At 35.1% G+C, this 72,089-nt stretch overlaps 1 protein-coding gene, 2 long non-coding RNA genes and 1 pseudogene across 5 annotated transcripts; all 4 read right to left on the bottom strand.

Annotated features, from left to right (window-relative positions):
* Positions 1–2,760: 2,760 nt before the first annotated feature.
* Positions 2,761–5,661, bottom strand: LOC142621684 (receptor-like protein kinase FERONIA). The gene has a single exon (XM_075795021.1). It carries the CDS (start codon positions 5,581–5,583, stop codon positions 2,947–2,949), a length of 2,637 nt encoding a protein of 878 aa, XP_075651136.1. The 5' UTR covers positions 5,584–5,661; the 3' UTR covers positions 2,761–2,946.
* An 11,478-nt stretch (positions 5,662–17,139) lies between these two features.
* Positions 17,140–28,325, bottom strand: LOC142621685 (uncharacterized). Of its 3 annotated transcripts, XR_012841831.1 has the most exons (5): positions 22,999–28,325; positions 20,371–20,418; positions 20,098–20,167; positions 19,545–19,711; positions 17,140–17,502 (listed from the first exon to the last, which is right to left on the bottom strand). It is a non-coding gene; the product is annotated as an uncharacterized LOC142621685 (long non-coding RNA). The 3 variants fall into 3 exon arrangements; XR_012841830.1 differs by lacking the exon at positions 20,098–20,167 and having other exon boundaries at positions 22,999–28,314; XR_012841829.1 differs by lacking the exons at positions 20,098–20,167; positions 22,999–28,325 and having other exon boundaries at positions 20,371–22,971.
* A 6,142-nt stretch (positions 28,326–34,467) lies between these two features.
* LOC142621686 (uncharacterized) lies at positions 34,468–38,368 on the bottom strand. Its single transcript, XR_012841832.1, has 4 exons — positions 37,859–38,368; positions 37,451–37,599; positions 36,949–37,028; positions 34,468–36,135 (listed from the first exon to the last, which is right to left on the bottom strand). It is a non-coding gene; the product is annotated as an uncharacterized LOC142621686 (long non-coding RNA).
* Positions 38,369–45,002: 6,634 nt separating this feature from the next.
* LOC142631183 (receptor-like protein kinase FERONIA) lies at positions 45,003–53,754 on the bottom strand (annotated as a pseudogene).
* Positions 53,755–72,089: the final 18,335 nt, after the last annotated feature.

The raw sequence follows: 72,089 nt of genomic DNA, 5'->3' as shown, positions 1-72,089 counted from the left end.
ACATCAAACTAAACCAGTGATAATGCATTATGGATTAAACCGGCTTAACAACTAAAGAACTTGAATGAAACTAAGATAAACTTGTGCAAATAAGATTAAATTGAGTAACAGGATTACAAGGAAGCATTTATTGGCATGAAAACCTTACCAAGTCTTACTAATTACGAGAGAATTTTTTAAGGAACTACTGTTACAACTTACAAGAGTATGGTTTATGTACAAAACAGATTACACAATGGAGAGTGGTGTCATTTTTTTGGGAAATGAGTCATTTATTTATACTTAAGGCTTGATGGTTACTAACAGTTATTTCGTTCACAAGGGCTTAAATGACACTTGTCACGGTGTTAAATGCTACTTTGCAATTTCTTGAATTTGGTTTGAATGTCACCTGTCTTCATTTTATGCACTATTATATTATTTTATATGGATTAATAATTGCTTTAGGAATTACCACATCATGCATTCTCTTTCATGTTCTAGCACTTTTACGGATGTAACCTTTTTATTGTGTTATATGTTATGCTCTAATCCACGAGAAATAATTAGGTATATCGGAAGGATGGTTGAAGTCACAATAAAAATCTGAATCTATAGTGGCGTTTGTGAAACGCCACTATAGGTCCAAAAAAGCCACCATAGGCCCATTTGGGCTATAATAGCGTTTGTAAACGCCACTATTGTACCGCAACTATAGACCGATAGTGGCATTCTGCAAATGCCACTATAGACCAATTATTTTTTTATTTGTAAAAAAGGCTGTAGTGGCTTTGGGAACGCCACTATAGGTCAGACCTATAGTGGCATTTGTTAACACCACTATAGCCTCACCCTATAGTGGCGTTTTGCAAACTCCACTATAGCCCAAAAACCAAAAAAAAAATCTGATTACCGAAAATTAATTTTTAGTAATCAAAAGTTTTTTATTTTTTAAATTTGAATTAAATTATATTTATAATTTGAATTAAATTAAAAGATAAAAAAACAAAATACATAAATAAAAGAAAATACAAACACTATAGCTAGCCTAACAAATTCAAAATGAAACACAAACCCACCCAAAAAAAATTCAAAATCAAACACAACATGCTCACATGCAGAAATCTCAAACAATGAATAAACCAAAATAATTATTGAATTTTTTTTCTTAAAAAAATGCTTACCTGCAACTATACAATCAATGGCTTCAAACACAATAGCACTCCTTCTTCAATCACAAATCCCAGAACAGTAGCATTATCTACAAATTTGAACAAAATCAACTAGCAATAACACCATCTGTAATTCCAAAACTCACAAACATTAACAGCACCACAAATAAAACAGTGGAAATAAAATCAAAATGGAGAGGAAGAGAAAAGAACAAATCCAGGTATGAAGTGAAAGAAGAGTGAAAGAAAGAAAGAAAGAGAAAAGAAGAAACATGGAGTAGTGGAGAAAGGGAGAAAAACAAAGAAAGAAAAAGAAAAAGAAAAAAAAAAAAAAAAAAGACGAAGAGAGAAATGAAGTCTGAAGGTGGTGTAGAGATAAATGGAGATAAGAGAGTGAGGGGGTAGGTGGGATTTTTTAATTTGAGTGGAGATAATTAATAGGGGTAGGTGGGAAAGTGTAGTGTGGTGGGAAAGTGAGTTTTGAATTCTGAATTTTTTAGACCTATGATGGCGTTTGTAGACCTATAGTGGCGTTTGAAAACACTACTATAGGTCCCTTATCTTAAGTTTTTTTGTTTAGTTCTGAATTTGTTTTTAACTTTTTTTTAAAAAAAATTCTGGACCTATAGTGGCGTTTGTCAAACGCCACTATAGGTCATTTTTCTCTTCCTACGTACCATTTTTCAAAAAAACCCAACCCAAAAAAAGAAAAAAAGAAAAAGTGTCTATAGTGGCGTTTGTCAAACACCACTATAGGCCCCCTCCTATAGTGGCGTTTATCAAATGCCACTATAGGTCTTTTTTTTGTCATCTAGCTAGCCATTATTATAAAAAGAAAAAAAGTACCTATTAGTGGCGTTTGTCATTTTTCCTCTTCCTGCATACCATTATTCAAAAAAACCCAACAAAAAAAAAAGAAGAAAAAGTGCCTATTGTGGTGTTTGTGGAACACCACTATAGGCCCCTCCTATAGTGGCATTTGACAAACGTCACTATAGGTCTTTTTTTCCTCTAACTAGACTTATTATAAAAAAAATTGAAATAAAAATAAAAAAATAAAAAGTTCCTATAGTGGCGTTTGTCAAACGCCATTATAGGTCCTTTTTTGATTTTATTTCTTTGATTATTTTTTTTAAGATCTATAGCGGCATTTGTAAGACCAGGACAAACGCCACTATAGGTCATTGTAAGTCCGGAACCTTTGGTGGCATTTAAAAAATGCTGCTATAGGCCCTTGGAAGCGCTACTACAGACCCATTTTTTTAAAACGTCACTATAGGACTCCCTGAAGGCCACTATAGGGTATCTATAGTGGCGTTTTTGACAAACGCCACAAAAAAATGCCACCATAGGCTCAGTTTTTTGTAGTGAGTGGTCCTCTTAGCCAATGAAACGATGCCACGTATACAAATTTGTGAGTCATCTTCTTAATCAGCACAAAAAATAAAAAATCACTAGGTGATGTCACACATTTGCTTAAATAGTACCATTTTCTTGACTAGAAGGATCAAGAAAATAGAGGATGACTTTAGTAGGCCTCCGATGAATCTAATAATTTCTCTTTGGCCACAAACTTTTGTCTAAGACCCACTTTATAAGGAGTATTGACTACAACATAAAATACTCATGCAAAATAGATATACTCCACAACCCACATAATACATTAGATTATCACTAAATACGTTGCCATGTGTACAAACTAAAGTATCTCCTATGAGATAATTTTTGCCTAGTGACTCATATATAGCTGCATCCGAGGACTATACCACAGTTTAAACATACGAATAAGAAACCTTTAAGTTGTAATGTTTGAGTTGTCTGTGAAGACATCCCGACTTGTGACAGTGACACTTTCAGAATCAAGACTTGGATTAGTATCCGATTCCAACACTGGTTCAAAATTGATGTGTGGAGGAGCACCAGCACCAGTAGTACGACCAGAAACACGAAACGATAACACCTCTTGATAGGTGAAATCACCACTAGGATTGATTTCCTCCTGTGCTGCGTCCGCATTTTGTTGCAACTCCAATGCAAACTCGAGCCTTTCCATCACATCGTTCATTGTAGGCCGTTGGACCCCCTGATCACGCACACAATTCTCTGCGACGTCCACGTAGACCTTGAAACACTCTGGAGCAATCTTCCCCTTAAGATCTGGGTCAATGATCTCATAAATAGTCCCATTTTCAGCGCACTTCCGAGCCCAGTTGGCTAGATGCAATTGCTCCTGGCCGAACCTTTGATCTAGTGCCTTTCGACCAGACAGAACTTCCAATAACACCACGCCAAACGAGTACACATCAGACTTATCGGTCACTTGCTGACGCCGAGCATAATCCGGATCCAGATATCCTAATGTACCCTTAACTACGGTACTAACAGCCGTTTGACCCAAACCCATTTTGGACAACCCAAAATCTGAAACCTTAGACCCCATTTTATCATCCAATAGAATATTGGTGGCCTTCACATCACGGTGGATAATAGGATCCTTCTTGCATGTGTGGAGGTAGTGCAAACCCTTTGCCGCCCCGATACATATGTCCAGTCTTTGTTTCCACGTGAGAGGATCGATTTTGGTGTTGAAGAGATGCTCGCTAAGGGTCCCATTAGACATGAATTCATAGACGAGGATCATCTCGCCCTCATCGTTGCAGTATCCAATGAGAGAGACGAGGTGGCCATGGCGAAGTTGAGAAAGCATCTCGATCTCAGTCCAGAACTCTCGAGCACCTTGTCCAGACCCAGGTTTCAAGCGCTTGATTGCCACAGCCACTGTACCCTCGTCTATCAAACCCTTATATACATTGCCAAAACCACCTTTACCGATAATTAGTTCTTGGTGGAAGTTGTCAGTTGCTGTTTTGATTTCTTCTAGTGAGAAGTGGCGGCAAACTTCGTCGGGCAACGATGAGGCCTTTGTCCTTGTTGACTTTCCTTTGTATGGATCACGCCAGCACCAGAACTTTGATAATGGATGATAAGAACCGTAGCGCCTGGACTTCCTTAGTTTCAAAAGAACCATGAAACACACTGAAGTGAGTAGCACTAAGATTCCCACACCACCTCCAATAGCAATGAACATTATTTTCTTTGTACTGGACTCCTTGGTCTTCGGGACAGGAGGAAGAGACGGCAGCATTTCACTAGGTCCTGCGAGGTTACCATCTGAGTTGCTCAGTTTGAACAATTCCACACCATTTAAAATGGCATCGTCGTGAAGAAAGCTTGTACTTTCACTAGCAGGATGTAGATCAATGGAGAGATTATGGCTGCCCTCATCTCCCTTCTTTCTGATGTTTACTACATAGTCTTTGTAAACAGGCCTACCGATTTTGCCAGTCCACCATATTACATCAGCTTCTAGGTCGGCTATAAGAGAGTCTATATATATGATGAACCGCCTTTGACCATATTCCTTCATATTGGTGTCTATTTCACAGAAATGGAGCCTCACCAGGTAATTAAATCCCGTATCAACTGGTAACCCCCACGTCAAATTGGAAAGCCTGTTCTTGGTTCTGTTCAAACCCATGGTCCTTGCAGACCGATAGACATCATCTGGTGCAGTGTAATTTGGTTCCTTTACGTAGTCGAGTTTCCAAGATGGCTCGTGTGGCATCAGGGTTCCAGTACTCTTGAAATAATTAACATCCGAGGACCATTGTCTAAAGAAGCCAGTATCATCCGTTGGTGATATCAAATTACCAGCCACGTTTAATCGATAAACCATCTCGAGTGCCATGTCATCGTTTATGTGGAAAGGATCTCCGCTGAGATTCGGAATGCCTTCCTCACTTTCACCTTGTGGCTTGTAGTACAGGTCGTCAGGCATGGGCACGATCTCAATTCCATTAATGAAAGCATAGAAAGTAGTTGAAAAAGGGATGAAGGTTAAGTTCAATTTTCGATCCTTTCCGGCGTTGATGCAGAACTCTTTGAAGAAAGTTTTTTCCTGCAAAGAATCAGCAGGAGCGGAAGCAGTGAAGTTTATAAGTAAGGTGAACGAACCTGCTTTGACAGTGAAAAAGGCCTTGGACCTCTCAAAACCTGGGTAGATGACTGGGTTAAAGTGCAACCGAACGAATTTCGGACCAAAGGTGACTGGAAATACGTACGTGAATTGAGAAGAAGATATACGTGCAGTGGAGTAAGGGGCTTTTGTGACGGTGCCTGGGGCTTTAGAGGTATTAGATTTGAGATTATTAAGTTTTTCTTTGGGAAAGAACTTGGACTGAAAGTCTCCAGTCCAGTCGCGCCCATACATATCCTTCGACTTGTCTGTGGCACTGCCACAGTCGAGGGTAATAATAGCATCATCAGAGACATAACGAGGAGGGGTGGAAGAAGCTACAAGTGTGATTTGATAAAGAAGGAAGAATATGCAGAAGATGGAAACTATAGGTGTGAGCACCGAGAGATTCCTCATGGGAGCAAGAGACAAATTGAGGAAAACAAAAATAATTGAGAGGAGGAAGCTGCTTTTATTCCTACTTTATAAAGGTAGAGAACACCATTATTGAGTTTTATGATCAAGCTATATATATCTACCTTCTTTTTTTTTTTTCTTTTTTTTTTTTTTTCAATAAGTGGCTTTGTCTTTTAGGTTTTTCATATAATATTATTGTGGCGTGAGTGCTTTAGTGGGAGACCTCGTCTTGCTTTTAAGAGTCAGTCATAACAATAAAGTTTTCTTTATTATTAATTTTCAATCCTTTTATTCTAATCAGACATGGTGTTCCCACTACAGCAAAAAAAGACACGGTGTTCCCACAGAATAGGAATCTTTTATGCGTTGAATGCAGCCATCAGTTTCATACTTTAGAAAGAATATACAAATTTTTAAAGAAAGGCCCACCAATTATTAAGCTAAAAGTAGTTTAAAAAATTGAAATTATAAACCTTTTTTTTTTAGAGTAACCTTTCATATATAATTTGTTATTGATTTTTCCTTGAGCCTATTGTTGATAGCAATTTATTGTTTACCATTGAGAACTTGTTATCATAGCAATAATGCAAACAAAATCATGAAAGAATTTGAGTATGTAGACTCGTAACTTACTTGTGATTGGCTTTAGATAACAACCTAGCTATAATGACCAAGTTAAGCTTATGGTTTGTGAAAAATCTTATTTAGACATGATATTTCTACTATCTACTAACTATATAAAAAGAGCCAATGGCTTTAGCTACAGGACCCTTGGTATATTCAACTTTTTTTTTTTTTTTTGAAACAAGCCAAAAAGGTGAGTTTAGGTGAGAAAGAAATTTTTTTTAATATTAAAAAAATGTTATGTCTACAATATTTTCACAATAAATCTCTTATCTTAAGTAGCAAGTTATTATTGACTATTATTAGTGATAAAAAACAATTTTAGTAGTGGGTTCAAATTAAAATCATTAATAATTAACTTACAGCTAAAAATTTGTTGTAAAAGTATTGTAGAAATATTATAAACATAACACTTAGTATTTAATACTATTTCCAAAAAGCCTTAAAATAAGGAGAATTGGTGAGCTCTCTTCTTCTTTTCTTTATATTTTTTTCCTTCAAGTACGTCAGTTTGGTTTGAGCTTGTTTTTGTTTTAATGATTTTTATATGCTTACTTTGTACTTTTACAATGTAAGCTTATAGCGTAAAATTTAGACACAAAAAGTGACAAATATTAAACATATTTGTAAAAAATGGTAAATATTGTACAAATTTTGCAAATATGTATAATATTTGCCAATTTTTGTGTATCTACAAAATAAATTTACATTGCAAGTAAACTGTAAACATAGAGAAATTCTGAAAATGTTGTGACACGTGTCAATTTTTTTGGGTCAAACTAAAATAAAATAAAATAAAATAATAAAATATCAAACCGAGATTTAGCACAACTAAAAATAAAGGTATTGAATTGTGAAAATGTCGTAACATTTTGTTGTTATCATAATATTTTCATGATTATTGAGGTGTAAGTTCCTTATAGGTCAAATAAGATAATAAAATATTAGATTGAGATCCACCACCGTTGAAAATAGAGGTACTGTGAAAATGTTGTGATGTTTTTTGTACTCTCAGACTTTTTTTTTTTGGTTTAGTCAAATTTGGTTAGCCAAAATTCACTTTTTCAAGTACAATTTTCTAGAGTTGATTTTTTTTATACACCGTTTAAAATTTAAAGTAATAAAATAAAATAAAAAGACAATTTTACACCAAAAGTAAAAAATAAAATTGGTCATTTTAATTTTGGGGTAATTTTATTCCTCCTTAAACTTTAAAACCGAGGAAATACCCCTAACTATTGCTCTCTTAGTTAAACCATTTTGAAATCTTATGATTCTCAAAATATTCTATTGTAGAATGTCTAAAATAACCTTACTAAATTTTAATTTCCCAAAACATTTTCAATGTATTTTGAGTTTTATGTGATAGTCATGCTTGGAAAGTTGAAATTGTGATATATGTCGTTCTATTTATTACCTAAAGAATGCTGATTTTCCTAGGTTTAAATATTCTAAAATTAAAAATTTTATCTAATTGAAACTTCAATGACACATGTCTTTGTTATCCTCTTCTTCTTCTTCTTCTTTTTTTTTTTTTTAATTTCTCTTCTTACTTAAAAGGATGTTCATTAAAAACTAAGTAAGCTAAATATCATGGCTAGACTCATAAAATTTAATACAATAAAATTTTTTATCGTGGATAATTGCAAGTATTTGATGAAGACGTTCAATTGTAGTATATGATCACATCATTCATTGTGAAATTTTATATATTGTGACAATATCATAACAAAACTCAATTGTTTATTATCCGAAGAAGATGATATTCATTATCACTCTTAAAAGTTTTTAGTAAACGGATATTGCCTTTAGTAAATAGGTTCTAAGAAACTATCATGACAAATAAAATACTCACTTATTAAAATAGTTACTTTAAATTTAAATACATGGTTTCATTTTTCTTCAAATAGAAGTTTAATATTAATTTTCTCACTCAAAGCCAAACAATTTATAGAATAATAGTTGGGTAGTAAACCATGGTTTCTTCAAGTAGATATTCTAATTAATTGCCACACGTGCAACAACTTTTACTATTATTGTAATCACATAACTAAAGATTTCTAAGAAGAAAATATTTCTCAGTAAAAATCTTATAGCATTAACGTACCAATTTTTTTAGTTAACAGTTTTGCAAAGTCAAAAATCATATGTAAATTTTCCGATGTAAATTAAATAAAGTATTTAAAATAAATATCAAAATTTATTAAATTATCAGTGATGGGATCACACTTAATTTATTTAAAATAAAAATTGAAAATATTAATTCTACAAATCAATGATGGGATTCACAGCAAGGCAAATGTTGAGGATGACGATCATGAAGATACAAATGAAGTTGGTCTCAGAAAAGCACTTAGATTCTCCCTCTTACTTTTTCTCAGAGTTTCTACAATGGTATTATCTAAATTCGCTTCTTTCCTCATTTGTGTTTGAATAGTACTTATATCACAAATAAACTTTGTTTTCTACAATATTCAACCAGAAGACTCACACAACAATAGTGTGAAGTAGACAGAGTTTAAAATGTTCATCATATAAGTTTATAGTGTTGTTTAATAGGCATTAAAAAAAGTATATTACTAAAAGGAGTTTGAATTTGATAAGAATGTAATACAAAATTCATGGTTTGCACCATTTAATAAGAGCTTGCTATATCAAAATTTTACATAAAACTTAGTATATCTTACGGCACACATTAACATCTCCATAAACTTCCAATCTCCTAAACATTTTCAGATCAGCCAATCTAACATCCCATCCTCCCACCACTAAGCCACCAACAATCCTCCAACCCACGCTGTCAAGTGGAGCCACCGGAGACTCTTCTGGAGCTTCCATTTGCCTGGTGGCCGTGATCCCTAAGTTGAGTTTTTTCTTCAAGATATGTTCTCAATTAAATGTTGCAGAGCTTGAGGAAGGAGACTCATTCGCACTATCAAGTCTGTACTTAACTGTGCAGTATACAAAATTTTCAAAATTCCTTATGCTCCGAACATGCCTATAGAGTATAGATTCTAGTTTTGCCAAGACAAATTGAAAGGTGCTTGCCTTTCTCTTGTTTTAAAGTTCAATAGCTTCAGAACGATTGATACGTTGTGAAAATATAGTTGAAACACATTCCACTATTATTAATCCGCATATGCAAATCACAAAAAAAATTCAAACTGTTAACAAAAAAGAAAAAAATAGTGATGCTAGGGACACGCTCTTTCCCACAACCAAATTCACACCTTACTTATGTATTAATTCTTGATTTGATTTCAGCCTTTTCAAATACTTGTAGTTAACTCATGTGAAAGTGTTGAAATACAATCATAAGTTGACGTATAAGCAAGGTGTGGATTTAAGTGTGAGAAGGGGTTTAGCTTATTTTTAGCATTACTTTAAGATTTCCAAATTCAAATTCAAATCCATGTTTTTTTAAATGATTTTTTATTATTCTTTTTTAATATTGAAAAGTTCCAATATTTTTAACTGGGTTTCAACCCTTTTATCAAAGAAAAAAAAAAAATCAATCCTTGGTTATGGCCGCCACACAAATGGAAATTTAGGCATCACTTTCGTTGGCTGCTTCAACAACTTTGCTTGGCGGTGTCTTTGGTGGGTTGGGGGTCTGTTGGTGGCTCAGTGGTAGAAATATGAGATTTTAGTCTGATGACTTCCAACGTTTGTGAAATTGGGTATGAATGAGTAATTATTGTGCGTGACAAGCATTATTGCTTAAGTTTTGAAATAATGATGTGTCATGTTGATACTAGGGGGTCTACATAGGGACGTTTGATCTAAGTTCATAAGAAAGACAATGTATGTTACAAGGTGCGGATGAAAGTGCAAGAAAACAAAACTACGGCATTTAATTAGGAAGAAGTGGCTGTTTTGATAAAGTTTTCCCTTGAGTTATCAAAATGGTTTTTTTGTTTATATTGGATGTCTGGTTCTTTTATATATATATATTGGATGTCTGGTGAAAGAAAAAAAATGCAGCTCGACTTTGAATTCATTACCTTTGTTAATCAATGGGGCATTTTCTGATAAGGCACAATATCATTTTGGTTTATAGTTAAATACCTTATTATACTAAATGTCATTGAACTTAATTAGTAGTATAGACATAGAATTTTGTGATTATGAAAGAAAATGAATATTGTGATATTGTGAATTTTATTTTTAAAAAGAATTGATCTTATATAATCAGTATGAATATTATGATAAAATAAATATTGTGATATTATAAATATTCTCTTCTTTTTCCGTGACAATTTGGTTGGATGTAAGTTTGATTTTAATTTTTGGTTTCTAACTATCACGTTGCTGAACTACCGGCCGACACTCTTAAGTTTGGCTCAAACAACCTCCTATATATAATGAGTAAATTAAGTTTATGATTAGAAAATACTAAACATAACTCTAATTTCAGTATGGAATAAATAAGTTAAAAATTATGAGAAAATTAATAAATGCAATTTAGGATAACGAAAAAGATAAATGGTCACATGCTACTACTCCTATAAAGTTATGTATGTTACTCTGAATGCATTAATGGATACATGCTATTTTTTTTTAAGATACATTTTAATATATTATGTGAAGGAGAGAGAAAAATTTGAATCCTAAACATTTTCATTAGAAACACAAAAAAATATCATGCATCTAGAATTATTGGTGGGCATAAAACTAATCTTAAACTAACTCAAGAGTTAAAGGAATATATATATATATATATATATATATATATATATATATATATATATATATATATATATATATTAGTTATAATTACTTGACTAGTAGATTCCAGTGATAAAAAATTTATGTCCCAGTTTTTTTTTTTTTTTTTTTTTTATGTCCAAGCTGTTATAACTTTTTATTTTTTTTTTGAGAAACATGTCCCAGGTATAAGTTAAACTTTTTTTTTTTAGAATGAGTTATAGCTTATAATTTTGTTGCTCTTGTTTATTGAATTTTAGTTAAAAAACAAAAACAAAACGAAAAAGTCTAGTATATATCAAGACAGCCTCTTGTTTACTCTTATTTCGTTATACTTTGTTTTCCTTGCCTCGCATTTCGTTTCAGTAGTCCCATTCTCATCACTTTTGGTAAAAGCAGCAAAGGCCAATCTAATCTAAAGCGGTCCACCATAAAAGTTAATTGCTTCTAAAGAAATTGTAATCAACTGAGAATTCCTAAAACGGTCCCTCAAAAAAAGAAGAAACAAAGAAAAAAGAAAAGAATTTCTAACACGGTAGGTAGCATAGTGTTTTTTTTTTTTTTTAATGGGTAGGTAGCATTGTTAGTACAAAAACAAGAGGAAAAAGAAGTAAATAAAGCAAAAGGTAGTCTTTATTTTTTTTTACTTTTAATTTTGGACTATACTTTTATTTTTTGGGAGGGGTTTTTGGACAAATATTTTAGACATTCATTAATTTTGTTAAATCTTTTTTTTTATACAAGATAGAAATTCTAGTTTAACTTATTTTAAATGTATATGTGTGTGAAATTCCTTCTTAAAGACTTGAATTCCGACTGTTGTCCCTCACATCCCGCAAGTATAAGTACTTATAGAGTGACTTTAGCACCAAAAGTATGTAGTAGTTTTCGTTAATCCTTTAATCAAGGAGCATTAAGTCATCAAATGTCTCTACATTATACAATATCTCATATGATCCCCAAATTGATTGGATATCAAATTAGATTATATAAATGTTTATTGCATGGATGTTTGGTCTCACATTGAAGTGTATAGGTATGGATCTACATGAAACAATTACGAGAGCAATTGAAAATTGTTCATCTTGGATTGCTCCTTTTTTTTTTTTGATCAGTGGATTGCTCCGTTTTAAAAGCCTTAAAACTCAAATCTCCATGCTCCTTTGCACAAAATTTCGAATCTGGCATACCTAGCTACTAGCCTACTATATAAGCACTGTGCAAATTAAAACTGATGTTTATTCCAAGAATATACTAGCTAATTAAAAATAGTTTGTTTAGGACCATACCATTTGCCGCATGTAAACATAATCAAATGTTTTCTATCTTTTACTTTTAAAAAAATACATAAGCAAATGTAATTTTTTTTTTTAAATTTCAAAGTAAAGCAGAAAAGATTTTAATCCACTTAATTTTGTGCTTTTTTTTTTTTATGGAAAATGTTTATCTGCAAACTAGTTTGGAGGAATCTTTCTCTAACTCCCATGTGATGGTTGAAAAGACAATCCATGTGTAATTTTAGACTTTTAATCGCATAAAATTTTTAAGAAGTCATGTGATCAAGTTATTTAAATAATATACATAGATAATGTTATAAATTGACAGGTAGTGGGTTAGGGGATATTCTTTAAACAAGCCAATTAAGTGGTAAATTTTGTTGTAATTATTGTATTATTTTATAAGCTTTTTTTTTCCTTTAAAAAACATAACATTTTAAAAATAATATGGATTATCTGTTAGCCTCTCTCCTCTCCGTCGTAGGGGATGATGAAGGGATGATGATGACTGAAAAAAGTTTAACTCCAAATTGGTTTGGAATTATAAAATTTATATTTTTAGGTTGGCAACCATGAACAAATTGTAACTGGTAGAATTTAGTTTGTCTAGTTGTTTAGTTTAGATATATCCAGTTAAACAAGACAAATGAAGTTCAACATAGTTGAAGACTCAAGAAATCAGAAAAATTGAAGTGCAAATAAGTTTCACTTATCTTGACTGATCGAGATGCACATCTTGACCGATCGAGAGTTGTGCAGATTGCAAATCTGGTTTTCTTCTCAACCGTTTGATCTAGGATTTTAATGGATCTTAAGTATATATAAATATAAACCCTACAACACGTTTTTCCATATTCAAGAGGGCAGTATTATGTACACATATTTGGAGATTTTCCATACCCTTTTGGAGCTACAACTGGAGACCTTGTGCAAACAATAGATCCAATCATAAAACGAAGTTGTTGCATTTAGCCAATCACAATTGTTGATCTAAATCTTTGAGTGGAGATCTCAAAGTCACAAACTGAAGAGTTTAAAGTCACAAACTGGAGAGTTTGTGTTGCTAATCCAAATCTTTAAGTAGAGATCTTAGAGTCACAAATATGGGAGTTTGTGTACAACAGTTTCACAGTAGAAGAGTATGTGGATTCGGAATTACGTGTGATCACGCCAGTAAATACTACATGAGGTAGTAGTAGATTTAGGGTTAAGTCTATTGTATAAATTTCGATTCTATTAGTGAAATATTGCATTGAAGATTGTTTAGATTAAATCATCCCTAAGTTTTTTACTTTGAAATTATAGTTTCAAAAATTTTATTGGATCATTATTCTTGATATTCATGTGATTTATATCTTTGTGTTGTTTATTTGATTTGGATCTTTTGCATAATTAATCTAATTAATTATTTAATTAAAAATTGATTAAATATGAGATAACTGGGGTATTAAACCTTAACAAGAATTATCTTTTGCAATTCAATACTTGATTATTTATAAAACTATTTATATATATTATTTAAATAAATTACACGACTTATTCAAAAAATTATTTAACTAAAACTACACCTGAATATAATATTTTTAATCCTCACATAATAAATTATAGCAAAATATTTCCAAACCCATTTAGAGTAAAATTTTTTTTACCTTGAAAAAAATAATTTGCTCTTATCATCTTTGATGACTTCAGATTCTGTCTTAAAAAAAAAAAAAAAAAAAAGACTTTTAAACCTTTTGGACTTGAAAACAATAATTCGCTCTTATCATCTTTTGATGATTTCAGATTCTGTCGTAAAAAAAGACTTTAGATTGTCGCCATGGCCATAGTGGGATAAAGCAAAAGTGGTAGGCAATGGCCAAGCCGGCAAGCCCACGTGATGACCTCTGTTTTTGCTTTCTATAATTCTATCTCTTCTCTCATCTGAGACACGTTTGCATAATCACGTTTCTTTTTCTCCTCTCTTCAATTAGAGAATCTTCATTTTCCCTTTCACTTTTCCATTATTACCTTTCATTGCCCATCAAATCTATCATGTTGCCTTAGTTTTGGCCAATCACTTAATAGAGAGGACTGCAACCTATCTTTCAACTCAAGAATGGCGACCAGCTGGACTACGTGAATCATGCTAAACAACCTTCGCAGTTGTTGCGTTTAAAATTGAGAGCGAAAAAATCAAATCAGCGCACTTGTAACTGTGGAGCTAAAAAGTTATATAATTATTTTAGCTCGTATAAAAAATTACCATTTAGTAGTGGAGTTATGGTTACTCTTTTTAAACTTCAAGTGCATATCTATTTATAAATGTGCACTCTAACTTAGAGCTAAAAAAAATATATAATATATATTATTCCCTGCCCGAATGTGTGTGGCTGTGATAATTGTGTGTAGTGGATATATTATTTTATTATAGTAAATATCTTATTTTATTGTGATGTTTATATTATATTTTTGTTTTGAAAGCTAAAATAGATCCATTGTTGCAGCATGTGTAGAAGTAAAATAAATAAAATAACTTTTTGTGGTGCCAAATAGTTAAATTTTTAACTCTATTACTGTGAATGCTCTTATAGACAAGGGATTTAATAAATAGCAATTCTTGAATTTTCTTACAAAATTTTTTTCTCATGTTTAATGATATTAATAAAAATATTTGAATATCTGACTACTTTTAGGTGTACCACATCATCTCGTCCAATGCACGTCAGGTATTAAAAAGAAGAATCCCTTAAAAATAGCCTATGTTTTTATTTAGAGATTTTGAACATAGAATCTCATGACCAAGTGGCATGATGCATTAATGAAAAATCATATGCTAAAAAGGTTTATATATAATATTATATTGATCTCTAATAAATGAAGTATAATTATCTGTCTTTACACACCCGAACTCACTAAAACATTGTTGTAGAGTATCCCCGGGTGCCCGCTCTTAAAGACAATTATAATCCATGACATGGATGTTAGAAATTACTTCAAATTCTGTTGAATCTGAACTTTGTGTAGGTTTAATTAATGAGATTACGTGTCCATTTAGCAAAGATTATTTTTGTCAACTTATTTTATTATTCAGCTTATTTTTGCTACTTTTCATGGCTCTTATTTCACTTTTTAGTACTATTTATAGGTTTCATTGTACTCTTTTAGCTAATTTTTACCTTTATTTACAGTATTTTCAACAAAAAGTTTTCAGTTTCAGCAAAATAAGCGAATACTAAACGGACCCTACATGAAAGCAAAAGGGTCCTTATACTGGTTTCTTTTTTTTTGTTGGTTACCACCAAATAAAATCACATCTAGGAGAGTCTTGTAAAACTTATTGTCGCCATATTTGCTAGTCTCTAAACTTCTTGGAAACCGATTGAGGAGCAACTTGGATTTGAATGTACTTGATCATCTTTTTTAATGTTGCAATATCATCGATGATGAGAACATTCTCCAAGCTAGTAAGGCGATGTGTTTGAATTTGCTTCACTCCTTGATTTGATTTTAGAAAAAAAGATTATCTCCCTGAAATCTTGCTTCCATGCATGCCTCATATAATGCTTCTCTGATTGTGGATAATTGGTTGTTCTCATCATTGCAAGAGTACCATGAATAACAACCTTTACGAACGGGCTGGCCAAAACGATTTTTGATCACAAAGACACGTCCATTCCAATTAGCTTTGCGCGAACGCTTTTGTGTCAACTATTATTATGGCTTGCCAATTCTGATTTTGACATGAAATCTGGTTTTTAGCAAAAACTGCGGTTGTTGAACCATTTTGGATGCATCCTAATTGCATAGCATTTTTATATTCATATGTATATATCTGTCTGCATGTGTATGCAAATTAATTAATTTAATATGAAAATCTTAGAGCTTGGAATATACTGCACATAATACATGACTATTGCTATTCTGACTGTAGGCAAAACAAAGACTTGGTTAGGCAATTGAGTTCACCGTCTCCCACTACTAGTTCACGGGAATTGCATTTTCCACAAAATGGTTGGGACCAGTTCAAAGCGTGCTTAGGAAAATAACATTTTTGTCTGATTGGCGTAGTCCTTCATACAGTGAGCTTTATTTTGCTGTCCGTCTGATCTTCGCTGTTTGGAATATGGTTCTAGAAGAAAGGAGAGAAAATCTTAGTTGGAACAATTGCATTTATATTTGCATTGAAAAGAATATTTGAACCCCTCGGTTGATTTTAAGTGGAATTTAATCAATTTTGACAAATTAACCGGTTATGCAATTTCAATTATAATTAATTGGACATACTGGTTAATTACACAAAGCACAAAGTAGTAAAATAAAGAACACAAACAATTAGAAGGAAATTATTAAAAAGAAAAGTATTATATATCAGCCAAGAGTCTATACCTCAACAGGTACCTCGGTGTTTCCAATAGCGACATTCAAGATTCAAATTTGTCAACCCTCAACTTGTTAGAATTATGTGCCCTCAAAAACAATACCATGCTTTTTTATTTGATAATAAAATTTTATTTTCACATACATAATTTTTATAGGTATATTTCATTATTTAAATGTGGCATGTAATGCCACCTCTATAGAAAAATCATGTTAATAGTTTAGTAACCAAAGTCAAGAAATAATGATTTTTCATAAATTATTAAATTGTTCTAGACTATAGATATTAATTGAACTAGTTAACCCGCGCGATGCGCTGATCATTTGAAATCTCATAAGCAGAAGAGAAATTTGGCTAATAAAATCATTTTTTAAAGAAAAAATTTGTTGCAAAGTGTGTAAGATACATTAGTTATCAATTTGGACCATCCATTCAACACTATTATTTTAATCTTTTGAACCTTTATCCAGCTGATTGCTTTCTCATGTTAAGAACATGGTGAAAATAGCACTATGTTGAAAATTCCATGTGATCAATGACAGACAGTTTTAAAAATGTTCTTTAACCATAATTAGCTGACACTGATAATTATGTAGATAGAGTGGAATATTAACTAAAATCTAAGGGATAATCAACTTTGTATAAAAAACATTACACTTTCAGATTTCAAAGTTCTACAATTTCAATCACTCTTCAAAAACAACAAATCAGGTAGGATAGAAAACAGAAACGGAAAACTAAATTGAATTTTGTAGTTGCTATTTTCCCTTCTGATCATAGTGTGCTAGCTGCTGCATCACTTCGAATAGTGATAATAGGAAAACCCGCCTGAAACCCCTTCTTTTGCTAACATGACAGCAAGTACAGACTGGCAGCAAGGAATCAACTGAAATGACCAAATCATTGGTAAGTCCTTTGTCGTACTGGGAATCTCTAAACAAAGAATACCCACTGCACCACAGCCATACACATCCCACAATATTTAGTTCAGAATAAGATTAATAGGATGCAAAAGAAAAAAAAGATGTGTAATAATCATTTGATCACAAAAATGAACCCCTCATTTTAAGTAGTCAGCAACTTTAAGAAATTTTTACAGACATTTAATCTGGCGTAACCAATTACAGGTATTGACTTACCCCCAAAATGTGTAAACAATTGTACCAGAACTACAATTGAACTACTTTTTTAAACCTCCATCATTGTGGTTGCTAAATTTGGTTTTTGAAGTTCCAAGTTAAGAAAATTCGAGCCTTTGACATTGCTAGAGCTCATAAACCAACCTCAACGTTAGAGTATTGCAAATGTAGTTTGACCTCTTAACAAATTGTGGAAAGTGCTTTCATTTCTCAATGTCAATTTATCTGGTCAAGATCCTAATCATCCTATATATACTTATTAGAGACTCTTGATTATTTTCCTTCACATATAAGATGAGGTTTGCTTTCTACTTTATGTTGAATCGTTCTTTTCCATGCCTACATTTATCACCCTTCACCCCATTCCTTGAAGGCATGGAGATGCCATTTGAGCCAGATCTCAACGTCAAGTTTTGCTTGCTTTCTACAAATCTGCTCTCCAAAAATTCCATAATTCCATTTACCAAGAAATTATTATTACTATATATTCTAAAGACTCTTAGTCATCACAACCCAAACTTATTCACTTTGATGGTATTTACGAAGGATCCTGACAAATTAAATTGAAATAAACAGACATGCTTTTTCACTGTACAACTAACCCAACTAAAAAACTTAAATCAAAACCAACTCAACCAAAACACTCAAAACTAACTCATATTTCTTAGTTCATAACCAAATCAAAGGAAAAAAGAAAAGAAAAAGAAAATAAGAATTGTAACATTCAATTTCACCAAAGCTGGACTTATTCACCAAAATGACTCAATACAGCATCATTTACATATCCACTAATCTAATGAGGTTATGCAGATAGCCGAACACATACTATCTGTGCCTAAGGATCCTGACCTGGTCTGTCAACAACTAAAAATGCAGAAGAGAATACTATATTATATTCATCATTGAAAGCCTTGCTCTAAATTTGGGTCTATGGACTTTCATATTCAAGAAATCTCTCAACAGAAAAAATTTAGCAATTTGCATAAATCAAGTTTTAACAGTTCCAAATTAGCAATTGGTACACAGGAAAAAAGTAACATAGATTAAAAAATAAAAATAGAAACTTCATAAAAAAATTTATAAACTTGAATCACAGCAGATCTAGAACTTAGTTGAAAAATGTGATATTTTTATCTACCATTCCTATGAACCACAATGAACAAAAGAATGAGAGCATAGAACATTTAACAATGAATAAATTTTAAAAAACATATTGGATTACAGAATTTTGAAATAGAAAGTGAGAGGAAAATAAATATAAATAAGTCAAAGAGGGGCTACACTGCATATTTATATTTATATAAATAAATAAAAAAATAGAACAAATAACGGAAGAACGGTAAATCTACTTTCTGCTCAAACCTCAACACATCATACTTCTCACTTTTCAGCAACAGAACAAAAAGGGAAAAAATATGTATTTTATTCATTTGATCATGCTGTTAACTCATATTTCTTAGTTTGTAACCAAAAAAAAAAAAACTGTAACATTCAATTTTGCAGTAAATAATTCTAAGGAAACCAGAATTTTAGTTCATGGAAAACCATCAACAAATTTACACTCTTCAGCATTCGGTAAAACATAAAGACAATCGGAGAAAAAAAGTGCAAATCTAACAAAAATATGTCAAACAAAAATCAAATCTAACTTATACAACAATCGATGAAAACAGAACTTAATAAACTTTTAAAAAAAATGTTGGAAAAGAAAAAGAGAGAAAATTAGAACTCATATGCTTTTCAATAGAGATAAAAGAAGAACCCTAGAAGTTTAAATTCAATAGAGGGAAAATGATCTGTGGGCAATTATAGACAATTGGGAACAGTAATTCAATAGAAAGAAAGAATGCTCACCTTCTAAATAGTCTGTTGTTGCAGAGAAGGCTTCTGAATAGTTTACTGTTGCAGTGAAGGAATGGCGGTTGAAACAATTGAGGGAGGGATTCTCTATTTGTGTTTGTGTGTTTGGCCAAGTAAGGGTAGCGCTTGAAGATTTAAGTTATCGCACCACTTGAGCTACACTGAATAGTAAAATTGAACAAAAACAAATAAGCCAAATTAATTGCAAAGCCGAGCAAACATAATAATCAAGATCCATGGACTAATGTAAAACATTAATCGAAGACAATTAGTGAATTAGTGGATCAATAGAAGTACGCACAATATTGTTGTTCTTTGGCCAATAAAAATTCATTCATTCTTTAAAACAATTATACATTCCTTTAAACAAATATACAATCAAACAGAAAACATAACTTTTTAGCACAAACATTAAACAGGTTTTAGACTTTTTAATTTCAAATAATAGATGGTCAGAGCAGCAACATTAAGAAATCAACCATTATTAAATGGCAAACATGTTTTCCCCTACATATATTCAAGAGCTAAACCCCATGACGCCACTCACAAAAAAGCTGGATGTGGCAATTCAAGTCAGTCCAATACGTGAATATGGTGAAGGTATCAAATGCAGGCCACTAAAAGCATAGCAAAAAAAAAAAAGTCATGACAGTTTTACAATTCAGTAAAATACAAAATAAGAATTCATTGAATTAAAAAAAAAACGAAGAAAAAAACAGATTAAAATATGCAATTCAGAGCCTAGTCAAAACCAAACAGATCAATGGAGAAAATTTAATTCAAATTATGAGATAAATAGAGAGAAAATCACTATCCAAACCTCTTAATTTGATGCAGCAACTCTTCTTGCAAAATACCCGTGTTGTACCTGGCAAAAAACTCAGTATTCAACAAAATGACAGGGTAAGAAGTTTTTAAAAACCACAGTAAAGAAAGATGGAAGAGAGACTACAAAAGAAGCGGAAACAAACATTGTAATATGGTTTGAGTTGCAAAAAGTATGAAAGATTGTTTTATTTTTTAACAATCTGTTGGCTATTTCCCATATGATGACGGCAAAGAATTTGGCTTCCATTAGCCAAGGATATATAAAACAAATACTTAAAGCAAAATAAACATCAAACAGTAACACTTTTTGGCACAAACTTGAACTGGAAAGTTTGTTTTCGTCTTATACATAAAGATTTTAAACAATCCAATGGTGTCCTTTTTTTTTTCCTCATATTTCTAACTCTCTCAAAGCGGGTTAATCTCATTACCAGAAAAGATTACAATCACAAAATCCATCAATTTTCCATTCTTTCTTTCCCAATGTCAATCGTTACGCCTGGGCGTAAATCTGATTAGCTCTGGCCACAACCAAGCGGTACAGACTCAAAAAGTGCTAATAAGTTCTCAACCAATTTTGTATGATAATGCTTTTACCTTCAAATATTTTGTAAATAAAACATAATAGTTCAATGTCATATGACCAGTGACTTATATGAATAAGTAAACTTAGTATATATTTTCACTCATTCAAAATCACAGCAACAACCAATAGCCTAAGGTAAATTGTATATGCCAACTTTTCTAAGTTTTAGTACATATATAGTGCTTTAACTTAATTCCATGATCTTATAGATAAATGCAGTCGCTATTCTACTAACAAATGTGCAATCAAACAATTAGGAAAGAAATACACCAAAACATCAAAACAAAGAACCATAGACTTTGCATGTGAAGAAAAATCCAACAAATTTAGACAATATTTATACAATTTAGTGAAGATAGATTCAGCTCTTACAAAAGATGATCTTGAACAACATTGAACAAACAATTATAATTATGAAAACAAAGAAAGTAATTTAACAATAAATAAACAAAAGGCAGTTGAACAAACAAAACAAAATTGAATGTGAACCGCTTTAATCAAACAGAGAAGTATTTGCACTAACATAACTGCTTAATTCATTATTCACATCATCCCACTTCAATGACTCATCTTACTCTGAGTGAACAAAGATATGATTGACAGATACATACTAATACAAATCAAAGTCATACCTCATTTTAAATAAAAATTACTAATTTAAATAATTAGGTTCACCCTCTCTCTCAAGCCAATTCTAAATCAAAATCAATCAAACCAAAATAACCACATATAAGTCATTTTCTTCAATAGACTAATAATGCAGTTAAAAAAACTGTCAGCTTTGACTATAATTCAATCATAATTAATATCAAGCGTAAAAGGAATAAGAATTTTAGAAGTTAGGAGGTTAACTACTATTCAACAACATTGGCACCACATGACCTGGTATTGCCTCTGTTTACCCTTTGAAAAAAATATTCAATGGATATGAAAACCTCTATTTTGGTTCCATATTTATTTCATTATAATATGTTTTAATATTATTATAAAAAAACTTTTCTAAGTTAGGTTGAAGAAGATCACTAAACACCAATCCAATCTAACTCAAGTAGAAGTGAAATCATAGAAAGATGCTAATACTAAATGCAAGAAGAGAGCAATTATCTAACAACACAAATATACATCAGAATTGAATCTCACATCAAATATTCATTTTTAAATTGCTACACTTCTTAATGCCTGCCTCTCATGAATTCCCTCCCAAAGACTGCAGTTGACCAACAGATGCTGCTCCACCCTTAGTCACTGGACCTATTCCTATCTATTTCAGCCATTCAAATATTTATATTTACTGAAAACAAAGAAATTGTATTTGTAAAGAACCTGTGATTGGCTGCAAATACCTTCAAATGGAGATTTCTACATAGTAGAAGATGACCAGTTTGGTGAGATTCAACACCATCTCAATCTCTTTTACCAAAAAACAATAATCCCCAAAAAAATCAAATCTAACCCAAATACCCAAAACAAAATCAATTCTAACCCAAAGACCTTAGTTAAAACAAAATCTAACCCATATAATCATGAACTGATAAAAAAACCAATAGTTAATAAACAATAGTTTATATATCCGCACATGAATCTATATATATTCATTTAATCTAAGGATATAATAGCATACAAATGAAATCAAGCACATAATTCCATAGATACATCAGAATCATAACAAAGATTCTAGTGCTTCAACTATTATATGATAAAACAAAGAAGTTATATCATATCTCAATAAACCTAGAAATCTCATTGGCGGTGTGCATCTGTAACCATAGCTTTTACGAATCAAGTTTGTACCCATATAAAATTATATATATGCCAAGCCACAGTATCCGAAACTTGAATGAATATATCACATATATCAATCCCAGCACACAGATTTATCGAACAATAGTTCTAAAACAAAATTATGCAGGAAAATTACTGCAGAAATTTGAAGAATCAATATTCTAGGGTTCTGCATTCTTGGCCATGCCGTAAGAATCAATTTTCACAACAAAGCACCAAAAGAAAAAGAATGAATACAGAATTGATGCGTACCTTTCGTCGGAATAGCGCCGATCTCTATCTCTGTATCTCAAAACCTCTTGGATGTTGGATCGTATTTAGCTTTGACGGATGCCGGTTGTGGTGGAGGAATTGCTTCTAAAATCTCATCTTTAACAAATTTACACACATCAAGTAGTTTGTATATTTTCTGTTTTCTTAACTTTTTACATCAGAGAACAAAGGTAAAATTCCTTCTTTTCACCAAGTATAGACATTTCCTTCACTTCAGATAGACTATTATTTCTGGTTTAATTTGTTGGTTCTTTTTTTTTTAGGCAGGGAAAAAAACTTCTTAGCGTATGAACGATTCAACATAGTTCTCCAAATTTACCTAAGACACTATACACACACCATGTCCTCTATTCTTTAGTTTATTTCTTCCTTTTTGACCCTTTCCCAAAAAAAATAAAAAATTTAGAACGCACAGTAGAAAGAAGACAACATATCCATTTCTGAACAAACAACATTAAAAAGAAATTTCTCAGGTGGTACAAACTACTTTCTATTCTTCCCAAATAGCACTTAAATTAACATATCCAGAAATTGGGTTTTATTAAATACTCCAGAATATGTAAATAAAAAAAAAATTCAAAACTCATTCAATAATTAATTATTTTCATTCATATACCAAAGCAACAATACCTAAATCACCTTCTAAAATATATGCCTTTTCCTGTTCTTCATGTGCAAAATTCCAGCAACGCAAAATAACTACCAGAAATAATAATCTCAAACCGTAACATCAATAGAAAGAGGGTAAACCCATAACTATACAGTCTAAACTTTCAGATTTTAAACCATCCAGTTGAAATTTGGCATATTAATGAATTATTAAGTTTCATACTTGACAGGGAAAACTAAGCAAATCTGAATTTCAACAAAAAAGTGAAAGGGTAAGAAGGTTTTTTAAAATGGCAGGAAATAATCATACAACCATATTAAATAAATAAACCCTTGATATGAAGTAACAGTTTTTTAACAAAATCTTTGCTATTTCTTTGTTTGTTCCTACTTCCAATTTCACTTTGAAAAAAAACTGTCAATATGTCTACACTCTAAGCTTGGGCAATACTCCCAATGCTATCAAAACAAAAAAAAGCAGAGATGTTAATTTGAAACCAAAGTATCCAAATTAAAACAGTAAACCTATCTATTTTTCAAAAGAGGTGAAAGAAGAATCCTAGACATGATAAAGGGAAAAAAAATTTAGCATCTGATTTAAGAGTCAAAAAGTACATATTAAATAATCTTATTAAACTTTTTTTGTTCAACATTTTTTTAATAAACTCAATCCAGGAGCTTTTCTTGAATAGTTACCAACAGTTTTATAAGCCAGAGCAGAGATGATAAATCTACATTAGCACATGAGTAAAAAATTGTCATTGAAAATGCGAAATTACTGACAAATGGCAATGTAAATGAAGCTCTAAAAACTGAGATCCTGTAAAACATGTGTTGCATGCTAGGTAATAAACTCTAATTATCTAAAATCCATGGAAAAACATGGCAGGTTTACTTGAAATAAACAGCAAGGAAATTGAGCGTTTGTTAAAGCCAAACTCAAGTTCAATAACACTGAATAACTTCCTTTTTCTATATTATCGGAATTACTTCTCCATTATGGGCGGTGTATGCAATTTTTTTGTTGAGTCCAAATTTTTTCAACTGGACGTAGAGGAAGGGGGACGGTATTTTTCTTTAAGGATTTGTGCGCGGAGAAGGTACTTCATGAAGTCAGTCTTTATGGGTAAGACTGTGGCACAATGGCTGATAAGGAGTATAGAACAGATTGTTGTTGGGATCAGTCCGAAGTTTTTTTATACGTTTAGGGAAGGTGATTTAGCTTACACCCTCCAACGGAGCTCCAACTCTTTTAGCTTGTTCCTACTACTGACTGAGTTTAAAGTTGGCGGGTCTAGGAGGTCCATTATTATTCTAGAAGGCAAAGCAAAGAATCGATGGAGGGTTTTTGGGTTAGAATTAAGGAAGATATTGGAACCTGAAAACTAAGTGAATGGTGGGTCTGGGAAATTTGTTGCTCAACATCGTAAGGTTAACTCAGGGGTTCTACCTTTCAAAACCTTTGTCGATACGGTGCGTGGGCATTAGGTGCAGGTTAGGGGCAGGATTCAGCCAAACTTGTTCAACACCCATGATAAAGGGAATTTGCTTTTAGAGAAGAATAAGGGGGAGAAGCAGAACCCAGTTATTGAGCAGAGGATGTCGTGCGAAATGCCGGTGAACATATCAGGTCAGACGAACCTTGGAGGAGGCGATGTGGGTTCCCGAAGCATTAATGAGGAATTTGAATTTGGAAAGACAAATATGGTAGGAAATTATAAGAGATCTCTATTGAATTTCAATTCAAATCGGAATAAACATGCTTATGGAAAAGAGCGTGAGTTGATGAAACCTGACTAGACAGGAGGAGGCTTGATAGTAGAGGTGAATGGGGAAGGAATTAAGCGTGTTGTTTGGAAATCTAATAAAGGAGGTCTGAAGAATTCTATATGGGTAAAAAGGAATCAGAAGGAGCACGTGGTGGGTCCTTCTAGTGGGTCACGGGCTTATCAAAATTCTGTGGTGAATAAGGGGGTGTAAGGAGCTCTAAATGGGTCCGTAGGAGTCAGAGGGAGCTCTCACGGGCTTAAAATCAAAGTCGTTCTGTGTTGGGCTCAGACCAAGAGGGTTACTTTCAAATGGGCTTTCCAATTTTACATAATCAAGAGCCCACTGGCCCATTTAGGATGGTAGTGGGTGCGAGCCCAGCCTCGGGTGACCAGAGACCTTTGTATCACATTGCCCAAGCTTCAGAGATGTCCAGCGAGCCTCACGAAGTTTTGGATACCAAGGCTATGACGTCGGATCACACAGTTGCTGGTGGAGCTCACACCGAGGAGTCATCGGCGCCGCTGGAGGAGGCTGGCACAGTGCGAAACCAAATCTCGACGGTGGCAGTGTGCTCAGCTGGTCAAACCGTGATGGCGTGTCGCCCCGCGAAGACGCCGACGGCAAGTCAGTGTCCTCCTCTCATTGGGTTTTGCGCCAATTACTCACCGGCGTTACTAGAGAGGGTGGGTTGTCTTGTGGAGAACTCGGCAGAGGCGGAATGCCTTTTTTCTGAGGGGACTCGCGCCAACGAGCTTTCGATCACAATGGGTCAAGCAGATTTAGAGGGTGGCAGGGCATTAAGGCATACGGTTTTCTGGTATAGCTCTGACTGGAATAGTATTTTAGGCTCAAATAGGTTGTCGAATGGGTTGATTTCTGAAGATTTGAGGTTGGTGACTCTCGATTTTGTGCCGCAAATGGTTGGACCTTCTTTCCCCGATCTTTTTGTGGAGTTTCTGCGAGTTGGGTCAATGGGTTTTGGAGTTTCGGGTAAGGAGGCAAATTTCTCTTCTAGTAAGGAACTCCTAAGCCTCCCTAGGGAGATCATGCTTGTGGAGGATGCAGCTGATTTTTTAGTGGGCTCTGGTGAAGCAGAATTGTCGGAATGTTTACCTTTACAGATTATTGCTCCGAGTGCGTCGACAACTTCGGCGGAGTTGGAGAAGGTCTCTGAGGTCTTGAGTATTGAGGCCAAATTAGATGTTTCTAGGTGGGTGAAACGAAGAATTCCTGGTTCCAGTAAATTGGTTGGGTTATCAACGATCCGACATGAGAAGTTGTGCATTGCTCCCTTACAAAGGCTAGAAACTAAGATGGAGGCAGCCAATGTGTTACACCGGAAAGTAACAGGTAGCCAAAAAGTGGCTAAGTCCAAACACAAGGGACGTAGAGAGCTACAAAACTTGATCTCTTCGGTAAATTATGATAGGAGATAGAGGTTTGGTTTTGTGCTGGTGTCAGTAGGTGGGGATATTTTTGTGGTAATGAAGATAAAAATGATTTCGTGGAATGTTAGAGGTGTAAATGGTCCTCGGAAACGACTTGTGGTGAAGAATTTGTTGCGGGAATGGAAGTGTGATGTTGTTTGTTTGCAAGAGATGAAAATTGCTAGCATGAATAGACAGCTGGTTTGTAGTTTGTGGGGCTGTCCTTATGTGGATTAGGCTGATTTGGAGGCTGACAGGAATGCTAGTGGTATTTTGATTATGTGGGATAGAAGGGTCTTGGATAAGATGGAAGTTATGGTTGGTACATTCTCAATTTCGGTAAAATGGCAAGGGGTGGAGGACAGTTTTATATGGGCATGTTCAGGGGTTTATGGCCCAAATGAGAATAACAAGAGGGGTTACATATGGGATGAGTTGGTGAGTATTCAACAATATTGGAGGGTATCGTGGTGCTGCTTGGGGGACTTTAATATTGTTCGCTTTCCTAGTGGGCGTAGGGGTGCGACAAGTTTGACTTTGGCTATGGAAAAATTCTCTGAATTTATTGAGGATCTCAACTTGATTGATTTGCCTTTGGAAGGAGGTAGTTATACATGGTCAAGTGGTACTGATCAACCAGCGATGTCTAGGATTGATAGAGCTTTGGTCACTCCAGACTGGGAGGATCATTTCCCAAATGTTATTCAAAGGATACTACCCCGTCCTATCTCAAATCATAGTCCTATTCTCTTGGAGGCAGGGGGAATGGCAAAGGCGAAAAGTTCGTTCGGATTTGAAAATGTGGTTGAAGACGGAGGGGTTTGTGGATAGGGTTCAATCTTGGTGGAATCAGCCTTCTTTTGTAGGTACACCTAGTTTCGTGCTTGCAAAAAAATTAAAGGCTTTGAAAGAGGACATTGTACAATGGAATCATCGAGAGTTTGGTAATGTAGAGCATCAAAAGAAACAATTACTGGAGGAGTTGAAAACATTAGACGCTAAGGAAGGGGATGTTGGTCAAACTGATGGGGAGATATGTCATAGGGCAGATTTGAGGTCTCAGGTGGAGCATCTTCTTTCCTTGGAGGAAATTTCCTGGAGACAAAAATCTAGGATGTTTTTTTTTTTTTGATAAGTAATCAGAAAGCTTATATAAATGAGATAAAGAAAGACATACAAGAAGTTCATGATGATGAACAACAAGAGAATGAGAAAAGCTACTAGGGAACAAAGCTAAGAGAGAACATAAACACTGAGAGAGAAGAACAATTAGTAAACCCCCAACACCGAGACCACTCTAATAGACTACGCTGGCATAAAAGATATAGCTCAAACAAGGTCTTCTCTTTGTCCTCAAAGGAACGGCGATTCCGCTCCAACCACACAGTCCACATTAAGCACCCTGGAATCAAATTCCATATGTCCGACTTATCCTTTCCATGCCACTGATGCCAGCAAGAGATCAAGTCCGCCACCGATCCTGGCATAACCCAAGGAATCCCAAAGGCCTGAAGCATCGAAGACCATAGAGAGTGGGTAACGGTGACGGGCGGAGAGAAGGTGGTTAACCGACTCCCCATCCATGCAACACAAACAACACCTATTAACCAAAGGCCTACCCTTAAGCATGAGGTTATCCAGGGTGAGAATCCGGCTATGAGCAGTAGACCACAGAAAGAACGCCACCCGCTTAGGGATCTTAGGTTTCCAAACCCCCTTCCAAGGGAGCCAAGAATCCGAAGCACCCCGGATCGCGAGGTAATAAGACCGAGCATCAAACATACCACCTCCTCCATTTCTCCCCAAAACCCATCCGGCCCAACAAATAAAACAAGGCCTCCCAGTTTACGTGATCATAAGCTTTCTCAATATCCAGCTTGCAAACCACACCCGGAATTTTGCTCTTCAACCTGCTATCCAAACATTCATTAGCAATAAGCACAGAATCCAGAATCTGCCTTCCGCCAACAAACGAATTCTGAGTCTCAGAAATGAGATTATCCAAAACCCTCCTCATCCTATTGGCCAGCACCTTAGACAACAGCTTATAAACACTACCCACCAAACTAATGGGGCGAAAGTCTTTAATGTTAACGGCACTGCACTTCTTAGGAATTAAAGTGAGGAACGAAGCATTTAAAGACCTTTCAAACGAAGCATGCCGATGAAAATCTTCAAAAAAATCCATTACATCCCTTTCCACGACACTCCAACAATTCCGAAAAAAGGCCATGGTAAAGCCGTCGGACCCGGGCTTTATCCTCCATCTCCTTTAGAACCCGGAAGACTTCCTCCTTTGTAAACTCCTTCTCTAGAGACACCCGATCCCCCTCTTCAATACGGGCAAATTCTAACCCATCCATAGAAGGACGCCCCACCTCAGTTTCCTTATACAACTCTTGGTAAAAGAGGACTATTTGAGAGCGAACATCATTCTCTTCCTCATAAAGGATACCGTTCACCTCCATCCTTTTAATTTGATTAGCATTTCTATGGGAGTTTGCTAATCTATGGAAAAACCGAGTATTATTATCTCCCTCTTTCACGAATAATGCTCTCGACTTTTGCCTCCAGGAAGTCTCCTCAAGAATAGCCAAGTGCTCAATGTCCCCTTTGAGTTGGAGACGCCGAATCTGATCCTCACTAGAAAGACCCACTAGCTCCTCTCTCAGATCTATCCCCATCAACTCGCCGCAAGTTCTTCTTTCTAAAAGCCAAATCACCAAACTCCTCTCTCGTTCCACTTTTTTAAGTCTCCGTTTTAGAACCTTCAACTTTTGGGCCAAGATGAAGCTTCAAGAGCCCTCAAACCGTAGCTACCCCACCACTGCTTAACTCTATCAACAAAGCCCTCTTCCTTTAACCACATGTTCTCAAATTTAAAGGCACTTCGTCCACGCCGAACGACACCAGCTTCCAGCAGAAGAGGGCAGTGGTCTGAAAGAATACGGGGAAGCACCCGTTGGGATACATTCTCGAAGTGCTCCTCCCAATCGAGAGACCAAGGCCCCGTCGATTCTTGACATGCAGGGAAGACCGAATCTCTAAACCAAGTGAACGAAACCCCCTCTAAAGGTAAATCAACTAAGGAATTATTCTCTATGAAATCCGAGAATGCGTGCATTGGGCTGAAAGTCTCACGTGCCCAAGTCTCTCACTTGGATATCCGATAATATTAAAATCACCTACGTACACCACGCCACAGCCACCTAGCGCGCACTCGAGACAACTCCCCCCACAAATTAGGCCGATGCCCATTGTCATTAGGTCCATACACACCTGAACAAGCCCACACAAAATCATCCACCACTCCTCTCAGTAAAACACTGATGGAGAATTGACCCACACTAATATCCAACTTCTCAAAAACCCTCTTATCCCAAATCGCAAGACCCCACCTCGAAGATCGCACAAGCATCCAACGCAGCCCAACCGTTGAACGGCTACCCCATAAACTCCGAACAAAGACCCCATCAATAGACGAAACTTTCGTTTCTTGAATACACACAAAATCGCACTTCCACTCTTTTAGGAGGTTCTTACACACCTCTCTCTTCCGGGGATTATTCAGCCCCCTTACATTCCAAGAAAGCAATCGTATCGTCATTTAAAACTACTAGCACCCCCCAAGTCACCAAAGAGTCTCCGCTCTTACTCCTAGCAATGGCCCCCTCATAATTGACATCCGAAATCAGCCCCTTAAGCTCCCTAAGGCCTCGTGTCCCCGACTTAACAGTCTCTTAGCCACCTCTTCGTCATTCACCTTGGTGCGCTCCCGTTCTAGTATGCTAAAAAGGGCCAAACATTGAGCTTCATGTTTCACAATAGGGAACCCCACCAATTTACAGAATTTTTTTCATCAACTTGGATACCCAATCCGAGTGTGGACTGATACATTCCTCTCGTGCTCCCTCTACAAAATCCCGAGTCAAAGTACCCACGTTTGGATCAATAGGAACCCAAAGAGACGAGGTTCACACCCAACACACAATTATCGTTCTCTCCACCGCCACCACCACCGACCACCACCCCCATTGGACTCCCTAGGAAGAATGGTGACAGCCTAGACCGCCCGAAAATCCCCAACCGAATCCACCTCTTCCACAATTCTTTCCCTTCCCCAAGCCGAACCTCCAACATATTACCCAAATCTACAAAAGGCATCGACCATTACTCACCGGCCCATTCCTAACCAAGTCCGAGCCAACCACCAAGTCGCCGTGACACCCGGGCCCAAAAACCCCACTCGATGAGGCGACTAGAATCCGGGGCTCGAAAGCCTGCATGCCCCCGCCGGCGTCGATAATAGCTTTATCGGCGCCGCAAGGGGCCTCACCAACAATTCCGCTCCACCGGGTCTTCGCCACACTCCGTCGCCGACCACGTCTCTTCCTCCCTTGAACACGAGCCCACTAGACCCACTCGAACCCGATCCTCCATCATCATCTTCATTCTCGGATCCCGAAACTACATATAAATTCCGGGCAAATGGGCCGGGTTCAACACTTTTGGGTTTTGACATGGCCTCCACTCTCTACCGGGCTTGGGGAACTTTGGGCCTGCAGGAATATGCTTAATGGGCTTTGAGGGTTTAAATGAGTTTCCTGGGCCCACTTCATTTACCTCGTACCACACAACAGCCTCAACTCCCGTCTAACCCACGTTCCAATCGCATAAAGAGGTCCAACGCTAACTCGATTTCTTCCCATCACTATCAATATCCTTTACCGTTGACAAAATCTTCACCCCTAGAAGCTCCCTCCCGCCCGAGTACTAGCCTTGCAAGGATCACGCGTAAGCACATCTTGAATTCCGACACAATCTTCTTTCCAACCTCGCTCCCTCTCGTCCTAGGACACTATTCTTGCCGAGATTGCGACCGCTTCGACCAAATCTTCACCCCTCCCAACGCAGCTTCTTCTTCCCTTCAACCCCTCTCGATGGTGGTATTATTCCGCCGCCCCACCACCACCGATGCATAGGATGAGATATCTCGTGTTTGGTTTCCCTTTGTTTGTCTCACCACCATGCATAAGGGAGCCGACACCCTCCGCCGCGCCTCCACCTCTCGTAGCACCCCGAGTTCTCCGAGAAGATCCCCGTCGACCGCCGAGGCTGGTCTCAATATTTTCCTCAGATTAATGCCGAAATAGTGCCAACCACATCCCAATCTTCCTTCTGGTATCACTATAGTACCCTTCCGGCGACCATGAAGAAGTTCTGATACCATTAGAAACTTACCATGTGCATTTGACCCCAGTTGAAGGATGTACACCAAGTTACCTTCTCTAAATGTTCTTGCATATTGATCAGGTGATTTCTTAGAATATAAATCCTCCAAAAGGATCATGAATCGATGTGCACTCTCCTTCCCCAGAAACACAGAGCGCATTGAGGAATGTCCTCTCTCAAAAATCCGTAAAGAGAAAAAAGAACCCCCCTCCACAATGGAAAACTCAAAAGTTTTGGATTCAATGAAGAAAAAGGTGGAACCACCCATAACTTAATCTTTAAAGAGAAAAAATTTTCATGGATTACTGAGAGAAATCTTAAAAATTATCACTACAAGACTATCTAGGATGTTATATATCAAGGAAGGGGATAATAACACCAAGTTCTTCCACAGAATGGCTAACTCCCATAGACGGTATAATCATCTGAGGACCTTGGAGGCGGATGGGGTGGTTTTTGAGGAGGAATCTGAGGTAACTAATCAGGTAATCCAGTTTTATAAAAATTTGTACAAGGAGTCTGAGGGATGGAGGCCTTTTGTGGAGGGTTTGGTGTTTGATCGTATTGGGGATATGGAGAGGGTTTGGCTTGAAAGGAAGTTTGAGAGAGAGAAGATACTTCAAATCGTACATGATTTGGAAGGGGACAAAGCTCCAGGTCCGGATGGGTTTACTATGGCGTTTTATCATTATTGTTGGAGAGTGGTGGAGAAAGACGTGTTAGCGGTCTTTGAAGAGTTTTTTCAACATTGTAAGTTTGAAAAATCTCTCAATGCTACCTTCATTGCTTTGATTCCTAAAAAGAATGACGCCTCTAATATTAGAGATTTCCGACCTATTAGTTTGGTGGGGAGTGTATATAAAATCTTGGCTAAGGTTTTGGCAAATCGTTTGAGAGTGGTTTTAGATCAGTTGATTTCTGAGACTTAGAATAGCTTTGTGGGTGGGAAACAAATCCTTGACTCGGTTCTTATTGTGAACGAGTGTGTGGATAGCAGAGGGAAGAGCAGGGTTCCTGGAGTCATTTGTAAACTTGATATTGCGAAAGCTTACGATCATGTGAATTGGGAGGCTTTGCTGTATTTGTTGAATAGAATGGGCATTGGAGTGAGGTGGTGTAAGTGGATCCGTACTTGTATTTCCACAGTTCAGTTCTCTATCTTGATTAACGGGTCTCCAGCTGATTTTTTTGGTAGTTCAAGGGGTTTAAGACAAGGGAATCCGCTATCTCCTATGCTGTTTTTGATTTTGATGGAAGTGTTTAGTAGGATGTTGAGAAGAGTGGAGGGAGCTGACTTGATCCGCGATTTTAAAGTTAAGGGTAGGAGGGGTGGTGGGGAATGTGTTTCACATCTTTTGTTTGCAGACGATACTATCCTTTTTTGTGATACAGATGTGGAGCAAATTCTTTATATTCGGTTGTTGTTACTTAGTTTTCAGGCGGTAACAGGTTTGAAGGTCAATGTACATGAGTGAAATGGTTCCTATAGGGGAGGTTGATGATGTGCATGCCCTGGCGGAAATTTAAATTTTGGGTTGTAGAGTTGGAACTTAGCCTATGTCTTATCTTGGCATGCCATTGGGGGCTTCGCATAATTTCCCTTCAATTTGGAATCCTATTTTGGAAAAAATTGAGCGGAAATTAGCCGGGTGGAAGGGGTTGTATTTGTCTAATGGGGGTCGATTGATGTTACACAAGAGTACGTTGTCTAGTCTTCCTACCTATTTTCTATGGGGTGATAGCAAGATTCATCTAGTAGGATGGGATAAAGTTTGTGCACCTATAGCTAACGATGGTTTGGGGATAAGGAAAATTACTACTTTCAATAAGGCCTTACTAGGGAAATGGCTGTGGAGGTTTGGGAAGGAAGATGGTCAGTTATGGAGGAGGGTGGTAGCGTCAAAATATGGGGAAGAATGGGGGGGATGGACCTCAAAGCTAGGTAGGGGAGTTCATGGGTATGGTTTGTGGAGAGGTATTCGCATGGGATGGGAGGTTTTTAGCAAGAATTGTCAGTTTGTTGTTGAGTTGGGGAATAGAGTGAGATTTTGGCAGGATGGGTGGTATGGGGATCAACCTTTTCAAGTGGCTTTCCCAAGGCTGTATGGTATTGCCATTGATAAGGAGGCATATGTAGAAGCTTCTTTGTCAAGGCAGGGAACGGAGGATAGAAGAGTTTAGGATGTTCGTTTTATTTGAGAATTTAATGATTGAGAGATGGATGAAGGGCTGCATTTTCTTCGTATATTGGGAGCTAATACTCCTCCATTGGATGTTAGAAACCGGATGAGATGGAAGTTGAAGCCTAATGGGGAGTTTGACATCCAGTCGTATCATAACAAATTGCGGGATTTTCCCTCAATTGTCTTTCCTTGGAAAGGAATATGGAGAGTAAAGGCCCCTAGGTGAGTTTCTTTTTTTGTTTGGTGTGTGGCTTGGAACAAGACCCTTATGGGTGATAACTTGAGGAGATTTAAGGGGATTGGATTTTGTAGACTGGTGCATTATGTGCCGGCATTGTGGAGAGACGGTAGATCACTTACTTCTTCATTGTGAGATGACTTATAGGTTGTGGAGCTTTGTCTTAAAATCTTTTGGTTTGTCTTGGGTCATGCCTAGATCGATCCCAGATTTGCGTTTTGGCTGGTGGAATTGGTTGGGGAAGCATTCATCTCAAATTTGGAACTTAGTTTCATTGTGCATCCTATGGTGTATTTGGAAGGAACGAAATCAGAGGACTTTTGAGGATTTGAGGATTTGAATAGTCCTGGTGTTCAGATGATTGCCTCTTTTAGTGGGATTCTTTTTGATTGATCTTGGGCTTGGGGACTCACGACTAGTGATTCTCTCCCCTCTTTTCTTAACTCTCTTTCTCTTTTGTAATTATTCTGTTGTTTGGTTTTCTTTTTAGTTTTTTCAGTTTTTTTTTTCTTCTTGTATTTTCTGGGTATGCTCTATATTTTTCATGCATAGAGTAGCCTTTCGTATATATCACATTCTTACTTATAAAAAAAATAACACTAAATAATAATTCTATGCTCTATTTCATATATAAGTATATAAATAGAACATGATGGTTATAGGTAGTCGGCTACTATCACAACTGAAATCTTATAGTCACTGGGGAGGGGGGGGGGGAGAATGCTAGAGATCACAAACCATATGAAAGAGCTCTATTTTAAATATTGAAACTTTTATCTACAGAATCATCACTAACTGCAACTGAAATTCCCTTAAGAAAAATGTAAGTTTTGAAGTAGACTAAAACGTAAATTTAAAAGCGTCAAAAAAAATTTTATTTAATTTTTAAAACATTTAAACCAAAGAAAATTCTAACAAAATGACTTTTTTTTGCAAAGTAAAATCAATACAAAAAAGTTTGTAAGGAAGTTGCTAATAGTGTCTAACAATCTGTTGGAAAGTGTAGAACAATTTGTTAGTTATTAATTTGTTTATTTATTTTTCAAAAATGCAGTAGTTAACCAAAAATCCCATAATTTTACTTAAAAAAAATTATAAATTAGTGTACACTTTGAACTTTCAGATTCTAAATCATCCAAGTTGAAATTTGATATATTCAGCAAAAAGTGAAAGGGTAAGAAGGTTTTTTAAAATGACAGAAATATTCAAACAACCATATAAATAAATAATCCTTTAATATGCAATGACACTATTTGTTTTAAAAAATCTGATAACCCAATATTGTCCATTAGAGAGATTAAGTCCTTCATAGTTCATATACTGAATGCGATAGGCAAAGAATGTTCATTACTTTCGATGACTATGATGATGATTAAACTGGACATAAGAAAAATGTTATCTTTTACCTTCAATTACTAATACAATTCAAAGAACATGAATTTGAAGAGAACAACAATAAATCCCCAAAAAATAAATCATACCAATAATATGTCTATAAGACATTTATCAAACAGGTATGATGTACAAACCCAAATCATATTCAATCCTCAGATTTGTAAAACCAAAAAAAAAAAAAAGCGAATACTTTACTGGTTATGGGGATACTGCCTGTCCCTCTTTGCCTGCAGTTTCGACAAACCTTAACTGAACAATAGACCTAAATAAGATTAAAAAAGAAAACAAATATCAGCACAACATTTAATCCTACACTTATTTGATCCCCAGGATTTTGTTAAGATTAGTTACAGGAAACTGTTTTTATTTTGAAAAAAATTGTCAATAAGTCAAACAATAAACCCATCTATTGTGACCAAAGCATTCAAATTAAATTACTAAACCCAGTTTCAAAGCAATAAATTCAACTTGTCACTATTTAGAGAAAATTGGGAAACCAAAGGAACTTTTATTAGAAAGAAAAAATAGAGTAGGAAATATTTCCAAGTTAAAAAACCCAGGCCCAATTGTCCACTGCCCTTTGCTCTTTGCCCTTTGCATCGTGTGTGTGGGTTTTGAGTTTGACTTGTGGTGATAGAGTACTAAACCAAAACACGATGCAATTCCACAATAGTACACCCACCAATTAGCACTGTTTCTAGCAGGGATAGAATGGAAAAAAAAAAATCCAAGGGAAAAAACAAAAACAATAAACCCATCTATTTTTCAATAAGGGCGAAAGAAGAACCCTAGACAATTTGGCAGGGGAAATTTTTAAAAAAATATATACAGACGGCTTTAAATTCAATTTTGAATTGTAAAAAGAACCTCCCTACAGAAAATTTTAAAACGTTGCAATTACCTACATGAATAATTATGTGTTTTTCTAAGCACCAACGAGAAGTTCCATATGATATGTCATAACAGTGTTAATTGAGTTCCTACAACTTAATAGCATAGTCTTTGGTTTGTTTTTAATGTAAAATGAATTTAACAAACTATTAAAAAGGTCATACCCATTGTCTGAAGTTAATACCTGATTCTTCAAAAGAATGATAGATTGAACAAATTGAAAAGCATCCCCCAAAGAGATCCACGTTGCTTCTTCTAAAAGACCTAGAAAAGGAAAAAATCAATAATCTATTGCTCTGTTTTGTTCTTTAAAGTATCCAAAAGAGACTGGAACTCACTTAAGGACTTTCATTCCATTAATCTGAGTTTTAACCAGACACCATAAATAGATACCCACACATCAATTTAACCAAATACCCAAAAAAAAAAATAATAATAATAATAATAACTCAGACACCTTAATCAGAAATATAACCCAAAAAGTCGAATTAAAAACAATCCAGCCAAATTATTAAAACCTGATCTAATTTAACCAAATACCCACAAAAAAAAAAAAAAAAAAAATCTAACTCAGACACCTTAATCAGAAATATAACCCAAAAAGTCACATAAAAAACAATCCAGCAAAATTATAGAAACCTGATCTCATTTAATGTATGAACTGAAAAGCGAAGAGAAAAACTAACCGGTAGCAGTTCCGGAAGGACGGTAGACGTTGGGAGGAATCTCTCTCTCTCTCTCTCTCTCTCTCTCTCTCTCTATTATTCTCTTTCTCGGTTCTCCTTGTATTTCTGCAACGTATCTATCTCTCTCAACCGTATTTTGGCAGAAAAACCTAAAATAAGTATCAATACAACATTCAATTCTATACTTATTTAATCCCAAAGATTTCGTTAAGATTAGAAACAGAAGTACCCAAACAAAAATCAATATTTTTTAGTGACTTCTGTAATCTAAAAAACAAAAAACAAAACAAAAGCAAATATCTAAGATTGAGAAAACAAACATTTTGATAGAGAATCCAAAAACCCATAACAAAAACGAATCAAATCTAAACCTACCGAACCAAAAAAATCAATTAAAAGTAAATGTACCGTTGTCGATGTCGGTTCCGGCGATCTGATGGTCTGAATCTGGAAAGGGAACGGACGGTGGTGGGGGAACATGGAGTGAAGGGGATTGTTTTTGTTGTTCGGTATATGGTTCCGACGAAATCTGCTCTCTTTCCCCGCACAATGGACGGCAATATCTACGTCTCGAAGCCATGGGCCAAACTAATCAAAGCCTGGAATGGTTTTTTTTGAACGGAGGTTTTTTTTTTTATCAGATTGAACGGAGGCTTATCGCCTCTCTCTCTCTCTATTTTTATCTCTGTGTAAATAGCTTTTTTCACCGGTTTTTTATTTTTTTTTTATTTTTATAGAGAGGCTTTTAAACAGTGCTATAATTTATCTATTTTAAACTTATACATGTCTGAATTTTAGATAGGCCATTAACGGTAAGAACTAACTTTTTCTCAGCTTGAGATATCACCATTGAAGCTTACACTTGTTGTGCGGCTAGATGATAGAATGATTTACTCCGTCATTGAGGTAGTGGCTTTAAGCAAACAAGTGGGTGTGACATAACAAGTACATACACTGAATTGGATCTGATCAAGAATACCTTATAGAGTGATCATTGTTGATTAAAAGGTTGTTCTATCACAATTTTTCTATTGTTCTCAAACATGTTGATAAGGTGATCTGATCAAGAACACCTTATGGAGTGATCACTATTGATTATGGGTATATTTATTTATTATGCACATAACTTTGACAATGTCAACTGGTGATGCTAATTTTAAAGGCTATATACAGACACATTGGGTTATGCGTGTAATGAGTAAAGTATGTAAATGCTCAACAATGAATCCACCAGTCTCTAAAGAAGATAGTATATTTAGTTGATTTTCATATTGAAGTTGGACTCAAAACAAAACTGGCCGATGACATTTTTCAAAAAAAAAAATTCATATATATATATATATATATATATAATATTGTGTGTGTGTGTATATATATATACAGACACATTGGGTTATGCATGTAATGAGTAAAGTATGTAAATGCTCAACAATGAATCCACCAGTCTCTAAAGAAGATAGTATATTTAGTTGATTTTCATATTGAAGTTGGACTCAAAACAAAACTGGCCGATGACATTTTTCAAAAAAAAAAATTCATATATATATAATATTGTGTGTGTGTGTATATATATATATATATATATATAAAGAGTTTTTCAAAGATATTTTGGAGTCCAATAGAAATTATGAAATCAAAAAATTAAGGGTTACATAAGCTAGGGACATGACAATAATATTAATCTAGTCCTAATGGCTTGTAGGAATATAGTGTGGTGGAAAGACATAGATATTAAATTGTAAGTAATGAGACCTTATTTGTAATTCTCTAATCTCCAGGGGTCAATTGCAATGTGTTGAAGGACATTATTGCAATCTGTAGAAATTCAAATATTTTCTTGATATGGTTGAGAAAATTAAGGAATAATTTTGAAAGAGTTTCAAGATATGTCAATAACATTCAAAAAGTTATTGATTAATCCTATAGCTGAAGATTAGGATCCCTAAGGATCGCACGTCCAATCTCTCTCTTGGGTTTTAGAAGTCTTATATAAAAATAAGATTTTGAAATATCAAATCAGGAATTGGCCATCAAAACTACCGAGTGATACTGCAGTCTTCTAAAAGCACAAAAAGAAACAGAGAGAAAGAGACGTGAATACCTTGGGAGGCAAACCACTTGGGCTGCTAAGAGAGGTATGCAATTTTGTCCTAATTAGAATATATGGTTGTGTGGTACAACAATCTTTAAATGAAAATATATATTTTGTTTTATATTGCTTCCGCAAAAACTATCACAGCTATCTTAAAGGATTTTTATATTAAATTATTGATCAATGGTGTTGAAATATTGACCAACATAACCTACTGAGTGCTTTTGTCATTCGAATTTCAAGCGAGCACTATTGTATATTGGTTCCTCCATCAACTTCCAATAATTTTCTTTCTTATGCATCTAACAAAGCAATGACATGTCATTTTTTTTAATGAAGTGGCAATTATTTTTATTATAAAAAAATTACATGTCATCAAACCTCACCACCCTCTGCATCCCAATCTCTCTCCTCTAACTTCCACCGCCTTGAATTTGCTATTGTCTTTGGAGCTAGTAGCGGCTCCACCTTTTTGTCAGGGTGGTCACAGGATCACCCTGACTTGCAAAAAAATGTATATAAATAGTTGTAAAAATGTTGAATACCCTGACTTGAGAATCACAAGAATTTGGGTTCAACAAAAATAAGAGTGATGCTAAATCCGTAACATTTTTCATAACAAATCTTATGCGATAAGTTGTTACTAATTATAATTTAGATCCAATACTGATATCATTTTTTTTATTGACTAATAACTTGTTGCATAAGATTTGTTGTGAAAATGTTGTGGATATCACATTACTCTAAAAATTATTTTGGTTCCCCAAACATAATCTTTAACCCCTTAAACAAAGAAAAAAAAAACTTAAATAAAGAAAATAAAAATTAGCCCAAATAGCAACAAAAATAATCTAAACAAAAACAAGATTAGACCAACCAAGTGAACAAAGTATTGAAAGCCTATTCAAAAAAAAAAAATCATAACCATTGAAATTTGTAATTCGTTCAATTTATTACATAAAAATAATCGTTAATTTCATTTTTCCTTTAAAAATGTACCTGAAGAAATATTATGGTCGTGAGTTCTCCTTAGCACAATTAGCAATTATGCTCTCTTAGACTTTACAGTTGCAAACAATTTTGCTCTCTTTAGCTACTTGACTTGCAATTGTAGTAAATATAATTCGTCTCCCTCTCTCTCTCTCTCTCTCTCTCTCTCTCTCTCTCTCTCTCTCTCTATTTTTATTTTTTCTATTGTCATTTTAGACTTTCTCTCACTTTATTACTCTTATCTCAATATTCTCAATTCCCACTTTGTCACTTATCAGTCATTTTTTTAAATTCTTTTTCTCTTTGTTAGTAGAAAGAAATTATAATACTTTATGTATTAGCGTGTATTTTTTTGTGACATTAATAAATTCAAGTTATTTCTTTTTTAGATTTTGTATAATTTAAATTTTGTAATAATTATCCTAAGAAAAATTCCTAATGCCGCCACTGTCTGGAGCCACCATTAGCTTTGGCAGTACTTCATCTCCCTCTTGCTCGTTCCAAATCTTTTTTTTTTCTTGCACCGAAGAAATTAGATAATTGGAGTCGCGAAACTTTCTCAATTCAAATTTATTTTTTTATTTTATTTCATTTTTTTTGGGTGGAAGCTGAAAGCATAAAACAAAAAACTAAACATCAAAGAGTTAAAATGCACCCAAAGCAACTAGGCTAAAATGGGGATATATTCCTTTTGCGCAAACATGTAGCAAAATGCCACTGTTCTGAAATTATTTAGGGAAATGCCCATGTTTGAAACTCGATTTTCTAAAAAATGAGTTTCAATGAAAATCTCGGTTTTTGGAAAATCGAGTTGTAGGAAATCAAACTTTAAAAAAAAAAAAAAAAAAAACTACATGGAACTCGAGTTCCATGTAATTTTTTTCAAGTAACTTGATTTTCGCCAAATCGAGTTTCAAAATAAAGGCATTTTGCTAAATAGTTTCAGAACATGGGCATTTTGCTATTTGTTTTGGGCGAAATGGGTAAAAACCCATTTTCTCCGAAGCATCTGCGTTAAGTTAGCTTAGAAAACTACCCAGAGAGTTCGACTACAATATACAAGGAACATTGGTCATATGACCTTTCTTTGCAAAGATTTTAACAAAAATGTTGCCTTTTCAACGTGAGTGATCAAGCTGAATGATTTCCAATTGTGCCATGAGGGTAGCGCCCTACAATCATTAACCATAGCACTTGATACGTGAGACGGTGAGAGTCCAAAATGAGGTTAGAATCTCTCTTGGGGAAGGATTACTGATTGGCATCTACTTCTATGAAAAGCTGGTGGATACACATTGGATATAACTGATTGCTATATATTTTGAGATGATCATTTAGGGTCCGTTTGGATTGAAGAGGAAGGGAGGGAGAGTAAGGGGACAAGAGTAAAGTTAGCTAAAAATAGACTAATTTTGGACTAATTCTACTTTACTACCTCTTCTTCTCCCTCAATTCATTTAAGTTCTGCCCTCCTACTGTTGCCTAAAACTCAGCGGTCCGTGTTAAGCTTAGAAAAATCCTCACTTTGGTGTCCATCCAATTGTGATGGTAGACACCTTTCTTTTTTTTTTCTTTTTTTCTTTTTTGAGAAGCAGGAAGACACCTTTTAATTGAGAACAACTAACCATTTTCATGAGAAATTAAGAACTTGAGCCATTATGATTTCATGTACAAACTAAGATTACCTCAAAGTTTGTAATACTCCACTAATTAATTGCTCATTGGCGTTTACGAGGTAGATTTGTACTACATAAATTCTCATGAGTATATCTAATTATAATACTGAAATTATGCTAATTTGCACACTGAATGTTTATTTGAAAGATTAGAACTTACAAAATGGTTATTAGAATGCTCAATTGTAACTTGACGTAGGTGATGATATCAATTAAAATTTAACATTGCTATGGGCATAAATTGAAATTCTCAATAATTTTGCAGATGTAGATTAAATTTTTTTGTTCAAATGTAACCATGCCGAGATTCAAATTCTTAACTTTTTGTTACAACAATTCACTTTTCCTGTTGTATTTACCCACTATTTGGTGAGTGAAAAAATTTGAATCAATAAACATATAAACTAGCCGCTGAGAATAATAAATACCAAAAGTTTTACAATAATACGGGCATGAATTGAAAGTCATTAAATTTTCCTATAATTCTTATCATAAAACCCCTTTTTTAATTGTCGATTCAATGGATTTGGATTATGAAGTGTGTTCTAAAACACATGACATCACCTTATATTTTCACAAGATTTCATAACAACATAATTATAATAATTAATCTGCTTAATAGTACAAACCTAGATTGAGAACTTTATTTATGAATCTAAAAATAAATAAAAGAAAAGACAATGACCCATTTCCTAAACTTTAGAGGAATTTATGAAAATGTCTTGTGACACTACAAGAAATCTGGGTTTAGGCGACGTTTGTAAAACGTCACTAAAAACCCAAAAAACGTCACTATAGACACAAATGGTCTATAGCGCCGTTTGTTTTTGCGACGTTCAAAAACCTCGCAATAGAGCGGTCACTATAGGTTTATTGCGACGTTTCAAAAAATGTCGCCATATGTTACTCTTTAGTGGCGTTCAAAAACTTTTAGTGACGTTTTCTAGAATGTCACTAAATAATATAACATTTTCGTATGTAATGTAGGAAAATACATTTAGCGAGAAAACGTCACTAAATAATATAACATTTTTGTATGTAATGTAGGAAAATACATTTAGCGATGTATTTAAAACGCTACAAATATCCACACCTATAGCGACGTTTCAAAAACGTCGCAAAAGCTGCTCATTATTTTAAAAAAAAATTAAAAATGCTATATAAACCTGTTTAAAATGCAACAATAACTAACACAAGCTTGTAATATATCAAATGTACCTACTAATCATCAATATTCCACAATAACACATTAACCATAGATATTTATATTTGTATAATACCAATTCATGTATCACTTTAACTAAGTGGGTTGGTTGCCTAAGATTAAGTGTAGCTATTAAATTAAGTTTAAGTGGGTTGGTTGCCTAAGATTAGTTAGTTAAAAACCCATTAATATATATGTTTGGAACATAGTCTATTTTGCAATCCTATTGTTCATCCCCTGCCATTGCTAGAAGGTATAAAATTGAAAAACAAATACTAACACTCTAAAAAAATACTTACAATGATTCAGCCCTTGATCCTCAAGTCCTTTTGCCCAATAAGCCAAATCTGAATAAGAGAATTTTCTACCAATTTCCAACCAAAATAGAATAAAGCAAAAATTAGTACAAAACTCCATGACCCATTAAAGAAAAACCAAATCAAAGCAAACCCATAAGCCAAAAAAAAAATAATTACACTCTAAAGAAACTTGAACAACAAAAACTTTAAACCAAAACTGAAAAATAGCAAAAATTAGCACAAAAGCTCCATGACCCATTAAAGAAATACCATATCAAAGCAAACCCATAAGCCAAGAACAAATACTTACACTCTAAAGAAAATTGAACAACAAAAACTTTCTAACCAAAACTGAGAAATAGCAAAAAAGCTCCATGACCCATTAAAAAAATACCATATCAAAGCAAACCCATAAGCCAAGAACAAATACTTACACTCTAAAGAAACTTGAACAATAAAAAAGAGGGAAAAAAAGTATGGTGGTGGCAGTGGGTCTTAGTGGAGGTTGATGACGGCCGCGGTGGCAGTGGGTGGAAGGGAAAAGATGTGTGGTGGTCCTAGAGAAAATGGGTCACAAAGAAAACACTAGGAACAAAGAACAAAGAAAAGAAAAGAAAAGAAAGGAAGGGGACAATGAATAGTAAGCCTAAGAAAGAAAAGAGTGGGACACGGAGTGAGTTAATGAAAAGAAAGGAAAAAAAAAAGTGTAGGCCAAAAAAAAAAATATATAGAGGGAAAAAAAGTGTGGGAACCTGAAAGTCAAAATGTTTAGAACATATAGCGACGTTTTCGAAACGTTGCTATAGAGTATTTGAAAGTGTTTGCTTTAATCAAGATAGCGCGTATTTTTCTGTGGGAACCTGAAAGTTAAAAGTTTAGAACATATAACGACGTTTTTGAAACGTCGCTATAGAGTATTTGAAAGTGTTTGCTTTAATCAATATAGCGAGTATTTTTTTTTTCACCAACTGGTGGAGATCATTTGTTGTAATCACTATAGCGACGTTTTAGAAAACGTCGCTATAGAGTATTTCTTTTTTAGACACATGCTCAGTACATTTTCTTTAATCACTATAGCGACGTTTTATTAAAACGTCGCTATAAACGAGATATGCGCTACTAAAACTATACTTCTTGTGACGTTTTAAGAAACGTTGGTATTGTTTTGAGTTACAGCGACGTTTTTTAAAAAACGTCGCTAAAATCTCAATCTTTAGCGGTGTTTTTAGAAAACGTCACAATATGCCACTTATAGTGGCGGATTTAAAAACGTCACTAAAAAAAACGCCGCCTAAACCCAGATTTCTTGTAGTGCATGAGATGTGATCCTATCCATCTCAAAACTTGAACATGTTAACCCAGTCCCAGTCCCTGTACTATCCGATGTCATCCCGTGTTCATAGTGAACATTAGTAGCCCAAAGACTATCATTTGCAACATCAATACAAAATGATAATGTATCCAAGTAAATAAGCTCACCACTAGTATTGATACTCTCTTTCTCAGCGTCCACATTCTCTTGCAGCTCCAATGCCAACTTGAGCTTTTCCACCACATCACCCATTGTGGGCCGTTGGATGCCTTGATCACGCGTGCAACTCTCCACAATCTGCATGAACATTTTGAAACACACTGGAGCTATCTTTCCCTTCAAATATGGATCAATTAATTCATTGATTGTCCCTCTCTCAATGCACTTTCGAGCCCAATGGGCTAGGTTCCATTCTTCTTCCTCTAGTTTTTGATTTAGTGCCTTTCGGGCACATAAAACCTCCAACAATACTACACCAAATGAGTACACCTCAGACTTGTCTGAAAGCTTTTGACAACGTGCGTATTCCGGATCCAAATAGCCCCAATTACCTTTAACCATGGTACTAACTGCAGTATTATTTTGACCCATTTTGGACAATCCGAAATCTGAAACCTTGGCAACCCATTTGTCGTCCAATAGAATGTTGGTGGTCTTCACGTCTCGATGGATAATAGTATGCTTCACACCTCTATGAAGGTAGTCTAATCCACGTGCCGCTCCAATGCATATGTCGAGCCGCTTTTTCCATGAGAGTGTGTCATTGTTTGTGTCATACAGGTGTTCACGGAGAGTTCTATTAGCCATGTAATCATAGACAAGGATCATCTCACCCTTCTCGTTGCAGTATCCGATAAGAGAGACCAGGTGAACATATCGGAGCTGAGAGAGCATCTCAATCTCAGTTTGGAATTCGTGAGCACCTTGTCGAGACTCAGGGTTCAAACGCTTGATTGCCACAGTTATGGTTTCCTCATCATCAATTTGACCCTTATATACATTGCCAAAGCCACCTACTCCTATAATTAGATCTCGGCAAGTGAAAAGTGATGGCACTGTTCTTTCCTCATCGAGGAAGTCATTTTCCCTGTTTGCTTCCTTGTGTATGAGTTGAGCCTGAACCAGCACCAACAACTTGATAGTGAATAATTAGAAGCATAGCATTTGGTCTTCCTTCGTTTCCCAAAAACCACGTACGCTATAAGAGAGAAAAGAGCAAAGATACCCGTACCAATCCCAATGGCAATGCAATTCTTTTCGTTGTCTTGAAATTTGGTAGTGAATTGGGTTTAGCAATGTTAATGTGTATAGTGTTGTGGGCTTTAGGCCCAGCTAGATTATTTGTATAGCACACATTCTTGTACTACACTCTTACTTTTACTGCACTCATATGCCTCCTATATAAAGGTACTCATGTATATTCTTTCACTGAGAAATACAATACTATTGAATTCAGTATTCCTAACATGGTATCAGAGCCACTACTCTGACCTTTTCTTAGCAGTCTTGTCTTTATTGGTGATACTCCATTCTTAACATCGCTTCCACCATCACAACAACCACCGCAGCCTCTCGTCGTTGAACCTCCGACGTCTTCCAACCGTCTTCCTTGGGTTCCGGACCTGCAGCTGCCACCGTTGAGGAGTTTCACACCACAAAGACCACTGCTCCTTGCATCACCACTGTGAATATTGCTCTGATTAATTTTCTGCAGGTACCACTGCGATAGTCTTGAGCCGATCTACACAATCGGGGAAGCCTCGGAGCCATTGGAGACCGCACATGCCCCCACGCACAACTCAAAGGTTTTGCACCGCAACTTACGCGCCCCATGTGCCTCTACGTGCCACTGCACATCTGGATTGTATCTCCACGCGCTCCCACACGCAGCGCCTTCAGGTCATGCGTCCTCATGAGCCTTCATGCGCCTCTACACTCCTGCTGATATCATTCTACCATGTCGGCCCTAGTTGCGTCATCGCTGACGTCACTTGCTTGCGTTAGCCGCTAACATCATCCTTTGACTTCTGCCAGTGGACTGTTGACTTTTAGTAGGGTTGACTGTTAACTTTTTCCCAAGGTTGACTTTTTTGCAGTCCAAGTGCTCCTTACCCAATTTTTCGCGTAGATTTCATTTTTGCAGTCCATTTTTGTATATTTTGCTTCTAAATGAAGAATAAGGACAAGTCTTCTTCCTTTTGCAACAATCGTCACCGACAATCCAACAAACGATTTTGCAATTTTTGCAAACGTTTTGGCCATAATATTGAAACTTGCTATCAACACAACAAATTAGTTGTTTCCATTTGTACTGCTATGTTTGCTAACACTAAGAATGTCCCACCAATGGCTCCCATCTCTGCATAGTCTCAGTCTTCTAGATCCACTTTCACCATTTCTAGAGATGATCTTATAAACATCATCGCTAATGTCATTTGTATGGTTGATAATGCATCTTATTCCTCTTCTCTCTCAGCTTTATCTGGTATGTCTTCTACTTCTTGGCTTATGGATTCTGCTTGTTGCAATCACATGACACCTTAATCGTCCTTATTTCTGACCTTAAACCTACACCACACCCTCTTAATATTAGCATAGCAAAAGTTTCCACAATGTCTAGTCATAATATAGGTTCTATTTTGAACTCCAACCTCTCAGTTCCTGAGATCTTTAATGTTCCTGACTTTTCTTACAATTTATTTTCTGTGGGACAATTAGTTGAGTTGGGTTATCACATTATATTTGATTATTTTAGGTGCATTATGCAAGATCTGAGGATGGGACAAGAGCTTGGGACGACCGGTCCCAGAGTTGGGCGTATGTTTCCCGTGGACTACCTTCATCTTCCACTTGTTGCTCCTGCTTTCGTTGCTGCAGCTGCTACTATTTCTTCTATTCCTTCCCTTGCACTTTGGCATGCTTGACTTGGTCATGCATCTTCCTCTCGGGTTCAAGAATTGGTTTCTAGAGGTTTGTTAGGTTTAATGTCTATAGAAAATTTTGATTATGTTTCATGTCAGTTAGGAAAACAACTAGCTTTGCCTTTCAATACTACTGAATCAATATCCACTAATATCTTTGACCTTATTCATTCTGATGTTTGGGGGCCTACCTCTGTCTCTAGTATTGGTGGATCTCGATATTTTGTTGTCTTTGTTGATGATTACTCTCACTATAGTTGGATTTTTCATATGAAACATCGTTTGGAATTATTGCAAGTACATTGTAATTTTGCAACATTGGTTGAAACTCAGGTTTCCAAACACGTCAAGATTTTTTGATCTGATAATGCTCTTGAATACACTCAATATGCTTTCCAAGCTATTTTTCATTCTTATGGCACTATTCATCAACTAACTTGTCCAAGTACCTTTCTGCCAAAGTTCCTGCTCCTTTTTGGGGCGAAGCTGCACTTCATGTTGTTCATGCTATTAATCGCATTCCCAGTCTTGTCATCTAAAATCAAACTCCATATGAGCGCCTTTTTAGGTCATCTCCAAATTATCATCACCTTCGCTCCTTTGGTTTTGCCTGTTTCGTTCTTCTTCAACCACATCAGCATAACAAACTTGAGCCTCGGTCAAGGTTTTGTTGTTTTCTTGGCTGTGGCAAAACTCAAAAGGAGTATCGGTGTTATGATCCCATTTCTCATTGTTTTCTTATCTCCTGCAATGTTGTCTTTTGGGAACATCATCCCTTTGTCGAGCTCTCTCACTTCCATGCCTCCCTATCTTCCTCCTCTATCTTAGATCTTTTTCCAGATGAGGCACATATTCTTTCTGTAGCTGCTCTTGATCCTTTTGTAGTTGCTCTTGGTTCTCCTATAGACTTCTCTGTACAACCACTAGATATCATTGATCCCTTTCCTAGTTCACCCTTTAATAAACAGGTAGAAGATGAACAAGTTGAAGATAAGCTACCCAACCCCAACCCTGAGCTTGGGTCCCCCGCTCCCGCTCCCGCTCCGCTTGAAGATCTTGCACAAAACAATCCACCTCATCATTTAACTTGGGTAAGATCCATTCCTGCACATTTACTTAACTATCATTGTTACATTGCACAAGCCTCACACCTATCGTGAGACTTCCATTGACCCTTTATGGCAGATTGCAATGAAAGAGGAACTTGATGCATTATCTAAAAACCATACTGGGGATTTAGTGACACTTCCCCCTGGGAAATCTGTGGTTGGTTGTAAGTGGATCTACAAAATTAATACTCGCTCTAATGGGTCCATTGAGTGCTACAAAACTCATCTTATTGCAAAAGGTTTTACACAGGAGTATGAGATTGATTATAAAGAGACCTTTACTCTGGTTGCTTGTATCTCTTCTGTTTGTGCCCTCTTAGCTGTTGTTGTTGCCAATAAATGGGACATTTTTCAGATGGATGTTAAAAATGCATTCCTTAATGGGGATTTAAGTGAAGAAGTTTATATGTAACCTCCTCCTGGTCTCTCTGTTGAATCAAACAAGGTTTGTCACTTTCGACGTGCACTTTATGGCCTTAAAAAAGCTCCACGAGCTTGGTTTACCAAATTCAGCTCTACCATCTCTCGCTTGGGTTATATGGCCAATCATTATGATTCTGCCTTATTTCTTCGTCGCACTGACAAAGACACTATTTTACTTTTCTTGTATATGGATTATATGATCATAACTGGTGATGACCTTAGTGGCATTCAAGAACTCAAGGATTTTCTCAGTCAGTAGTTTGAAATGAAAGATCTTTGACATCTCAGCTACTTCTTGGGTCTTGAAACTACTCATTCTACAGATGGACTTTATATTACTCAAGCCAGGTATGCCTCTGAACTCTTGTCTCGAGCTAAACTCACTGATAGCAAGACTGTTGACACTTTAGTTGAGCTTAATGTGCATCTGACTCCCACTGGGGGGGGGGGAGGAAACCATTGTCTAATTCCTCTCTTTACAGTCGCTTGGTTGGCAGCCTAGTTTATCTCATTGTCACTCATCTAGACATTTCCTATGTTGTTCACCAGGTGAGCTAGTATCTGTCTGCTCCACGATCGACTCACTATGCTGTTGTTCATTGCATTCTTCGATACCTAAAGGACACTCTCTTCCATAGTCTTTTCTAATCTGCTCAGTCTCCTTTTATTCCCCGTGCATTTTCTGATGCTGATTGGGCAAGAGATCCCACTGATCGCAGGTCCACCACTGGTTATTGCTTTCTTCTTGGTTCTTCTCTGATTTCTTGGCGAAGCAAGAAACAAACTCATGTGTCCTGCTCCAGTATTGAAGCAAAATATCGTGCCCTTATTTATACCACATCTGAGCTCCTTTGGCTGCGATGGCTTCTCAAAGACTTAGGTGTGTCTACATCCTCTACTACTCTTCTTTATTATGACAACCAGAGTGTCATTCATATTGCACACAATGATATCTTCCATGAACGGACTAAATACATCAAGATTGATTGTCATTTTATCCACTATCATTTTGTCCATAATGCTCTCAAGCTGATCTTAGTCTCCTCTAAAGATCAACTTGCAGATATCTTCACCAAGTCACATCTTAAGGGACGCCTTCATACTTTGGTTGACAACCTCAAGTTGATCTCATATCTACCTTGAGTTTGAGGTGGATTGTTAACGTGTATAATGTTGTGGGCTTTAGGCCCAACTAGATTACTTGTATAACACATATTCTTGTATTACACTTTTACTTGTACTGCATTCATATGCCTTATATATAAAGGCACTCATGTATTTTCTTTCATTGAGAAATACAATACTATTGAATTCAGTATTTTCAACAAGCAAGATTGCCATCACGATTGCTCAATTTGAAAACTTCGATTTCATTTAAAATGACATCGAAATTATATTCAGGGACCAGCGAAATAAAGGTCCCATGCATTCTCTCTACCTTTTCCTTGTTGATCTGTACTACGTAGTCCCAATAAACTGGAATGTCAGTGCCACCAAGGCCAAGCCATAAACTTGTATTAGCGTTTTCTTCAGCTAACTAATTCTTTATATAGATATTGAATTGCTTGTTGCCAAAGAAATCTATTTCACAAAAATTGAGCCTTATCAGATATATAAATCCCGAATCAACGAATAAATTCCACATTAAATTTTCCATCCTGTCAACAGGTATTGCACCTATAGGCATAGCTGTCATTCCTCTGCTACCCAATGATCTTGTAGTTCGATAGACCTCATCAGGTGCAGTGTAATTTGGTATATCTGTGTGTAAAGTTGTGATTTACAACTATATTTTATGTTGGCTATATTCCATGACAAAAAGTGTTGTAATTACTTTAATTTTACTCCTTATATTTTGTGGGATTTTATTGTATTGGGTTTAGTATTAAGTTGATGAAGAATCGAGCATGAAATGAAGAATCAGTGCAATTTCACGACTAGTTCGTGAGAAGCTCGTGAGAAGTGTTCCTGCGAAAAGGGTATGTGAGAAGTACATGCTGAAAGCTGAAGAGTCGTGCCAGCCTGGAGGATTTCGCGAGTGTCTCGCGGGTAAGGCCTTCCTGCGAAACTCTTTGCTTGGAGGATTTTTAAGTGTGTCTTTCTTACCCTTCACCCATACTATATATACTCTCATTACCCACAAAAGTAAAAGAGACCATTCAGAGAGAAAAAGCCTAGATAGGTTTTCTACAACCCACACACTCATCTTTTAGAGAGAGAGTTACTCATCCTTAGTGAGAAATTATTCTAGGCTCTTCTCCTTCCCTCTCCCAATATCGTTCCTTGAGAGGAGATTTGTATCTAAACACAACCCACACTTTTTCAGAGTTTAGAGAGTGTTTTGGAGTTTGGGAAGCTTTGGGGATTTGCCAAAAGAAGCCGGTGAGACGTAGCAAATGCAATCAGGCGTATTGTGGGATCCGGAAAGCTAGACAAGATACTGTTCCGAGAAACCTTGTTGGAGTAGGAGCTTGGAGCGCTTAGGTGCATTGGGTAGATTAGGCTTGGAGGATCTCTTTCTATTCATGTCTCCTAACATATTGTCTAGTGGATTGATTTACCGCTTGGAGGGCGGTGGAGAGGTTTTTCGCCGAGTGTTTTGGTTTCCTCTTCGATAACACATCAGCGTGTTATCTTGTGTTTACATCCTTCTTCCCTTACTCTTGTGCTTTACTTTTATTTTTTGTTGTTCATTGCTCACACTTACTCTTGTTTCCGTACTTTGATTAAGTAAGAGTAAAAGCAATCTAGCCGTAATCTTTTAATTGGAGGTCTAAACAAGCTCTTGTGTTTCACACAAATCTGAGCTCTCACTATGTATTTGGGTATGAATGATGAATTACTAAATTATGCATTCACGCAAGAAATACCTTACATCCAAGTACCATTCTCCGAAGAAGCCTGTGTCTTCAGTTGGTGCTATCAAGTTCCCACCAACATTTAATCAAAAAACCATCTCGAGTGCGCTGGTGTAGTTTATGTAGAACTCAGTACGTCCGTCAACATTGCGAGGCACTTTCTCATCTGGTGTATCTTTTGGACTGTAGTACAGGTATTTAGGCATGGAGACAATCTTAATTCTATTAATGAAAGCGTAGAATTTAATAGTAGTAGTTGAAAAAGGGATGAAGGTTAAATTCAATTTTTGATTCTCTTCGACGTTGACATAGAACTTTTTGACAAAGGATTTTAACTACAAAGAGTTATCAAGGTCAGAAGCACTGAAGTTCCTAAGTAAGGTGAACCAACCTGCTTTGACTATGAAAAAGTCCATAGACACCTCAAAACCTGAGTATGTGGTCGGGTGAAAGTGTAACCGAACGAATTTCGGGCCAAGGGTGACTGGAAACACGTACGTGAATTGAGAATAAGATATACAAGCAGTGGTGAAGGGGGCATTGTTGATGATGCCTTCTTTTGGGTATTGAGAGGTGTTAGATTTGAGATTAAGTTCTTCTTTGGGAAAAAACTTGGACTGAAAGTCTCCAGTCCAGTCGCGGCCATCCATACTTGATAAGGATAATTTGGTAGACGAGAGAAAGATGTCGAGCCTAATGATTCTGTTGGGCTTATTTACCACGAGGGACTGCATCTCGAAGTCTACAACTTCATAACAGAGCTGACGACCCTAACCATAAGCTGACGAATTTGGAAAGGGGACGATGCTATAAGTTGACGAGAGTAAGCCGAAGAGGTCAATTAAACCTCTGTCCATAACCTTGCTTGATTTCCACGCATACGTGTATAAGGAGAGTTCTTGTGCTACACACTTAACCCTAATAAAAGAGACTCCTATAAGGAAAAGAGCTCTAAGAGATACAAAAAAACCATTAGTTACTCTCATAGAAGGAAAGAACTTCTTGACCAAGGCATAAATTTCAACCCTACACTACTATAAATACCCCAAAACCCTCACAAAGCAAGGTACGCATAATTCACCCCAACTCTGGTACTCTAGAGTTGTGAACAAGAGATTTTCTCTAACTTGACCGTTGGAGGGTATTTGGCCGGTACCACACCGGTACTCCTCTTAAGGTCTTCAGCTTTTGTGTTCTGTAGGTTCTCTTTGGAGCACGCGAGAGCCGTGTGGCTTACTGACGTTTTTCGGCATCATTAGCCCTTCGAATTGCCTGAAGTGGCACTGCCACAGTCCAAGGTAATATCATCGACAGAGACATAACGAGGAGGTGTGGAAGAAGTTACTAGTGTGATTTGATAAAGAAGGAATAATAAGCAGAACGTGGAAACGATAGGTGTGAGCATCAAGAGATTCCTCATGGGAGCAAGAGATCATTTACTGCAACCAATTGAGGGTAAATAAATAAATGAGAGGAAGAAAAGCTCTTTTTGTTCCAGCAATTAGTATAGAGGTAAATAAAATATTATTGAATTATTTGATCAAGCTACCCACTTTTTCTTTTTCAATTTTTTCATTCCAATTCATTGCTGTGTTTTGCCCCATGCCCCGAGTGGAAGACCTAGTGCTTGCTTTTTTACTTTTTAGAGTCAGTCATAAACATAAAGAGATTTTTTTATTTATTTTCGACCCTTTCTTATATTCTAATCAGACATGGTGTTCCCACAAAACTGGGATCTTGTATAATATAGGTTGAATGCAGCCACAGAGCCACTATTTTCGATACTAGAATTTAGTATAGTTTAAAAAAGAGACCCACTAATTATTAAGCTAAAACTAATTTAAAACTTTGAAATTATTATTTTTCTAATAGAGTACCCACATATAATAATCTAACAATTGTTTGAGGTAGTAATTTATTATTGATTTTCATACAAGTCTCTATTAATTGATAGCATATTATTTTTTATCTATTTCATAGGTCACCCCTTAAATAATATAAAATCGAACAAAATTCTCCTCTTAACTATTACAAATAAGCAAATATCCCCCTGCCATTGACTTGGCTATTAAGATCCAACATAATATTTTGACTCATTTTTATATTTCATAGGAAAATGACTAAAATACCTTTGTGGGGGGATTACAGATGACTTAATTTTTTTTTTTTTTGGATAGAAAATGACTTAATAGTTAAGGGAGGAAAAATGCAAATGACCCAATAGACATCATCACATAATAAAAGTTGGGTCCTAAAAACCATAATTTTACCATGTAGATATCCTAAGTAATTGCCACATATACTACAACTTTTATCATTACTGTATTGATAGTAACTAAAAGACATCAAAAATATATATACTTCTCAATTTCAATTTTATTAGCTTTAAAGTAGGAGTAATAGTTTCTATTAGTTAACAGTTTTGTAAATAAAAAATCATATGTATTTAAATAAAATATTTTAAACAAATATCACAGTTTATTAAAATCTCAGCGATGGGATCAAACTCTATTTAAAATTATAAGAAAATTTGAAAATATTTATTCAACAAATTAGAAACAAGATGGACGGGGAAGCAAATGTCAAGGATGACGATCATGATGATATGGATGAAGTTGGTCACGGAAAAGCACTCGGTTGCTTTTTGTGCACTACAACAAAATGTATTTTTAGCAATGAAAATTAGTGAGGAAATATTTTTCGTCGCTAAAAGTACAGCTTTAGTGAAAAAATATGAATTTCGTCACTAATAATGAAAAAAAATTATAACATTTAGCGACGAAAAATAATTTTCGTTGCTATTGTGATCTGAAAAATGGGCGCAGTAAGGGGAATTTTAGCGCGAACTTAATTAATCTATAGCGACGAAATATTTCGTCGCTAAAAGTTGAAATTTTTAGTGACGAAATATTTCGTCATTGTAGGTATTGTTGTGGATAGTATTAGCGATGAAAATCATTTCGTCGCCATAAGGAAGATTTAGCGACGGAAAATAATCATCGTTAAAAATAATCATGGTTTTACATTCCATTGTTTTAGCGACGAAATCACAATTCGTCACTAAAAGTATACTATAGTGACGAAATATTAATTTCCTCTCTAAAAATCTTATCAAAATCTGGTGTATTAGTGACAAAATTGACCTTCGTCGCTAAAAACATTAAAACCTTGATACCTATTGCAACGAAAATTTGCCATTACTGACGAAAAAAATTCATCACTAAAGACTTGACTATATATATCTCCCTTTTATTTCTTCATAGCTTTCCCCAAAGTCTTAGCACACTCTCCTTGCCCACGCCGTTGATACCCATTCTCCTTGCTCACCTGACCCACACTGTCGACTTCCTCAAATCTTAGCCTTTTGACTTCCTTAACCTTAAGACTTCCCTCACCTGCGACGCCGCCTCCTTGGCCGATCTCGGTGTCCCTTCACTTTCCCACCGGTTTGCCGAACTTGCCAATCTCAGAATCTCCACACGAAGCGACTTGTCCCTTCACCTTCTTTGCAACTTGTCATTGGCTCCAGCGCTGGCCTTGACCACGTCGACCTTGTCGAGTGCTACCAACATAGCATTACTCTCTTTGTCACCCACTTGGCTGTAAGGTTTTTTTTGTTTTTTTGTTTCCTGTGTTTTCCATCTATATGGGTTTTGTCATTTTCATAGCAGATCTAGATTGGTGGCTTTTATTGTTAAAAACGACAAGCATAGTGAATGACACACAACCACATGTTCATAGTTTTAGGCTATTTATGAACACGAGATCCTGATTATCGATACAAGTAGGCCCAATCCCATGTCTTTGAATTTCTGTCCTTGGTTAAGATCGAAAACCCATTTGGCACACGAGTTGGTTCGTAGGTTGTCGTGGGTCATGAGGTCAGCCATGATCCAATACTCAGCGGTGTACTATTTGATGAGTGGGTTTTCAGGGTAAGGAGGGAATTTGAAGTTTTTGGGGATGTGGGTTTTGTGGTGGGGATTGTTTGGGAGATGAGAGTTGAACGTGGAGGAGGAATAGTAGGTGTCTAAGAAGCCATAGTTGAGGGATCTAGGGAGGTCAGAGATGTGGACTTTGAGTTGGTGAAGTGGGGATTGGGTTTGGGTTTGGGTTTGGGTTTGGGGGTTGGTGAAGAGAAAGAAAGGGTGACGGAGAGAGTGCAGATGAGGGCTAGAGAGAGGGAGAGAGTTGGGATTGAGCAGAGAGACGTGATGGTTGTGGAGGTGTTCTTCAGAGCCATGTTGTTGTTGTTGTCATATACATGTCTTTTTTTAATGGGTATTCGATAATTTTTGCTGGGTCATTCTCATAGTCATAGATTGTTGTGGTTTATGTTATAAGTGTGTTATCTGGTTTCCTTGTATGCTATCATGATATGACCATCTAGAGAATGAAAATGCAGAATTGAAAACTGAAGGAGGATGATACTGGGGATGAAAGTATTAAGTGGCCAGAGTGGTTGTCAGTTGGGGATAGGAGGCTTTTGCAATCTTCTTCTTTGACACCGTGGGTAAGTCCATGTTTGTTTTCTTTAGCTTAGCCATATCTCTTACTAATTATACTATAAATTTTAGTTATTATAAATCTGATTTATCATAAATTAGAAATGATAATTTAAATATTCGTTTGTTTTCCTTTTGTTTTTCTTTCTATACATTAAAAAAAAAAAACCACACAAAAATAGTGTCAATGGTTGTTAATAAACTACATTTCTAAGAACGATAATGTGTTTTAAAAGGTGTGTATGAAAGTTCAAGAAAAAAAATCTACAACATTTTTGAAGAAGTGAGTGTTTTGATAAAGTTTTCTGAGTTAGCAAAATGTTTGCTTTGTTTGTATTGAATGTCTGATGTGTTGGGAAATTTAGACCTCGGTTGATAAAATTAACAAGTTCTAAACCCAAGTTGTTTTTATTATGCATAAAACTTATTAAAACAAACAAACATCAATATCATGTCACAAATAATATGCAGCGAAAAAGTAAATAAGACAATATATGATGACCTAGGAAAACCAATGAAACCAACCAGTTTTCACAGTAAAAAACCTAGGGGGAAACCTTCCCGAAAAGCAATCCACTATAGAAAAGAGAAGTTTCAGATCTAGTACAAAACTTTGTCCCTAGACTCTACAATTCTTGTAGATGAACTCACAACAGAAACCTTCTACCGCTTCAGAACCTCTGAAATCTTCAATATATGAATGCCACCCTTTGATGCATGGATCCCAGTATGTGACTCACTCCTTTGCACGAATCCCAGTACGTGACTCACTTACTAACTTGAGAAAGAAGAATGTTGGCTGCAAAGTTCTTCACTTCATCAACAATGAAGATCAAGAAGCACTTGGTTACAAAATCCTTAGGCGCAAAGACCCAGTAGCTTCTTTCAGAGAGAATAAGACTTCGGTCACTTTTTTCATATGTTCTCCTTGTATTCTCTTATGTGATGGCCTCTAAAATAAGTCTTATATATGTCTAGGGTTGTGAGAAAAGAAACCCTATACAATTACATAAACATGGGCCGAAAATCAGATTTGGAAATCTTAATTCCCGTAACCTCGATAGATACCTCGATAGATAGTAGTTGTCGAGCCTCATTAAACCTCAATAGATAGCTATTTGTCGAGCAGGTGTCGAGCAGCTGTTCCCAAGTGTCCAGCCGGTGTCCAGCTATTCGTCCAACTTTAGTAAACACCTTTTTTTTCAATTGTTTCTTGGTCCAATCTTCATGGCTTTAATATTAGACTTGAACAACATGTTCTTTGAAGTATTAAGCACATCCTAGATCTACCCAAATACAAGTAAAGTGTGTTTTGTTAAAAGGATTAGCCAACTCCATAAAATATGTCATTAACAATGTCCCCCTTTGGCAATCCGTGACAAAATCACAATAAACAAATGAACATATGAGAGAAGTCATAAAACACTCAACTCATACTCACTTGTTGAATACAATAAAATCTATCCTAACATAAACTCTTGAAAAATTTTGCAAGAAGAGAGTTCATGGTATGGAAGACTTTGACAACCTGTATTTTTGAAATACTTTAAACAAAACACATCAAGGCATCTTTGTGTGAAGCATAAATAATAGATTGCATACAAAAAAGAAACATGTGTATAAAGATAGAAAAGAAACAACACATGTAGAGATAGGTGAAGAAAACATACATTATCACATATACCACTTGGAAAGCATCATGTATGTAAAAATGGTCACAATACTTAAGGTACAAGAAGAAGAAGTTAAAAGTAGCTCTTACAACAACAAGGAGGTAAACACTCCCCCTAACAAGATGAAACACATTTCCTCCTTACAAAGGCATGTATTTCTCCCCTTAATTTGTAGAATATTAAAAGGAAACCACAATTTCTTTAATTTATCTCCTTTTTTGTCATGATTGACAAAGGGTACAAGAAGCTATAAAACTTCATCCGAGAAACATAAAGATGATCAAGGATGATCAAGGGGCACAAAGAATCCATAAAAATGCATGAATGTAATGAAACAAGATGCTATAGATGACAAGATCAAAGAAATATGCAAAACATGTGAAAAAAATGCATGCAGAGGATCTTGATGGATCGAGAGGTGTCGAGAAGCTATCGAGCATACCTCGATGGATCGAACAGCTATCGAGAAGCTATTGAGGGGACATGAACTTTCTCGATCGATCCACCTAGCTATCGAGAGGTGTCGAGATTGCAATAAGATGTACCTGAAGAGCTCGACAGATAAGCCAGGTATTGAGAGGTGTCGAGAAAGTATCGAGAGGTGTTGAGAAAGTATTGAGATGGCTTAAAAACAGTTTTTCAAGGAGGAGAAAAACACAAATATGAATGCAATCAAACATGCAACTTAGTCAATGACCCAACCAACATTTTAACCTCTCAAAACATCTCTTAATCAACAAAGAGTTAAGCATTTAGCTCCCAAAAACACACACACATACTAAACAAGTTTAACCAATTTTATATTTCAAAAACAAGTTAAGACAGTTTAGTGAGCATACATCAACACATATAAACCTTATGATGGCCAAATCACATTGTCCCTGCACATGTATCAAGAGTAGCAAAGAATATTACGTGTTGTGTGTGAAAAACATCCCAAGATTGCATGAGTGTCTCAAGGTTATGATGATTTGAGGATGATTTGAGATATGAGAAAATCGCTTTAACTCACACACAATTACAACTATTTGATGGGGACTATCACCTTTCAGGTACATCCTATAACTCTCACATCTCCTAGAAAACACGCTTGCAATCATATTTAAAGCATTTTGTTCTTTTGCTTTTATCTTCTTTGTATATTTTCTTTTTATTAAGCAAACCATGCATGGGTGTACAAAGGAGAGAAAAGAAATACCTAATTATGTTAAACTTTTGACATTGCACTTTTGCTATGCTGAAACATACAAATGTCATTAACATTGCACTTTTGCTATGCCGAAGCATACAGATGTCATCTCATAATTGACGGGTAACAGTGGTGAGATAGTTATTTATGCCTTTCTCTTAGGATTTTCTAGTCATACCCGTCAAAAAGAGTGATACGAGTGTTAAGTACAAGAGATCACTTAACCTTACTCATCACAGACAAAGAGCCACAGAGCTCACTTGCTTAGTTTGTGCATAAAATGCTCATCTAAGGTACAAGAGATATAAAGTTTAGAAAACTCTATGTCAATGGCCATTTTAAGGTTCACAAGAACCGATGTACACAACACACACTGTTTTTGTATTTTTCTGATTTTTCTCATTTTATTTTTATTTTGAAAACAAACAAAATAAAAACTAAACAACAAAACAAAAACAGACAAACAACATGAAAGCATGAAAGAAAAATGCAAATGCATGAAAGCATGACAGAAAAATGAGAATGCATGAAAACAAGCAAAGAGAGTCCTACTTTAAATAGAAGGAATTAAAGCAGAGGATAAACAAAAAAAACAATTAAGTCTTAGGCTCCTTTCTCACCCACGCATCACGAGTCTTTGGCCGTGAAGATGAAAAGACACGTGTCCTAGTATGTCTACTAAAGGACATAGAAGAATTAAAATTCTCCTGAAATTGAGTTAAAAAGCTCAAAACTTTTAATAACTCACCAACAGGGATCAAGGATCACATTTAGGAAATTATTCCAATCAGAGTGAACCCGCTTTGATACCACTTGTTGGAAAATTTAGACCCTAGTTGATAAAATTAACAAGTTTTAAACCCAAGTTGTTAATTAGATTTATTATGAATGAAATTATTAAAATAAACAAACATCAATATCATGTCACAAATAATATGCAACAGAAAAGTAAATAAGATAAGATATGATGACCTAAGAAAACCAATGAAACCAACCAGTTTCACAGTAAAAAACCTGGGGGAAAACCTTCCTGAAAAAAAATCCACTATAGTAAAAAGAAGTTTTAAATCTAGTACAAAACCTTTGTCCCTAGACTCTACAATCCCCGTAGATGAACTCACAGCAGAAACCTTTTACTACTTCAGAACCTTTGAACTCTTCAATATATGAATGCCACCCTTTGATGGACGGATTCCAGTACGTGACTCACTCTTTTGCACGAATCCTAGTACGTGACTGACTCACCAACTTGAGAAAGAAGAATGTTGGCTTCAAAATTTTTCACTTCATCAACAATGAAGATCAAGAAGCACTTGGTTACAGAACCCTAAGGCGCAAAGACGCAATAGCTTCTTTTAGAGAGAATAAGGCTTCGGTCACCTTTTTCATATGTTCTCCTTATATTCTCTTATGTGAAGGCCTCTAAAATAAGCCCTATATATGTCTAGAGTTGTGAGAAAAGAAACCCTACACAAATACAGAAACATGGGCCAAAAATCAGATATGGAAATCTTAATTCCCGTAACCTCGATAGATACCTCGATAGATAGTAGGTGTCGAGCCTCATTAAACCTCGATAGATAGCTATCTATTGAGTAGGTGTCGAGCAGGTGTCCGCAAGTGTCCAGTAGGTGTCCAGCTATCTGTCCAGCTTTAATAAACACATTTTCTTCACTTGTTTCTTGATCCAATTTTCATGGCTTTAATACTAGACTTGAACAACATGTTCTTTGAAGTATTAAGTACATCCTAGATCTACCCAAATACAAGTAAAGTGTGTTTCGTTAAAGGATTAGCCAACTACATAAAATATGTCCTTAACATGATGAATAAAAAACAATGAAGCTCAGTTTTGAATTCGTTATCTTTTGTAAGATTTTTAGACCCTGACCGTTCATTAAACCGTAAAAGGGAGAGGTTCAAGGTTTTTGAGGTCGAACCGAGGTCAAACCGGGGTCGAACCCTGATGACGTCATAATTAATTTAATAATTAATTAAAGCCTAAATATAGATATTAAATTTATAAAACTAGCAAAATTGACTAATATATCTATATATATGAGGGAAATTTAATGATTTTCAAGCATATATTTAATAATTAAATAAGAAAGTTAATAAAATAAAATAATAACAATGAAAATATTAAAATTTATGATTAATTTTTGAAGTAAAGTTGAATATCTTTAAAGGATTTTAATTATAATTTTGTTTTACTCCTTGTAAGAGATGGATAATTTAATTAAGTTGAATAAAATTGTGTTAAGTTTTTTTTTTTTTTTTTTTTTTTTTTTTTTTTTTTTTTTTAAATTGCTAAGGGGTTGGACCGCATTTAGGGGTTCAACCACGGTTTTAGGGGTTCATGGAATTGTCATATATGCCCGGTTCTCTATGCTTAAAAAACCAGATTTTCATTCGGTTCTCGGTTTTCACGGTCCGACCTCCCGGTTCTGTCTAGGTCTAAAAACCTTGATCTTTTGTTAAACGATTGAGGGTTTTATAATAAGGCAAACTATAATTTTGTTTTTTTTTTTTGAGAAAAAGGTAAAGGAACTTTATTACGAAAAATCAAACTGAAAAACCTCATCCAAGTCCGGTGGTAGTTCTTTTAACCACACATCAATATCTGCAGATGAAACTGCTCTACGAGCGAGGGAATGAGCTAATCTATTACCCTTACGCTTAACATGTAAAAAACTACAAGAAATAGAAGAGGAAAAAAATCTAATGTCTCTATAACATGACCGTACATAGTTCGAACTGGTCTAGTCCCATTTATTGCCTGAATCACCTTCAATCACCATTTGTTGAATGCTGATTTCATTGGCAAAACTAATTGCTCTACGTGCAGCTAAGGCTTCTACCAAATCCATAGAGCCCGGATACCTCACTTTTTGCCTCAAGGCAACGATGATTTGTCCCTCCCAATCTCTAATGCCCACCCCAATTCCTGCACTAACCTGATCAGCAAACATAGCACCATCGAAGTTAATTTTATAAAGACCAAGATTAGGCGGCTTCCACTGCAAATCCTCTCTTTGAACAGCTACCCGACGAGCCTGTGACTGCACATCTCGAAATTCACGAAGGAGCTATGAAGCTCACTGAATAACTTCATCAACATCATTAGTTTTAATTAGTAGTATATAATATAGACATAAAATTTTGTGAATATGAAAAGGAAAGCGGAAACTAAAAATGAATATTGTGATATTGTAAATTTTATTTGGAATTGGATTGGGTCAAGTGAAAAATGAATACTGGATCCAACCCTTACCCATTATATTTAATAATAATATTATTATTATTTTAAAAAAGCCTGATCTTAATCAATATTTTCAAGAGAGAGAATGTTTTCCAATTAAGAAAAGGAGAGGAAACATAACTAATTAGTCGATACTATAAATATTCTTTACTTCTATGAAAATTTGGTTGGATGTAATTTTTATTTTTAATTTTTGAAATATTCATTTAGTTTTGAGACTTAGGACACATGATAAACCTTATATCCGGAAAACGATGTTGATCAACATAACTTTCTTACGGGGCCACAAGATTTTGGTGTAACCTTACCTTAATCAGTACGTTTTTTTGAGAATCTAGAGGTCAAGTTTTATTCATTGATGAAAAATTACAAAGTATCTCTAGTAACAAGAGGAGCTATATCATCAAGAATGGATTCAAGCCAAACCTATAGCTCATTGCCTAACTTAGAACGTCTAGCAAGAAAATGGGCAACAGAGTTGCCTAAACGCTTAACATGGGTGAAATCACAAACCAAAAATCAGAAGCTAAAACTAGAATATCCTGAAGAACATGTCCATACTCTGAATGAGAGACCACTCTGGCCAGCAATGATTTGATAATTATCTCTGCATCACCTTAATCAGTATTATAGGAAAAGAATGTTGACAAATTAGGAAAGGGAGAGGAAGTAGAAAATAAATATTGTAATATTATGAATATTCTTTTATTCTCCACTGGAATTTGGTTGGACGTATACATGTATGTATCATTAGCATACACTATTTTTTTTTTCTTTTACATATGATTAAATGATTATATATTTAAAATAAGTTTTTTCATTAATTTTTATAATATATATACAATGCTTAAAATATTTTGTATAATTTGCATATGATTCTTAATTAAGATGTCTATCATATGAAAATATACTAGTGCATGTGTATATATATAAATATAATATGAAAGTATTTGCTTTGCTGCATACTAGAAGTAAAAGAAACATGTGTTTTGCATTGTAATAAAAAAGTGTAGTTTATTTTTATTGTGCAATAGCGAAAGCTTCAACAGTAATTATTGTGATTTGAGGCTATCGGAAGTGCATTCACATAAATAATAATAAAATAAAATAATCACTTGATGCAACAATATTTAATGTGGTTTTGTCAACTCCATGTTATTCGATTTTAGACCTCTGGAAACACAGTTTATTTAACCTAGCTAATATATTAGCCAAGTAATTATTTAGGTTAATTATTCAAATCTAGGTTAAACAATCATCACAAAATAAAAAACACAGCAAAAAATTAAATAACACAAGATGTGATGACCTAGGAAAACTAATGAAACAACTCGTTTCAAGGTAAAAAACCTGGGGGAAAGTATCCTAAGAGAACAATTTACTATAGCAAGTTGAGATTTATAGTTCAAAATTTCAATTCGTAGTAAATCTAACACAGTTACCAAACTGGGCTCTGACTCCACAAACTTCCTTGATCTGGATCTTATTCTCACATGAACCGCCTGTTCACGCTTTAGATCTCCCACATAGACCTCCAGTCTCTATGACTCCAAGATCAACCTTGAAGGTTTAGATCTCTAGCACCTTTGATGACCAGGGATGCAGCAACTTCAGATCTACTAGTTCTAATGGTATGAAAATGATTTCCAGTAGTGACTTTCAAAGGAGAAGGCACAACACCTTTTAGATCTCAAAATAGAAGCTCCAAAGTCTCTACAAAACGTGTCTTAGGGTTTCCTTTAAATACTTAGTGAAATAGATCTAAAACTCTAATCACTTGATGGGCTTAATGGATTGTTGGGCTTTAATTAAATTTTGTAGATATGTATCTCAATCGGTTAAGCCTTCTTCTTGATCGGTTGAACCTGGCAAGTTTTGTTTTCTTGAACTTGTAGCTTCCTTTGTTCATGTATTCTGACTTGCAGCACCTTTAGCATTGTCTAATATACCCTATAAAATCTAAGATCTATATCTAGACAAGTTTTTGCTCACGGTTTGCCAATTGTTCTAAACTTTTAGAACCTAAAAAACATGCCTATGTCCTCGGGCAACACTAACCAAAATATCCATTATCGACGATACTAACATAAACTCACAACCCAAAAGCCCTAATACACCCAATAACTCTCTCACACTCACAAAATAAACAAACTTTCAACACAAAACTATGGGTAATATTTCAACTAAAATAATCTACCAACTACTCTTCAAAGAAACCCACTCATGTTATTCTAGGAGTTTTTCCCCTCTCCTCATGTGGGAAGAAATTTTCTTAAAGCCACCAAACCCTTTACAACAATGTCTATTTATAAGGCTCCAAAACTTATTCCTTAATAGATAAGGAATGTTCACTACTGATTCAATAATGTATATTTTTCTTTCTATGTCAAGGAGAATCCTTGTCTTCCATACCAAAAAGAAACTTTTCCTTCTACATCAAGAAAACCCAAACCAAAACTAATTAGCAATTTGAGGCAATATTAAACAATTTATTTATAATATATCATATAAAAAAAATATAATTATAGTTGTGTTTTAGAAACGTACCATGGTTCTGTCAATTAACTATCTTCTCTTTATAACAAGTAGCTACAGTCTTATCAATTAATTTTTTTGAAGCATTTAGTAAATAATTATTAAGATATAGTTAAGATTAAACTCTATTTCTTTGTGTTTTAAAATAGTTTAATTATTTTGATTTTATTAATTTGTGTTTTAAAATAGTAAAACTTAAACAATACACACCTTGCTTGCACCAAGTTTGGTAAAAAAAAGACTCTCATTAATGCTAATATTCTGATTAGTATCTCATTAATTATCCCTTATTTATTGCATACCATACCTATCTCTAAACCTAAAACAACACAAAAAAAAGTATACGTATCTCTCTAATTTTTTTCCCACTGTTTCTCAAAAAAAAAAAAAATTCTCCACTTCACGTCTCTCTGTCTCTTTCTCCTCCACTGTTCTTCCCCGTCCATCGCTAGGTCACCGGCAAAAAAAAAAAAAAAAAAGAAAAAAAGAAGAAGAAGAAGTCCGCCGGTGCACAACTGGTTAGTCTCCCACTTTTTTTTCCCCCTTGGTATAATTTCTTAGATAGAACTATTTTATTGTATTCAACTATATTGTACTACAGATGTTTTCGTGGCTGTTGTGGTTATTTTTATATGCAATAGTAGTCTTTTAGTTCTTTTTATATGAATGACGGTACACTACTTTTACACAGACTATTCCCTCATTTAATTTCACATGTTACTAAATTTTTATTCCAAGTTTCCACTGACAAATATTACTATGTATCTTGATTTAATATGAAAAAAAAAATGGAGATAAATAGATTTGTTCTATCAAAAACTTCAACATACTCTATGAACCTATCAGGGGTTGTAATTTATGCTGAATGACCAGCAATATGTATGTTTAATTGTTAACCATTTTCTAGAAACGGTCCTTTGGGTCCAGCATTGTAGTTTGAATTTGAATAGTTGTGGTTGTATATACTTCTGAATAGTTAAAAGGAATTACCATATTCTATAAATAAAAAAAAGTTCTTTTTATATGCAACTATATTTTTCGGAATAACTTGCTATTAACTAAATCTATTAGGTCTATTAGTTCTTTTTATTTGCAATAGTAAATATAAAGTATCAAAACAGCTGCTACATGTGTAGATATAACCTCTGTTTTTCTATTGGGTCATCTATCATTTTTTAATCTTGTAAGATTTCCTCTCTAAAAAGTTAATAATTGCCACCTCCCTCTCTTTTATTTTTGGGGTGGGGGTGGTGGTCATTTCATCTGAAGATAACAACACCTTATAAAAGCAGTAGTACTAACTTGTTCTAATTTTTTATTAGTTTTTCTATTGGGTCTATTAGATATAACCTCTGTTTTCCCTTGTTATAATTTCTTAGATAGAACATATGTTTTGTAGTTGAATCTTTACACACTGATGAGAGGGAACTTTGATATTATATTTGGTCTATTAGTTGTAGCTACAGGTATTGGCTACTAAATCAAATAGTACTTGGCTCAAAGTGACTATTTCTTTAGATATGGAACTATTCAAATTTTTATTTATGTAAATATATTGGTTGTTATATTTACATATTTTATATTTGTATTCATTGTTTATATTGCTTGTTATAGTTACTAAATAGCAAATGGAGTGTGAAGAGTTATATGATGCCCCAAACAGTCCAGAGCTATTAGAGCAAGAGTTACCACTTGAAGATTTTGGTGATTGTGAGTTGAAATCCAAGCCATATGTTGGAATGCAATTTGACTCCCATGATGGTGCTGAAACATTTTACAAAGAATTTGCAAAAAAAGAAGGTTTTGGAATTCGTGTTTGTACCAATAAAAGACCACCTAGAAGTGATAATATAACAAATCTTATTTATGTATATTGTAGTGAAGGGTGACGCAAAAGAAAACATGACAGCGTTTGATGCCAATAATATTGATGACTTAGCATAAAGTGAGTTTTTTTCATTTAATTTTTCTAGTTTTTATTTTTTATTTTTTTAATTTTTAATTTTGCTTGTAATAATATATATCTTTTGTTTCTAATTTACTTATACATTTTTTTTCTACTTTAGGTACATGTGGCTGAAGAGAATCACAAAATGAGCTTCTCTTGGTGGAATTGAGATATATTAGAGTCCAAGTAGCTTAAAATATAAGTGTTTAAGGACCTATGTTGTTAATCATGACAAAACAATACATTTTGGTTTTTTTTTTTTAAGGACCTATATTGGAATACTATTTGGAATTTTCTAGCTAAGAACCTTAGCTATTAGTCTTTGATCCATGACGACATATATATGGAGGGTAGTAGCAATGCAGCCATAGTTTTGGTTACAAACTACTCATTTACTTTTGCTTTAATTTAATGCGATTAACGGTGTGTTTATGGCACCTATTTCAGATTTTTAAGCAATTCAATACTCTCTGTTTAGTCCTATATTCATTTTTCATAGGGGAAATCTTTTTGTGATAAGCAATTTGTTAGAATAATGAAAACTTTTTGGAGGAAACCTATTAACAATTTTCCTGAAATGTGTTACTGGCTCCAAGGATGGTTTTCAATTAATCATAGTCAACATGTTGTCCTATAATGCATTAGCAACCTGCTTGTTATCCTGATTCAAGACTCTTTCACTTATAGAAATTGATCAACAAAATCGTATTTTGATCTAAAGATAAAATACACATGTTCAAAAAAAATTAGTTGCTTCATAGGCAGCAGACTTACAGCATCTCTTAATCCAAACATCTTTGATTACAAAAATTGATATATGAAGAAGCGATTTTATTCAATCAATTGGAGTCTAAGTGTACAACTAACATAAATACATTTAGCAGTAACAACTAACAACAGATACAATAGCGTTTGCTGCTCCATAATTACTTTCAAACCTCCATAATCACTCCAATACCAGGTGAAGCAGAGGTCTAAGGATCATTTTTGCTGCTCCATAATCACTATAATACATTTTGTATTCCCATCAAAACGTTTGTCAGTGAGCCTTCTAACATTTCCCTGCAAAATGAAGTGTTTGTTTTAAGTCTTTCACAATTAGCTATAAGCAATAAATCAATCTTTAAGAGCCTATTTAAAAAATTAGAGCAAGTTAGTACTATTGCTTTCATAAGTTGTTGTTATCTTCAGATGAAATGACCACCACCTCCACCCCCAAAAATAAAAAAGAGGGAGGTGGCAATTATTAACTTTTTAGAGAGGAAATCTTACAAGATTAAAAAATGATAGATGACCCCATAGAAAAACAAAGGTTATATCTACACATGTAGCAGCTGTTTTGATACTTTATATTTACTAATGTAGATAAAAAGAACTAATAGACCCAATAGATTTAGTTAATAGCAGTTGTTCAGGAAAATATAGTTGCATATAAAAATAACTTTTTTATTTTTATTTTATAGAATATGGTAATTCCTTTTAACTTTTTAAAAGTATATACAGCCACAACTATTCAAATTGAAATTACGTTGCTAGACCCAAAGGACCATTTATAGAAAATGGTAATTCCTTTTAACAATTAAACATACATATTGCTGGCATTGATAGGTTCATAGAGTATGTTGAAGTTTTTGATAGAACAAATCTATTTATCTCCATGTTTTTCATATTAAATCAAGATACGTAGTAATATTTGTCAGTGGAAACTTGGAATAAAAATTTAGTAACATGTGAAATTAAACGAAGGAATAGTCTATGTAAAAGTAGTGTACCCTCATTCATATAAAAAGAACCACAACAGCCACCAAAACTTCTGTAGTACAATATAGTTGAATACAATAAAATAGTTCTATCTAAGAAATTATAACAAGGGAAAAAAAAGGGAGAGACTAACCAGTTGTGCAACTAGCGGCTTCTTCTTCTTCTTCTTCTTCTTCTTCTTCTTCTTTTTCCTGCCAGCGACCTAGCGGTGGAGGGGAAAGAGCAGTGGAGGAGAAAGAGACAGAGAGATAGAGAGGTGTGCAGTGGAGGACTTTTTTTTTTTTGAGAAACGGTGAGGAAAAAAATTGAGTCCAAAATCTTCTGTCCAACTTTTCCTGCTCCACTCTATACTCCACCAATAAAAATTTGCCACGTGTTCATCTAATTAATTAAATAATATTATTATTGACTTATTAATGTTATGGTTATTAATTAATAGTAGTATTTAATTAATTAGGTGAACACGTGACAAGTTTTTATTGGTGGAGTATAGAGTGGAGCAGGAAAAATAGGACAGAAGATTTGGACTCAAAAAAATTAGAGAGATATGTATACTTTTTTTGTGTGTTTTTTTAGGTTTAGAGGTAGGTATGGAATGCAATAAATTAGGGATAATTAATGAGATACTGATCATAATATTAGCATTAATGAGGATTTTTTTTTTTTTACCGTTGGATCTACTTAAATCCAATGATTTAAAAAATGTGTAATTTTTTAGAGTTACACCAAATGTAACTTGAACCCATCTCATATATATATATATATATAGAAGAAGTTTCTTAATATTTGTATGCTATGTTTTTGATATGTGACTCATTAAATATTCAAGCACTTCTAAACTTTAGGGTATAATCTGGACTCTAGCTTTTTTTTTTTTTTTTTTTTCAAATACGTAAAATTTTTATCTTTACAGGCTTGCAGAGTACAATGGATTATCCTCTCTCCTCTCGAGAAAGGCGACGAAAACAATAATTTCTATGATGCGTTAAGAATTCATATTCTCAGTACATCGCGGCAGCGGGATGATAAAGCAAAAGTGATAGGCGCTAGTCAATGGCCAAGCCCGCCCATGTGATGATGCCCTTTTATATATATATATATATATATATATATATATCTCTTGTCTCATCTGTAACCCTTTTGGTTTTGCTTATGCAAGTTTATTTTGCCTAGTCTTCATTTCCCATTCACTTACCCTTTTGGTTTTGCTTATTCAAGTTTATTTTTCTAGTCTTCATTTCCCATTCACTTTTCCATTATTTTACATTTCATTGTACATCATGTCGCTTAGTTTTGGCTAATCACTCAGTCAGTAGAGGGGACAGCAAAGTTCCTATCATTCAACCCAAAGATGGCGACCTGGACTACGTGAATCATGCGCTAACAACCTTCGACATTGTCGCGTAAAAAATAAAGCAATATTTAATTCTTATATCCTCAACTGATATAAGGGAATTGTATAACAATTATCGATTATTTATTTATTTATGGGAACGATTTTTTAATCGTTCCTCATTAACAAAACATCAACTTACGTGACGCATAAGGCTGGCCAAAATTCAATAGTGAGATATAGAGTGTGTTTGGATAGAACTTATTGCTGAAAACTGAAAACACTGTAGCAAAATAATTTTTAAATGTGTAAAAAGTACTGTTCATGCCAAAAATTACTGTTCATTGGCCTAAAATCACTGTTCATGACCAATGAACAGTGACAGAAGCGCTGAAAAAAGAAAAAAGAAAAAAAAGAAGCCCAGACGTAGACGTGGACGTGGACGCGCTATCCAAACTCCACCATAAGAACATCCACAGCTGGGCATAGATATGGCAAATGTAAGATAAGTTTATAATAAAAGCCCCAAAAACCCCCCACAGCTGGGTTTGTAAAAAGCAAGTACTGCAAAAAAATTCGCAATACTGCTATAGTGCAATTCTACCTTTAGAATTGCACTGTAGCACAATTGAATTTTTTTTTTTTTCAAGTTTTCACTTTATCAATTCCTCTCTCTCTCTCTCTCACCGATCACATTCTCATCTCCACTCTTTAGCTTTTTTCTTTTTCTTCTTTTTCAGTTCACTCATTCAATCCCTCCCCCTCTCTCGTCCCTCTCTCCCCTTTCATTTTTTTTTCCTCTCGATTTTCCCTTGAATCAAGGGTTTGATGTGGTGGTAGATGGGTTTGATGTGGGTTTGATGTGTTGGAGCTCATGGGTTTGATGTGGTGGAGGGTTTCCGTGGTGGTGGGGATGGGTGATTGAGGGTGATAGTGTGCAGCTTGCAATCCGGCGTGGTGGAAATTGGCATTTTTTTTCTTTTTTTCTTTTTTGCCGATCTAGGTTGATATGGATGATGGAGGATAAAGGAATGGAGTTGTGTGGAAGAAGGTGATGGGTTTTGCAGCGATGTTGGCGACGTGTTTTTTTTTTCTTTTTCTTTGCCAATCTGGGTTGATATGGATGATATGGAGGATAAAGGCATGGAGTTGTGTAGAAGAAGGTGATGGGTTTTGCAGCAATGTTGGTGGCTTTTTTTTATTTTTATTTTTTTCCCCTTCTTCACTAATCTGGGTTGATATGGATGATGGATGATAAATGAATGGAGTTGTGTGGAAGAAGGTGAAAAGTAAAGTTAATGGAGGAGTCTGGAAGGTAGCGTGTGGAGGAGAAAATTGGGAAAAAAAGAAAGTATATATTTTATTATGTAGAAATATTATTTTAATGAGTATAATAAGAAAATAAAAGTTGGGATGCTGGGAGTATTGTAAAATTATATTATATAATTGATAAAGTGGTTTTTTGGGATGGTAAAATAGAATGGGATAGAATTCTCGGTTGCAGATGCTCTAACAAATAGAAATTGAAACATGATCGCATAGAATTTTC

The sequence above is a fragment of the Castanea sativa genome, chromosome 1 (genome assembly GCF_040712315.1).
Source record: "Castanea sativa cultivar Marrone di Chiusa Pesio chromosome 1, ASM4071231v1".
Classification (NCBI taxonomy): domain Eukaryota; kingdom Viridiplantae; phylum Streptophyta; class Magnoliopsida; order Fagales; family Fagaceae; genus Castanea; species Castanea sativa.
This window is presented reverse-complemented; position numbering and strand designations above follow the sequence as displayed.

Excerpts from the sequence above, each read along its gene's own strand:
- LOC142621684 (XM_075795021.1), bottom strand. The coding sequence starts at position 5,583 with ATGAGGAATCTCTCGGTGCTCACACCTATAGTTTCCATCTTCTGCATA.